At 40.1% G+C, this 72089-nt stretch overlaps 1 protein-coding gene across 1 annotated transcript; it reads left to right on the plus strand.

The window, feature by feature from the left end:
• The first annotated feature begins 9281 nt into the window (after positions 1-9281).
• On the plus strand, positions 9282-29261 carry TMEM47 (transmembrane protein 47). Its single transcript, XM_083883351.1, has 3 exons — positions 9282-9613; positions 22606-22746; positions 28459-29261. Exons 1-3 carry the CDS (start codon positions 9388-9390, stop codon positions 28635-28637), a joined length of 546 nt encoding a protein of 181 aa, XP_083739477.1. The 5' UTR covers positions 9282-9387; the 3' UTR covers positions 28638-29261.
• The last annotated feature ends 42828 nt before the right edge of the window (positions 29262-72089 follow it).

Below are 72089 nucleotides of genomic sequence, written 5' to 3' on the forward strand. Positions count from 1 at the left end.
GAAGCCAGGGACATGGAGTCACTCCAAGTCATTGTGGAGGTGCTAGTTTATCATGTCCACATGCACTTGTTCATACACAGCACCATCTGATGCTTTTGTGCAAAACAGAAATATTGGTGTTGAGTTAAAGTTGACACAAAATTCAGCAAGTTTCGAAAATAATTATGGCACAGACAGTTTGGATCTGATCCCAGCCTTCAAGGATGTCACACAATTTCCATAAAGCTGAAACTTATTAAAAAAAGCAAAAATCCCAAAAAAACAACCCCATAAATTTAAAACTTTGTGTGGTCGTACACAACAAAACAGTGTAGCTCGCTTAAAATAGCAAGGAATGGAGGTTTATGGGAAAATACTTTGAAATTAATTTCTGTTTTCTTTGGTAATAGTCAGGCCAAAATCTTCAGCATTTAAAAGTGTCTGCTCTCTGCTAGCTTTCTTCTGGCAGCCTGTGAGACTGGTTCCAGCCCTGTTCTCCTGGCAGATGGAGCACAAGGAGGGAAACATCTGCCTCCGTCTGCTGGGACACTGCAGACATGTCTAACCTAAAGTATGTGAGTACTCCTTGCAGAGTGGGAATGGGTGCTATAAAGCACTGAAAGAGGCTAGACAGTATTTTTTCTCTCTACCAAAACAAAGTGAATTGCTATAGATTGAGAGAGAGAGTGACCCAACAGTGATGTAAAATCATTGGCATTCCCACAGAGAATTCCCAGTCAGGCACACCATTTCAGTGGGGAGGCAGGGTAGTGGGATAGGTGTGATGTAGGCTGAAAAGAAGATCCAACTCTTCAATCAACTCCCATCTCACACCCTTACTTCACAGTGGTGGGAATCAATTGCTTTCAGTATCGTGTCACTGTTTCTCATTGGGATTTGGGTCCCAAATGCCATTTTTAGAGCACCAGACATGTGATGTAACAAGGCCATGGAGTCTTTTCTTCCCAGCCCCCAGACCTGCACTGCCAACCCGCAGCTGCCTTCAGGCAGAGGCAAGCCCTCAGCACTTGGCACCCTGGCTTCCTGATGCTCCTTGTGCATTCAGGCTGCATCCTTTTGTGAATCAATCCCTTCATTCTTTGCACCAATGGGGCCCTTCAGGCAGATGAATCCCACTCAAAACAGAGAGGCAATTTCCAGCCCACGTTTTGGAGACACGGGGAAGAGCAGTGTGAAAGGTCTATAATGGTTCATCTCCAAAAGAGCAGCGTGCCACAGACATCTGCTCTGTGTGTGCCTGTGCAAGCACTGATCACAGCCAAGGCTCCAGCAGCAGGGCAACACCAGCCACCGCTGCCAGCAGCTGGCTGCCATCCCACTGTGGTCCCATAAGGACAGAAAGCTCTGGGGATTATATAATGTTTCTGTCAGTGATAAATGAAAAAGGAAAACCTCGGTGTGACCCTGCACTCCTGAAACTGAAAATGAAGTTGATTTTTAAAAAAAAAGTATCGATATTTAAAAAGGAACACCAAAACACAAATGTTTCCCCTTGCAATGGGATAAGAGGGGAGAAAGGAGAATGAACTGCAGAAGAGTATGGGTTATTTATTACCAGTGCTTGTTCTAAATTAGTGTGCATTCCTAATGTATTCATCTACTCAACTCAGTAAGAGACTGGGGTATGCAAAGAATCTGGGACTGGGTTTAATTTTCATGCTAGTCAAAGTGATTTTTCTTCAATCTATCATATACTGTATTTGACATATAGCTTTTCCCTTAATCAGTAATTGACTGGTACATGCTTTGTGCTCCAGTGAAGGTAGATTTAATACACTGGACATCAGAATGAGCTGATTTTGTCTTTTGAATGACAAATTTAATTTTTATAAGATGTATTGTACTGTTGTTTCTACTAATTCCACATTCTTCACCAGCTCTTCGGTCCATCATTTCATAACTAATGTTTTACTTCAAGTGAACAAGGATCCTGAAAACATCAAAGGTGCCTTGACATCTCTCAATAGATCATGACAGCCTCTTTCATTCTCCATATTTCTTAATGTGGAGACATCCAGTAAAGGAAGAAACACAGGACTGTGGTAAACAGACTTAGGAAAAGTGAGTCACTGTTTTTTCAGTGATTTTAAGAGTGGAATTTCACTGTCCAGATTTAAGTGGACTAGGGGATTGAGCAATTTACCTGGCCAGCTAGTGGAGAGACACACATGTTAAAGGAAAATGTAAGTCATCTTCCAAGAGAAACTTTTAATTTATTTTCTTTGTCTAAAACTGATTTTTCGAGTCAAAACAATTTTTCTGGTTTCATTCTGAATCTTGGTTTTGTGTGCATTTTTTTCCTTATGAAAACAGAGCATTTTGGTGGGGAGAAAACCACTTAAAAATAGAATTAGAGCAAAGTCCTCATAAATAGCCATTTTTTTCTCAATCTTCTAAAAATTGATCACCGTATTTTGCTTTGCATTTGATTCTGTTATGAAATGAAGTTTTTGAGACTTCTCAATGCAAAACTTACTTGGCTGTATTTCTGATTTCAAGCTTCCCTTCACTTTTATTTTCACTACTTCTTGTATGACTGACAGAAACCAAATGAAACTCTTTTACTGGCAATCTTAATATGAATAACAAAGCAACTGGAGCTGTGAAGCACCACTTCTTGGCTAAAAACAAGTGGTGAGTGTACAGTGTGGAGGAGGGAGCAGGAGGAAAGGGAACTGCTAGGTCTCAATTTTCTTTTTCTTAAATGTTAAACATGCATGAAGTTAGCCTGACAGAAGAGGAGATTACAAGAAATGGGTGTAAAACACTTTCTATAGAATCTCAGGTTGTCTACAAAAATGACAGACAGGGTTTAAAAAAACCATCCCAGCCAGGTGAGTGTCCTTTCCCTCATTTAGGAGAAAGATCTGAGCAATTTGCTTGAAGGCAGCACAAAGCCTGTGACTGAAATTCTGACATATTGTAATAATACAATAGCCTTGCTAGATTAGTAATAGGATTGTCCTCAACAATTAGCCTTCCCCTTCCTCATCTGAATTCCTACTAAGGGCAATAGAGAAAGAGAGGAAATGCAAGGGGACAAAAGGACTGGAGTTTAGGGAGAGGGAGCTGCAGGATTGCTGCTGGAAAACAGGCCTGGTGCCTTTGTCAAATGCCAAATGGACCACAGAAAGGTAAAAAAGAAGCCTGAGGGAGCACAGAACTGGAATGGGTCACACGTGGAATAGCAGCAAAACTTCCAGGTTTGGTTGTCCTTCCCACCAAGCAGGAGAGCTAGAACTGCAGGATGGATGCTGAGGGAAAAAGATTTTCTAAGTGACCTTCATGTTAACCAAAGTAATCAAAGAGCACAGCAATTTATCCCTTTTTTTTGCTGAGTTTTGTCATTAATTTTAATTAGATTAGCTCTAACATTGGAGTTAGAAGCATTCTCTTAATATGGCAGAATAAAATGAACCAGCTTGCCCTCTTTAAATACTTTGTCATTTAAAGTGGAGTACTAGAAGAAAAAAACAAAAACACAAAACAAAACCGAATGTCACATTACAAATGCAACGAAAAAACAGCAACATCAATTCAGCCAATGAAAAATACATTTCTGTTGATGCTCGAGGGCATATGAAAAGTGTTAAAATATATGAGTGAGGAAATGCACTCAGTCAGATGTACAAATGACAACGATTTGGGGAAAGATTCAAAACATTGTGAAAGAAATTCCAACAGGCATCAACAAGCAGAACAAATATACTTTCCCAGATATGATGTCTGGGAGGTTGCACAGTAGCTCATTTGGCTATATGGGGTGACAATATATCAGGAGATAATGTTCCTACACTCCCAGCCTCTGCAGAAAAGGAAAGAAAAGAGAAAAGAAATGAAAAGGATATTAAAGTTTGTAGCAATGATGCTCCTCTTCTTAGTTTTGGATGAATCAGTCACATTGAATTTTCTGTTTGTCACTAGCTTAAATATATATTTCCCCTTGGTATGAGCGTACCACCTGGTGCAAAGAGTAGTTTCAACTCACCTTTTTTATTTTCTTTGATATGTCATATTCTGTTTCATCACAGTTTTCAAAACACATTTTGTTTTCTTGCATGGACATAACACTATTTTCCATTCCTACTAAGATAAACTTTTCACATGCTTTTTCAGTATCTGCCTCATTTTTTTCATAGTGACTGTGCACTTTGTGTCACAGCCAGTGCTAAACCACCCAAGGTTTTCTTCTGCCGCGTAGTGACAGGTTCACCGTGGATAAGGGAAATGCAGCAGCTCTTAGTGGTGCTGTACTGCCCAGTTTGGGTGCTATTTGGCTTTAGAGTCTAATTTAAAACCAAGCATGTGAGCAGCAGTGACCTCAGCCCATGCATAATTCAGACCCTACCCCACTTCAGAGAAAACTAACTGAACTGCTGCCTCAGTCCTCCTGATATTATCACAGGGTCTGGTGCTAAGATAGTATGTGGGATAGAGGTCCCACAGAAACCAACATCTTGCTTGCTTGGATCCTTGTTTAAAGGTTGCAAGGCTGGAACCATCTCAGGGGACCTCTGTCACACAACTTTTCCTATTGCATCTGCAAAAAAATCATATGAGAGGCAGCTGTGGGACTGGGCTTTGCTTGCTACTGCTCTGCTGTAAGAGCCTTGTTCATGGTAGAAGAGGAAAAAGGCTTGAATCCTTCACTTTTCCTTATGCAGTGCCCATCATATTCAGGCCAATTCCTTCAGCACTTTGACTTGGAAGGACTCTTGACAAGGAATGTGGTTGTTTCAGATGTGATTTAGGATGGTATGAAGAGCAACTCTCACAAATTTGCAGATGAGTCAGAGGAGCAGCCAGTGCACTGGAGGGCAGGATTGGGATTCTAAAGGAGCTGCTCAGGCTGCAGTAATGGTCAAGAATGCAAATGCAAACCTTGCACCTTAAGGACGATGATACCACACACCAGCACTGGGGGTATGAACAGCTGGGAAGAAGCTCTGAATAAAAATGACCGAGTGATCAAGATGGACAGTAGATGAACAGGCACCACCAATGTGCCCTTGCAGTGAAGAAGGCCAACAGCACCCTGGGGTGCCTTGGTAAAAATACAACCAGCAGGTCCAGTAGGGTAATTCAGGATTTGTAAGACCATTTCTGGAGTGCTCTATCCAGCATTTTGGCTGCCCAGAGCAGGAAAGGTACAGTCATGCTGAGTGAGTCCTGCAGATGGCAGTGAGGATGGTCAGAGCACTCTATATAAAGCCAAGATGTGAGAGGTGGGATTTTGAGCCTGGAGAAGTAAAAACTCGAGGACATCTTACTATTTCCTGACCTGAAGACACAAAAATGGTGGTGCCAGACACATGAACTAGTACAACAGTAGTAGTAGTAGTAGCAGCTCACTTTTATAGCATCTTTATGTGTCTTGGAAAAATAGTACTCATTGGAAATGCTTTAAATTAGAGTTGTTCCGTTTCAAGTTATATGCAGAATAATATATTGTACTTCAAAGGATATTGTTGCTCCGAAGTGTGGCACTTAGAAGTGTGGGAATGACAAGATTTAGACGGATTTAATTCAGCTGTTTCTACATGTGCTCTGACTAACGTAAATGGTGGCATACTAATTAATACATGAGCACAAGCTATTTTCCCAAAGATCCCTGCCTCTCCAAGGAAATGAAGCAGGCAGACAGTAGGTCTTAGAACCTTCACTATTTATTCATTGCATTTTATCTCTATACTGACTTTTTATCAAATACAATGGCATTAATTTTCTTGAAATACTTATATGATCTTTGTGACTTTAGCATATGGCTTCTAATAAACAGTAATGAACATCTCTGTTAGATTTAGAGACGGTGTATTTTTTCCTGTTTCCTGAGAGAGATTTCATGTACAGCCTTACCAAGATTCATTGGAACTGCCCACTGATGGTAAGAGTGGGCAGTGCTTTGCACCTGGTATTTGGAAATATTCAACAAGTTTTTTAATATCTTACATATTAGAAACATCCTTATAATTGATTTCATTTTCCACTTTGAGCTCTGAACATGAAACCAGGTAAGTCATCCAGACATTTCAAAGAATTATTTGTACAGATGAAAGGCACACTGCGTGAAATTGCACTGAACCACAAGTTATGTCATCAGCAAAGGTCAGGTCTTCCTGGGGACACAGAGGAGATCCTTATCACTTGAACTAATAGTTTCAGTGGCTGTTCCTTCTCCAGACTGACTGCCTAGGGAGGCAGGGCAGACTTTTGCAGCTGATTTCACATCCATTCACCACAGGAAAAGAGACAGTCACAATGCTTAAGTCAAACAGAAATTTCCGAGGCAATGGTGCTTGTTACTTTGTTATGAACTCTGCTACTTCAGCTTTCTCGCGGTCTTTTCCCATTTTGCCTCTATTCATTTAATCTTCCTTGTACATTTGTGCTGTCTCTGCCTTCTTTCCAGCCCTCCTTGCCCTCTCTGAAGCCCAGGCTTTCCTAACCCTTGAACCCTCAGTGCTGGATGGTGCCTCAGGACAAGCAGTCCCACCACGTGGGCTGTTTTTAATAAGCTCTGCGGGCAGAGTATCTTTGGTGTGGGCTGACATGTCCCTGCACCTTTTCACTGCCAGAGGGGGCTCCAGCAGCCTCTCTGAGGTACACTGGGAACAGTGGGTGGCCAGAAGGTGGAGGCTGGAGCCTGCTCAAGGATCCACTTGCTGATAACATCCTTCATTCCGACAGAGAAGCTGTAAATGGATGCAACATACTCTCCACAGATGAATTCTCTGGAGACTGTAAGATACCAAAGCATCTCTCTCGAATACAGCACACTGTACTGAGGTGTGCAGGTTGTGCTTGGGGGTTTTTTGGGGGGGAAGGTGTATGTTAACCTTCTGCTTCTCACTGAGTAAAATGATGAAGTCTTTGGGATTTTTTTTTTCTGTAGATGGTGAAAATGTCTATTTTTTAACATTACATATGACTGAACTGTGGCTGTAACTCTTAAACAAAAAAAATCAACCCGAGGCAGGTATCTTGTAGAGGCAATTCCAGTGCAAACAACAAAGGTTTAATAAAGCAAAAACTGAATTTTTGCTGCCAGAAAGTACTGGCAACATTAACTAGGGATGCTGGTGTTATTTCTGTATATAATATCACAAGTTTTCACATATTTTACCAAACTCTTTACTTTTTCCTCTCCCTTTTATTTGAAATACTAGATCAGAACCATGATTCTGCACTTCATGTAGTTTTGAAGTCTTTAGCTTGGCACATCTATGTTCTTTATCAATTATTGTTTAACTCCTTTCTCTTTATTCTTTTTTTTTCCAATTATTTTTGCTATGTTCTTCCAATGCTTAACACTTTGTATTTGGGAGGCAACAGAAACATGACTCAAACTAGTTATCATATTCATGTCTGGTACATACCTACTGAAGTAAGACCACAATTTAAAAAAAAATCAAAAAAACAACAAACTCTACAAAATTCCACCTCCAAATTTCTAATTTCCCTCCAAGTTCTAGGAGCAACAGCTCAAGGAAATGTGTTTCTTTTTCAGGATTAGTGACAGACTGGTGATAGTTGAACTCACAGTTACCTATGGCCAAGAACCCATTAGAAATACACCAAATCTCTGCTAACATCCTAGTTCTCAAATACACTGTGATACACGAGCTATGGTATCAGGGTACAGAGCTTTGGTGGTTGAGCTTCTAACAGAGGAGACATCGAATTGAAAAGGAGAAATGGTTGCAATATGCTGTAAGTGTTCTCTGAGTTAACACCTCTGGAAAACCAGGACTAGACCTCATGGGCTAACTCCTGTGAGCAGCTGTGAGAGCAAAGCTGCTTGTGCTCTGAGAATTTTGTCATGTAAATAATATTTTTTCTTTCTGTTTCAGCCTTCAACTGTGAACAGAATAAAATTAAACTCGGAAGGAAGTTGTGCAAACCACTAGGGTTTAATCCTGCACCTTTTTAAATTAATGTGAACATTCCTATAGTTAGAAGGTAAAAAAAAACCCCAAACCTCTAAACACTATTAATAGGGATATAATAATTAGCACTCATGGACAAGATTTTCCATGTTTCTTCACTAGATAATGGCTTTTCTGGCTTAATTTTTCTCTTCCCAGTCTATAGCTCTCCCTCAAGTATAAGTAACAACATCCACTTTAAAATCCGCAGGTTAAATCTTCCTGCTCTTCTTTTTTTAATAATCCTTTATGGACATTACACTCAACCTCCGTGCCTCTGTGTGTTTGCATCTTGAGGAAGAGCTGCTTCAGACAGTGAATTATACTAGCACCTTGTTTAATAACCAACCTAAACATTTGCCCTTGACATTCTCAGCACCTCAGTGCTAATTAAACAAAATAAACAGAGACTAAATGGAAACCGGGCAAAGCACTTATCCTTCCTCAAAGATTTAATTCGGGATCAGCAAGGCCGCTGACGGGGAGAGGGAAGCGCGAGCCGCAGGTAAGTCCCCACACGCGAATAATGAAACGCCGAATTATTTTTTTAAAACCCTCCACTAATAACTTGTGATTTAAAGGTCACCCTAGAAGAAGAACCAAGGTCAGGCACGGCTAATCCTACATCCAAGGTGGGATTTTCCTTTCGCGCGGCTCCTGGACGGGGGTGCGGGCCGGGGATCCCCTCACGGCCCGGCCACACCCGCGGGCAGAGCTGGGACAGGGCCGGGACGGGGTCGGGACAGAACCGGGGCAGGGCCGGGACGGGGTCGGGACAGAACCGGGGCAGGGCCGGGACGGGGCCGGGACAGAACCGGGGCAGGGCCGGGACGGGGCCGGGACAGAACCGGGGCAGGGCCGGGACGGGGCCGGGACAGAACCGGGGCAGGGCCGGGACGGGGTCGGGACAGGGCCGGGGCGGGGCCGGGGCAGGGCCGGGGCAGGGCCAGGGCAGAACCGGGACAGGGCCGGTGCCTCTCCCGCTCCCAGCGCGGCCGAGACCCCCGGAGGGATCGCTCGGGGGCAGCGGGGATCGACAAGAGGCGATACAAGCGGCTCCAGGCGCCGCCTGCGGCCGCTCAAAGTTCCCCAAAGTGGCCCGGGGCGGGGCGGAGCGGAGCGGGGCTGGCGGGCAGGGCCGGCCCCCGCCCCTTCCCCCGGAGCGAGGCCTCCCCGGCAGGGGCGGGCACGGGGAGGAGCGCACTGGGCTGGGCCGGGCCGGGCCGGGCCGGGCGGCGCCGGGGGAGCGGCTGCACCTGATAGAGCGGGGCGGGAGCGCGGCGGAGGAGGGCGGGAGGGAGCGGCGCTGCCGCCGCCTGCGAACGCCGCTGGCCGCCGTTAGACAGCGCTGGTCTCGCCGCTTCTCCCTCCGCCCGCCCCTTCTGCGCGGAGCCGGGCTCTCGCTCCTGTTCCCCTCGGGGCCGGCGGCAGCGCGTCCTCCTCCTCGTCTCCCCCGGGCCCCATGGCTTCGGCCGGCAGCGGCATGGAAGAAGTGCGCGTCTCGGTGCTGACCCCGCTGAAGCTGGTGGGGCTGGTGTGCATCTTTCTGGCGCTGTGCCTGGACCTGGGAGCCGTGCTGAGCCCCGCCTGGGTGACGGCGGACCACCAGTACTACCTGTCCCTCTGGGAGTCCTGCCGCAAGCCGGGCAACTTGGACAGCTGGCTCTGCGAGTCGACGCTGCACAGCGGTGAGATTCGGCTGCCCCAGCCTGCTCCGCTCCCCTCGGCCGCCGGCCCTCGCTGCTTTCCCCCCTCCTCGTCCGCCTCCCGCTCCCTTGGCCGCGCCCCGGGCACTGGCAATTCCGTGCCCTGGCTGACCCACCAGCATCCCTCGAGCTGCCTCTCTTTCACCCCTGTCTCCTTCGGGGCTGTATCCTGGCCCCTTCCCAGGGCTAGCCCCCCGGACCGGGGCAGTGCCCGGGGCCGTGCCCCGCTGCCCCCGCTGCTTCCCCGCCTCTCCCGTTTCTGCCTCTGGTCCCCGCCCGGCTCCGGCCGCCTCTAGAGAGAGTCACCTGCACCTTTGTCCTCCCGCCCTCCGCACCCCCTCCCTTCCTTCCCGAGCCCCTTCACCCGTCCCCACCCTCCTCCTCCCCGTCCTCCCCTCAGCCTCCCCGGCCCCGCATCTCGCCGGCGCTCGGGCTGGGGCGGAGGCGGCGGCGCTCCCGGGGAGGGGCAGCGCCCAGAGCCCGTGCTCGGATCGTGCCCGGGCTGCCGGAGGGGTGAGGGAGCTTCTGTGAGCGAAGGGGGCTCCGTGTATGCCGTGGTATTTATTGTCCCGAGTTTGAACTAGTTTTGATTTTTTTTTTTTTTTTTTTCCCCCGTGTGGTTGCTTTCCCTATACAGTTTGGGATCGAGTATCATCCTATAATTGCCCTCCGCCCCCATCTGAGAAGTCTCTGATTTTGGAAAGTTGAGGCTTCCTAAACTGGTTGCTACTTTGTCCAGAGTGGGGCCGCCTGGGCTCGGACTCTCTCCATCACCACCACGCCGGGTGTGCTTGTGTGTGTCTTTCTCTAGCACGTACCGATCTCCCCGTCGTCTTTCACGCTCCTTTGCCTTCATGCCCCACTCCCCGTTGAGATTTCTTCATGTTCATTCGTTCTTCACCTTTTTAGGTCTTTGATCACAGATTGTTATTTTTTAAAACGTCTTTTCACTATTGCTTGGAGCACTTCAAAAGCGGGTTATGAATTTTAAAAACAAGCTGCCTGTTGATTTTTTTTTTCAGTAAATTCTTTTGTAGTACGATAATTGTTTTGGTTTTCATGGGTGGTTTTATTTACTTTATGCGTGATAGCAACTTCTGGAGCCCCAATAGAAACACTGACGAATGCAGCCAGCCTCCCCCCACATCATTTTCACCCCCATTCCTGTCCACACACACACTTGCGTTGATAAATCATCTGTTTGGATTGCTGTGCTCTTTGGTTGGATAAATCGTGCAGCGACAAGATGTGTGTTTTGGGAAGGAAAGCAAAGGACTGGCTGCATTCTCGGTGTGTTTTGTTTCCCTCTATTCTCTGAAGTCCTTGTATAGGTTCTGGGAAATAACTGATCTCAGTTTGAGTTGGAATACAGGTTCCTTTGCTGCTGTGCTTTTTTTTTTTTTTTTTTTTTTTTTTTTCTCCTGTCGTGTGCAGTAATATTTGAGGGTTTAAATGTTGCTTGGGATTTTGTTTTCCATAACATAAAATTAATTGTAAAGAAATGCTGGTTTCAGTCAGTTACCAGAGCATCTGCACAAAGTTTGGAGTGCTTTCTTTGCCTTCTCTGGTATAAATGGAAATTTATGTAGGAATGTCAGCTTCTACGTGTCTCCTTAGCAACGTGAATCCTTTGCCCCTTCTCCCTGTCTCCTGAAATAGTATCCCCTTGATTACAGAAAGACTTTTCAGATGGCTTGAATGAGAACCTGCTTCAGCTCCCCCCCAGCTCCAGGCACTTTGCTGGTTCCCCCCGGCTCCATGTCCCTGTCACGCATGCGTGTGTACACACACACACACACACACACACAGGCACACAGACACACAAAAGTGGGGCGGGAGGAGAAGCAGGACAGCTTATGGAACAGCATAAAAGGACACTAATCTCTCTTGTTCCTCTATTGGTCACCTGTCTGTCTGTGGGGATGTGGAAGATGAATGGGTGAGGATGGATGGGAATGAGATGTAGTTTTCATTGGATGCTGTGTGTTGAAAACATGATCTGTCCTCTGCTGGTGCCTTCTGTCATGTGCACAAATTCCTGCCTATCCAGTTTTATTCAAGTTCTTTGAATGAGCTTCACCCGTTTTCCTCAAATGCTTTCCAGTCTAGTAGAGCCAAGTTTCACAAGCTACTGTGGAAGAAGTGAATGATTGTTTTACTTGAGGTAACTGGGATAAACCTTTCACTTTCCTCATGTTCAGCTACATTCTGACCAGACCTGAAATAAGAGAAATTGCACTGTTTTTCTTTTGCCTTCTGCTAGCCTGGTACAATTGCTATTAAAGCCAATAAGAGGGCTCCCACTGAGTTCACCAGGTTGGATTGGGCACATATTTGAGACCATTTTGTGTGCAGGCATTAATATTTTAAGTGCACTTTCCTCCTCCATTGTGAATCCAGCAAGCAGTATTTTGGAGATAGTGGAGAGCTCCCACAGGGAAAGCTCTTTTAGCTTGATACCCGTGCAGGCAGCTTTGCAGCTGGCTGTGAGAAGCAGCAGCACACACAGGAAAAAATGCATCTTCACCCATGGTTTTAAGAGATTTGCTTCATCATCCCTTGAAGGAGAGCACCTCAAGTGGCACCATCAAGGGCAAGCTCATACTAGAAGCTGTTAAAGCATATTCGAGGTTTAATTAAAAACTTTTGTTGTAATTAGATGTAGGACCCCTGACTGCTGTAAGAAGGGCAACTTGGTAGTGGAGAGCAGAAGGAAATGCACAGAGCATGGCTGTTATAGCAGGGTATAATCTCATTTTTCCTTGAGCAGTGCTAGTGCTTGGAGCATGTTTTCACATTCATTCACTGTTCCATTGGCTTTTTTGTAACTTGCAGTAGTATTGTTTGCTCACATACTACTTTTAAACTTGTGTAAGTACTTCACAATAATTATGATTCAAGTATATAAAATAGTGAGTCTAATTAATTTTTGGCATCTGAAAATTAAAAAATATCTCATCTTAATTTGCTTTTCTTCTCTTTTTTTTGGAGTCCTTAGGGTCTGTGTAAACCTCTCACTAGCAGTAGCTTTAGGAAATGAAAAACTAACAAAGTTGCCAGTGTGGAAAGCTTAGTTATAAAATCTTGAAATTCAGAAATTCATTTGTAAAACTCTGTAGTTTCACCAACTGTCTGGGCATATAACTATTTTTTGTGATCAAAGCTTACCTTGGCTAATGCACAAGTTGTCTTTAGACCAACTGTATTTTAAACTTGTGTGTCTTTAAACAAACTTATTTTTTTAGACCTTATTTGAAATGCATTACGTCTAGTTTGTGATGGTTCATTTGCAGATTTATCAAGAGTTGTATATGAATATTTATTCCTGTCACAGCACTAAAATTAATTCATCCTGTGTAAAGCTGCCTGGTGTATCTATACCTGTACAGGTACTTGTCTTCTTCCTGCAGATTAATAACAGTAAATTTGAATTTGTGCAGTAGACTGCAGCCATTATACCCCTTTAAATCTAAGGTACACAAATACAATGTGGAAGAAATAAAGGGCTCCATAGAATCTGACCTGCAGGTGAACATTGTCTATTCTGACTTAAATACATGTATATGTTATTCATAGAAAACAATGGCTCCTTTCCAGCCTTTCAGTTTATTGTGAAAACAGCATATATAAAAATACATTTGAATGGTTTTCATTGACTGTATTCATTCTGGTGAATGTGGGGGTATGTGACTTTGTTACTTTACAACCTGTGGATTTCTTTATGTAATGTTCAGTTTTCTTCAAGAATATTATGCTCTTTTAGAACATTCAAAAATGAATGCTTGAGAAACAAAACATTCTCTAGGAAATGCATGCAACAGAGTCTCTGAATGTATATTAAACTTTGTGATGAGCAAACAATGAAGGTAAGCTTAGCCTGTAGCATAGTGCAGTAAACAACTTGAGTCTAGTTTTATGCTTGTAATTTTGTTCTAATTTGTTCTTAAAATAAAAACAGCATCAGATGCTGTTCAATTCGGTAGCACTTCAAGGGGCTTAACCTTAATTACACATTAGCTGCAGATATCTGAATTGACATGCCAGAATAGTCTTGGATGGTATCTCCTTGTTCAGAATCTAAGGAGCTGTTCCAAGGGGAAATTGCTAGCTCAAAAGCAGCTTCCTCATTAGAAGATCTGGATCATTGCTCAGATTTGATGTTGACATGTATTTGTGAAAAGCTCAGCAAGGCTGGTAGTTTGCTGTAAAATAACAGAAGAATGAATGTAATTTTACTAACCTGAAAGAAGTGGCTCATACAATCTAAGGAGGAATTAATAAAACATTCCTTCAGGTTTTGAATACCGTAGTCTGTCATTTTGTGTATTAACTCTAATAATCATCCCCAGCATTTTATCTAAAGATGGATATAAGATCAAAAGCCATATTACTTCAAACTCAGTGTCTAAGAATCTGATCAGGCTGATCTAACTTTGAAGTTGAGTCTGACTTGAAGGCTGGCCCTACTTTCCTTGGGGAGCTGAACTATGTGACTTCCAGAAGTCCTTCCCAACCTAAATTATTCTTGTGATTCTGTGATGACTGATACTCTGTTTATGCCTGATGTCCGTCTGGCTTCTTCAGACTGTGCAGAATGCCTTGAATTGGCTTAATGACCCCTCACAGCAGCCCCTAATAGAATGTTTTAAGGTGTGCTCCCTCTCTTACAAATGGACCAGTTATTTTACCCTCAGACTTCCCAAGGCTGTGGGAGCAGCAGATCCTGTTCAGCAGTCTGCTGTGTGTAGTATGGTGGAGGGTACCAGTGCAGCCACCCTTCTCCAACCAGTAAGAGACAGGGTTAGAGTACACGTGTGTTGTTTATGTGAGTTCATCTGATCAGGGCAAGAGCACCATACACCTTATCAATGATAATACTCTTAAAAAAAAAAAAAAAAAAAAAAAAGACTTGTAGCTATAGTGGGTTGTTGCAACTGCTGTTGTTCTTTGGAATTTTTAAATCAGTAATGTATCCCATTGCTTTAAGTTTTGCTTATTAAATATGATGTCCCTGGAGTTAGGGATAATGCAAGAAGTTTTAATATTTGATGAGATTTCTGTATTTAGAATTGCATAGAGAGTGGCCTTGCCTCTGCTACTGATTTGTGGCCCACGATGACCACATAAGATTCAGGGTAACAGGAGGAGTGGTAAAGTCCATCCATCTGTATTGCTTTATGTATTTCACTTATTCTACTTAAAGCCGTCCTTCTGATGGGAAGTACAATTCAAATTCTTTTAAATGCTAATTGTTTTTCTCAAGGAACAATGGAATGAGTTTTGAAAGTTGCAGAAGATTGTCAGTTTTCTGGAAGAACATTAATAACTGTGGAAAATAGTTACATTCCAGTTCCAATGCAAAGCACAGTACTTCAGCTTGCTAGAAAGTAGTAGCTTTTGTAGAAGAGGTCAGAAATAGTGAGCTTATTGTGAAAAGTTTACATAACACATCTCCCACACTTCTTTCCTAATGGCAGAGTTTCTAAGTTTCAGGTTTTTGAGAAGTTCTCAAAGTTGTGGGCATGTGCAGTTGTTTGAAGGGTTTTTTTATTATTTTTATTGAATGAATGAATATCCAATAATTAAAATGACATAGTAGCAAGCTAATCTCAGAAGAATGCTGTGTATTCAATAGAGGAAATGCCTGAGTACATGCTGTACTATTCTGTGAATGAATTATAGATTACATGATTTTCTGTAATGCTGTGCTTGTCTTGAAGTCCTCTGTTGGCAAAAGCAGTGTGCAATGCATGTTGCTTATAAATGGTAAAATAAAGATCTGTATAATGGCAACACCTAATTCTTCATTTGAAGTTGTCCTGTGTTTAAAGGACTTTGTGATTTTTGAAATAAAGGCAGGCCACAGAGCAGACATACAACATACCTCACCCCAACTCACACCTCTGCAAAGTGTATACATTTCATATAAATAAGAAATACAAGCTTTATTCTTCAGGAGAAGTGTGTGTCTGTGGGCAGATGAGCAAGCACCTGCTGCATTTCAAGTTGCTCATGCACCTGCAACCCCCCAGGCATTCAGACCATTTTGTTGTCTTGCTGTCTCTTTTACACAGCAGTAGCGTTGCTAACTATGTTTTTACACATGTAACCAAATTGCCCCTGCACTCCCAATGGCATCTTTGGGTGGAAGGTAAAGGGCACTGCTTTTCATGGTGAGGTGAGCAGTCTGCAGAGTGGCTGCCTAGTTATTCTCCCAGACTTTCAGGCACATCCTTTCCAGGCTGAGGAGGGTAGTTGGGAAAGCACCTTCTGGCTGGTTTATCCTGCCAGTGGGCTGTTATCTTGCCTGGAATGGTCAACCTCTTTCTCTCTCGTCTCAGTTATCTTGCTCTTGGAAAAGAGAAAAGCCATAGGAGGAGCCCAAGTGAGAGGGTTGAAGCTCTGTAGGGGCTGCTAAGGCCTTTTTCCCTCAAAGGTGAGAGAGCCCTGGATCTGGGCTGCCATCCAGTAATGGTCAGCATTGTTGTGCATCAGGGGAAAGGTGCATAAACAGCAACAGTGTTGGAAGGGACCAGTTAGATAAGGGGCTCTCTGAAGCAAGACTCAGATTTAGATTCCCTTGTTCATATTTGTTCATGGACCTCATAAATCTTTTTGCAGCTTGGGTCTAGCAGATGGAGGAGAGCAGTTACAACTTACCCTAGCAGTCAAGGAATCCTACTGGGAAAAGAGAGCAGAGGTGTGAGGTTAGAGGAAGAGCTGGGAAGCAAAGAACTTAGAGCTTCTGAGCAGCTCTCTAGCCCCTGGTGTATGGCACCTAAGGAAGCCACCTGCCTTTCCTCCTTCACTGGTTGGCTACCCTCATTACCCATTGGCATTCTGCACCTCTGTAAGACACGGGGTCTGCACCAGAAAGCTGTTTTTTTGGACATCTCTCTGCTTGTTCTCTTTTTTTTTTTTTTTTTTTTTTTTTTTACTGATTCTGGCTGACTCTCCACTTAGCATCAGGAACACTCAATCATCCTGCAAGCCTCTTGTACAGTAAATGCAAAATGACTGATGCCTTATGTGGAGCCTCTGAATTATCCTTAGGAGGCACTTAGGGATTTTGGCACCCAGCATGAAATGCTTAAATTTCTCTTTGGGTGTTGTCTGTGTCCTGGTGAATTAGAGCTCTGGAAAAGTCTTCCTGTTCATCTCATGGGTGTTGTGCAGCACTTGGGTTATTGAGGGCTTTGTCCCACGTGCTGCTGTGTGTGGATGAAGATACAGATTTCTTAGGGAAAGTGTCAAGTCCACAAACAGCTTCTTCTTAACATATCTGTTACTTAACATAGCTATTTAATTTGTTTAAATTTATGGCTTTTAGAAGAAAGCCTTGGTGTAAAGTGAGTTCTCTCTTAAGGAAATTATGCTTTCAGCCAGAGCTGGCTGGTTCCTGGAGCTCTGGTAATGCTTTTTAAGTGTCTGAGTGACTTGAGTAGCCACATGCACATGCAATTTTCCCACTTCAGAAAAATCTTATTCTCCAGCCATAAAATAAAAAGAAAATATAAAGGCCAGGGTATGTCTGTGCAGCAGCCAGTACTAGCAAACATACTATACTAATCAACAAGCAGAAAATATTTATTGTCATTTTTGTACAAGGCTCCACTGTGAAAAGCTATGGCTAGAGCAATTTATAGAGGTTTGGTATGGATCTTGCCAGAAAGCACTTCTGCCTGCAGTGTTCAGAAGTGTCCACTGTGGGATCCCAAAGGACTTGCAGGCTGGCTGGGCAGGAGCAGTGTGGACCCAGTAAATTACAGCCCCTGGGCTTCCCAGCTGTAGCCAATATTCCCTTCACCCAGGGCGGAATTCTTCTGAGCAGCTCTTTAGAAACCATCATTCTGCCTAGGATTGAGGCTCCAAAGGTGACCTCTGAGGGGGTAATTTGATGTCAGAATTTAATGACCCCTTCTGTTCCTCAGCAATTTCACAGAATTCAGTGGACCTTTGCCTTCCACAGAACCACCTGCTCATGATCCTCCTGGAGAAAGGAGAAATCTCGTGGATCATGCAACCAAAGCACTTCCAGGAACTAGAGTTTGCCTTTATGTTTTTATATATACACTACACTTCTTAAACTTTTGTTGGCTATTTGATATCTAAGTTTGAATATGAAGCAATTAGGAATATCTCTAGTTATTGTGTTTATTTAAGTTGATTTTTATGATACTCAGTGGGTTACATTTAATTTCTTATGTGTGGGTGTCTCAAGTTTCTCTGCTTCACACATTCTTTCAAAATCATTATTCCTGATTTTAAATGGTATATTGCAAATTCTTAAGAGTATTTATTGTCTGAGGGCAGGTACTTGATAAGTGGAAGCATTGCAATGAATCAGAAAAACTTACTTGAGTGTTGTGTTTTTGTTTTTTACCAAGATTTTGTTTAGTGCTAGAAGGTCAGGCATTGCCCTCATCATGTAAGAACTGCATGCATTTGGTACTTCAGCCTTTATAAGGAAAAGACTTAGTGAAGAGCCATTGTATGGAAGAAAGGAATATTTGATTGTTTCTCTAAGAAATTAATTCAGTTCACATGCACTGTCTGAAAGTGCCCTATACACAAATGTTTCACATATTCCACAGTATGTTTCTATGCCCACTACTTCTTTTACATGGTAGAATACCATGTTGAAAAAAAAATTTAATTTTGGGGTAACTTACTGAAAACATGACATCTATACTAGCCTTTTGCATTTGTCTTTCATGTGTTAAAAAAAGGACCTAGTTATTAAAATACACATTTCAGGACTTTGATGTGTTTTCTTTTTCTTTTATGGCTTTCCCTGATTTTTTCCTAGTAGTGAAATATTTTGTCCAAGAAATAGAGGTAATAGCACTGCTCTTAATTAAAAATTACTGTACAGCTTAAAGCCTTGGGTCATTTCTTTTGGGGAAAGAAGAGAGGAGAATAAGAAATGTCAATGTACAGTTGACATGCCTCTGGGTCACTAAGAAACAAGCAGAATTTCCAAACAGCAAGGAGACCAAGCTGTCCCCTAGAAAGGCACTGACTGTTTTATGAGGAACTAACTAAAAAGAAATATTATCATTATGGTTTGGGGGCTTTTTGATTTTTTGAAGTTTTTTTTTTAACTGAAAATGGCAATTGTAATAAAGTTTTTCACCAAATATGTATTGAAAATATGTGTTAAGTGCCTAGGTTCATATTTATATATATTTCCAAATACTGAAGCCCACATTCCCAAACTAATGGGCAGATTTTTATAGTTAAAAATATGCAAACACTGTAATCGCTGTCAGAACTGCACTATATATTTCTTATGGTTGTAGACATACGGATGCTTCTTGGGGATTTTCAGGCCTAAAAATACGATGCATTAAGTGAGCATTTTCTTAAGAAATCTCTCAAGTTACTTAACAATTGTCAAAAATGTCTTAATTCTAATTTGGATGGGATAGGTGGCACTATTAGTGAAGTTCTTAAAGTATTGCTAAAATGCTGGAACACTGAAAAAATCTAAAGTTATCTAAACCAACAAAGAAAATCTTATTTGGGCATGACATTAGGTCACAGTACTTTTTAAAGTCTAAAAGTTTATTAACATTTCTGTGAGTTTTACTAGGTTTTTTTTACCATTTCCTAGTATTTTTCTTGGATGATGGATGTGTAGTTTAAAAACTGTAGTGGTGTACAGTGAAAAAGACCAATGTGTACTCTTTAAGTGTAACCAATTGTGCTTTGAATGCAGAAAAGTAATAATTATCAACTATAAGGCCCCGTTTTACTTGTGTTTTTACATATTTCTATCTCTGTGAGAACAAGCAGTCTCAGTGAACTTACAGTTCTTAGTAGTAACTTATTTGCAAGATTGGTGCATGCCTAGAAGAGGTACAAGCATATTTTGGATACTATAAAGTAGGTTTATGATGTTTATGTTCTGTGTACCAGTAGCACTGTGTAATAGAACAATCTCCTGATTCCATTTTGGTGCTTTGTGCTGTAAATCAGTTTTGGGTAGTCTGAGAAACACTACAGATCTTTATTGTAGAAGAACTTTGTTTACTGTATGTGTTTATATTGTAGCTATCTGATTTATGGGGTGCTCTGCCTTCAGAGGTAATGGTTCTATTTTCTTTGGATGTTTCTTTTTATTTTGTGTAAAGTCCAATGGCCTGGATTAAAAAAAAAAAAAAAAAAAAAAAAAATTAAGAATTGCTGTTAAGTTGAAGACCCATGTAGAAGATTTTGCTTTCTTGATCCACCATAAGCTTTTTTTTTGTCACCAGATCAAATGACTTTCAGAATTGAAAGTTAACATTTTTCCAAGATGACAAGAATTAAACACAAGAATTAAACATGTAGTTACTATGGTAGCCAGTGTAGGAAAGTTTAGTCCTGTATTCTTTGTGCATTAATGTCTGACCTTCACCATGTTCTTCAACCAAAGTCCCTGCAGCTCAAGGCAAAGGCTGGCAGCATTTTATGCTCCTGTGAAAGGGACTAAAACAAACAGGCAATTCCAGATGTGGCCCAGAGCACAACATTCAGTACCTGGTAGTGAGGAACAGTAAGAGCCTCAGTTTTGTCCTGCTGTCAGCATCACTGATAGGTTGTCTTAGTCAAGAAATTAATTTTGTTTATCCAAGTCAGTTCTTTTTTAGTTGGGAGTGTAGGTGTCTCCCAACACTCATTTGTCCTTTTACCTCCCACATCAGTACTATAGTAAGGTAGTTTGTTTATTTTTTAACCTTTCTAAAATCTGTATATGTATATTTGTCCTGGAAGTTAAATTGTATTCTAACCTCATGCTTATATCATCTTTGCCTAATTTATTATCAGTTGTTTGGTGGTTTTTCCAGTGTGGCTTTGGAAAGCAATAGGATGCTCAACCTTTTTCCATTTAGCTGCTATTCCAGTGTTGTACATTCTCTTTGCATTAGAGTTTGGCACCTGATCAATGCAAAGATAACATTTAATGTTTTATTATTTGTGATGACTTTCAAAAAATTTTAGTTTCTGAGTTTCCCTGTCTGGCCCTTTGATTTATTTCATTTATTTTATGTGTCTTCTAACTTCAGTGTGATGTGGATTTATGTGGATGGTCTTTGTGTAATTTTCTAGTGCAAGGATTCCCTAAATATTGTTCCAAAGTGGTCCATTCTGTTTATTTATTTCTGGTTTTTATATCTGTAGTGCACTCTGATATTGGAAAAATGCTTTCTAAATCATTGGCACACTGATCTCTTGGTGTTTCTGAAGGCTCATGGTAATATTAAAAACCACTCACTGAAACATCTCTGTCCAGTACTAAAATCACATTTCCATCCCAATAATGATGGTTTAGCAGTGGGGCACACAGCAAAATGATATTAGAGGTTGCATGCTGATGATAGAATGAAAGATTGTTTCCAGCCTTGGGGTTTACTCCAGTAGGAAAACAAGGAGTAAAATAGCTTGGAAGGTTGAGTACTTAGTAATTAAATTATTAGTAAAGGACATGCCTGGATTTCTGCAAAAAATGAAAATAAATGTGTACCTGCACAAACACACCTTCAAATCAGTTTATTTTCAAGCAATGCTTTTATAGCTCTTCTACCCACTTTCTTCTTTTAATCTCCTTCATCCTTTTTCATGTAATATGTGAAGGCTTTTTGGTGATAATAGCTGCCAGGATTCCATTCCCAAACTCCACAGCTGCGCTGTCTGTATCTTCAGCAGATTAGATTCCTCTTGAAACTGGATCCATTGTTTATTTAAAACAGTGCTTTTTGCTCATTCCCAAAAGAGGATGTTCACTGTTGTTGTTGTTGTTGTTTTAGTAACCTTAAGATATCTAATTTAATTTGGAAATAATAATCTTATTTTCTTTGAACTGTGTCATGCATTTGGACATTTTATTCTGAGTATCACCTGACTGCTAGTATTTTCAAAGTAGTGAGATGCAAAGGATGCATAGGTCCTTTTCCCATGAGCTGAAATTATATCATCTTCCTTGAACTAGTAAATAGTAGTGATAAGCAGTAAATAGTGATCTGATTATTTTTTCTTGATTCCTGCTACTGGAGAGAGGAAAGATCTTAGATATTCTTTTGGGAAAAGAGACAGCCCAAAGCCTGTGCCTTTCCAAAATCCCACAGAACCTCTTAAGTTAGATCTTGGATGTTGTATACATGCATCATGGCCATCAGCTTACAAATGGATTTTGATTTATGTGATATAAGACTGCCAATGTGTTCTTTATAACTGCATCCATCATATATGAGAATAACTAGAAAATACCCTGGGCCAAGTGCAGAGGTTGCTTTTGGGGGAAGAAAAGTGATGCTTGAAGATAACTGACATTTTAAAATGGGCTTGAGATTTGGTTCTGCAGCTAATGATTGCTACTGCCTTTAGAAAGTCTTGGCTTCCAGCTGCCTTTTAGTGTTAGAAAAAAAAAAAACAAAACAAAAACCAAACCAAAAAACATATTTTAAACCTTTGAGCATCTCTTCAGTTTTTTTACTCCCACTGTGTGGCCTTGGTACTTCCCAAAGGATAGGTAGGCTCCATGTATTTCCCTTGCTCTGTCATCCTGATCATCTCAAGCAGAGGTTTGACTTTCACTCTCTTTTGTGAGAAAGTTACAGCAGACTGAGGGTCAGCTAACACAACACCAGCTAATCCTGAGCCAGCCTCAATTGCTCATTCTAAATAGGATTAAAAAAAACGGGGGACCAAATTACTCAGTTTTGCTTGAGACAAAATCCCAACGAGGCCAACTAAGGCTTGAGTAAGCGTGGGAGGTTGTGGCACTTTGCTTCTGAGTTACATCTGTTTCTATGAAGGTGATTCACTAATTAGGGGAAAAGAAATCCAAGGCACAGCTGTTTATTTACCCGAGCCTCGATGCAGCCTCTGTGTTCCTCATATTCTGTTGTTTCTATCAGGCCTGTGGGCTTGTGTTACTGAAATTGATTTATTATTTTTTTTTCCCTCTTTGTTTTTTTTTCCCCCCCTAGACTGGCAGATAGCTACTCTGGCTCTGCTGCTGGGTGGTGCTGCCATTATCCTCATAGCTTTCCTGGTGGGGCTGATCTCCATCTGCGTGGGATCTCGGAGGCGGTTCTACAGACCAGTTGCAGTCATGCTCTTTGCTGCAGGTAAGCACTGGCATCATTAAAAAGATTCCCTGAGAGCAGCTGAACTTTCATGGAGGGAGATAAGCCTTGTTCTGCATATTAATTCAGAGGTGTTTCGTTACTTCTGGGTTAACTCCAGTGAGGTTTCTCAGGCTATAAGTTCTGCACAGCATTAATCATTTTTGCAGTTGCACTATTATTAGTTCATAAGCAATTATTTATTTGCATTATATTTATTGTTTTGTGAAGTATATGCAGCAGGGGAAACTGCAGAGGATAAATCTCAAAATACCATTTTTATTCTGTGACTTGGTACTGTTTGATGTCCCCATTTTTATTCTTCATGCAAAGCCATTTTTATTTTAATGTTCTCTCTTTTGCAATTTTAAAACAGGGAAGTTAATACCCAAAGGTGAACCCTGGAAGCTCTACATGTGAAAATAAATAGGATTATCTTGCAAGGTGTTTATATATGCCCCTGTGCCATAAGGAATTAATTTTGTTGTGTCATCTCGCTTGGTTATTAATTTAACAAGCTGTCACAGTGTAGTCCCTGTTTGGTTTTAAAAACGCAAAAATGGAACAGTTTATATAAACTATCACAAAATCTTAAGGGAGACCTAAGAACCTGAATTGTCTGTAAGACTAATCCAGTGAGGTACAATTACAATATCAAATCATCTCCTTTTATATATTCTGGTGCTTTGGGGCTCTGTCAGCATGGATGTTTCAGATTCTCCTGAGACTCAGCAGCCATGCTTTGCCTTCATCCTGTCACTCACATCTGCACTGGAGCCAGCAGCTTAAGCCCCTTCTGATAGCCCATAACGAAGAGGATGACAGAACCTTCGGGATGTATTTTAAAAAGCCACTTAGGAGGATATGAGAGGATGAGAGTGTGGAGTTGGAGGGAGTTTGGGATGAAGCACAACTCCAGGAAGGCTCCTGCTGCCCCCTGCTGATAACATTGCCTTGATGGAACCGAGCCCTTCAGGATGCATTTTTATGTGCTCGAGACACATTCCTAGATTACTTTTCATTTGCTTTTAGGAAATTAAAGCAACCTAGGATCAGATTTCCTGAGTGGAAATCATCTGTTTTTTTCTCTGTGTCGAATTGCTTGCTTGGTTAAATTAATAAAGGTACTGATGCCACTGTTTTAAAATGCAGTGTTAATTGTGTGGTTTAAAAGTAGGCTGGGCAGTTAACTTTTAAGGAAATGAGGTTATTTAGACTTTGTACTGGTTTCTTGTTTGGCTTTTGGCTTCATTTGTTGTAACGTTGTGTGGTGACTCAGTAATTATTCAGCCATACACGCCTGTCTTGCTCTGTTGCTTATTTTATAGTTAAGTTTGTACTAAAAAAAGAAATGGCTTTCCACAGGAAAAGATTTTCTCAAATCCTGCTGCTTGTCTTCATGTGCTCCCCTCTGCATAAAATTGCTTCCAGTCTTTACTACAAAAGGTTGATGGTGAGGGGGGTTAATGCTTACTTGAATCTAAGAGGAAATGAAATTGGTTCTTTAGCTTATGATGGTGTTCACATCTTCCCTTTGCCTCTCTGTGTGTGCACGTGCATTTTGAACAGCCATAACCTGGAGCATATGAGAAGAGAAATGATAAGGCCAAGACAACTTGCTCCATTCTGCTTCATTATCTAGCAAATCTGAGGAGAATTCTTTCAGGATTCAACACTGAAATTGTTAAAAGACGTTTCCTACAGATTTTATCTTTGATGTCAGCAATTTGTAGAGATGAATATGGATGGCGTATCTTGAAAGAATTATGGAAAGAATCCCCCACTGAAGAGGGGAAGGTTAAGATTATAGCAGTTTGTGCCTTATGCAGCTTTCTATGGATTCAAGCCTTCATCTGTGGATTTCACAAATCTTTTAGGATAAACACCACCCTGACCTGTGAATGTGCTGGCAAGACCAAATATTCTGTGTGACTCTGGCTAGGAGTCTATCAGCTGCCTCTGGAAAAAGGGCACAGAATGAATTTCCCAGAGGCATTTAATGATGTGTGGGTGTTGGGTAGAAAAGGTCTTTGCGTGGAAGAAAGGACAAAATGGAAAAGTTATTTCTAGGTGCTTTATAGAGTCCAAACAGTTGGCTCCAGGCTATTTTTTCCTTCAAGTTTTGATTTTTTTTCTTAATTTTTTTTCTCAGCTTCAGGTTTCAGTTAGCAATTCTGTAGGTGAAGGAGAAGATTGACTGACTAGGACTGGAAGAGATGAGAAAAAAAGGAACCAAAAACCCCAAAATTCAACCTAGATGCTGAGAATAGGCTAGCAAGTAATGAAAAGATGTGAATGTATTTTCATAGAGCTGACAGTTTGATGTTGAAAGGTGGAGGAATGCCTTAGGTAATGGAAAAATGTGGAGCAGACAGGGAGGCAGTTGCAGGAAATCTTGCATGGAACCACCTTGTCTCATGTGGCTCTTTGGTCTAGTGGTGGTCTCCAGCTCATGGACCAAACTGGCCCTGGAAACTCCACCCTCAAAACCCCAGCTCACAAAAATATCCTGATACATTTAGCATTTAACTAAGTGCTAACCAGGTCTAATTTAGGGGCAGAAAGAGAAAGTGTGCTTGCTGAAAGCCCATAACAGCAACAGAAGAAAAATTCGAGATGCTTGCTTTTTGGTGCTGTGTTTTAACAAATGTGACAGTGTTTGGAAGAATAACCTGTTGAGGTTAGCAAGCTTTTAACACGTTTCACAAGATGCTTTTACATGCAAGCTAGGGAAAACAGTGGCTAAGTGAAAATATTATAGTTAAGAGAGTAATATAAAATGGTGGCAGATAAAAATTGGAGAATACTTAAGGAGGTGTCTTAATTCTGACAGCACACAGTCCAGCTGGATTGCATCCTTAGTTCTGTGCTATTATCTATTTTCATAATGAGGTGGAAGATAGAATGAAAGTTTACTTTTCAAATTTTACAGTAGAAGTAGAAAAAATTGCAGATACATTGAAAGCCAGAATTTGATTTTGTGAAGTTGATGGAATGGTCTGAAAAAGTAGGACTGTCTTCAGTAGACTGTAGTGCAGGCTGCTACAGGGCAGCAAAAAGAGTAATAATATCAAAGAAATACTGTTGGGGAAAATACTCTGTGGGTTATGCATTCCAAGCTCCTTGTTGAGGCAGGATGGTCACTAACAGTGACAGCTGTGTCTGGTCCAGTTTTGAAGAAATTCAACCATGAAGATGTTGCAATCTTTCCAAGCATGTTGTCCTGGGCTCATACTACCCTCTTAAGATACCTTTTTCTTTTTTGATGTCCATCCTGAATCTCTGAGATCAGTGTCCACTCTCATTACTGCCAGCTTGCCTGGCACTATAAAGAGGAATTTTTGTTTTTCTGTCATTGTTTCTGTCAGGTAATCTTTGAAGCACCCAGCACTTATTAATGAAGTGCTTTCCTCATCAGAAATGAGCAGGAGATAGAGAACAGAAGTACAGAATTTAATAGCCAGCACCAGCATTTTCATAATTACAGATCAATTAGAAAGCCATATCATAAGTGGGGTGTTCTTTGACTCAAAACTTACAGTCCAACATTTAAACAAAGAAAAAAAATAACTGAAATTAAACTTTCCTACTCGTAAAGCCTTTATTATGATTTCTGCATGTTTAATATGATGAGTATGTATAATAGCTTATATTTAATGTGAATGGAATAAAACTAGTATTCCTGTTCCCATATTGCAAGCATGGTACTGCTTCATAAAAAATGTGCCTAGATTTGAAGTGAACAGTCAAGTTTGAGATGATTAGTCTTGTCTGAATAACATTTGAGTAGCAGATTTTTAAAGATTTGCTTTGCAGCCTTTTTTTCTGCAGGAAAAGACTTGTGCTTCTGAAGAAGGACAGTACACACTTCCCTTAAGCAGGATAGCATAGCATGGACTTCCTTTAAATTCATTAGAAATAGATCAGTAGTTGCAGGCATTGCTTTCAACATCTTTTGGGGTCATGCTGGTCATTTCTCATAACTTCAGTGACTGCTGTTTCTAGCTCACACAGCTCCCTTCCTGCTCTACAGGGAAAAACAATGACAGAAGGCAAAATTAGTGCAAACTGGTGACAGTGCTGTGTAGGGTGGCTGCTCCCACCAGCCACTTGCTGCCAGCACTTCCTTTGAGTTCTACAATGGCAAATCTGGACCAATAGTAGGAAAAGCTGGAACCCTCACTATGGAAATGTAAAAAAAAAAAAACAACCTCTTGTGTGTGTTGCTGCTTTAGCAACATGTTTCTCTTCCAAGAGAATCACTTTTTTTTTTGGTTGTGTTTTGACAAGTCCAATCTGTAGACTGAAATTAAGCATACTTCATATGTTATACTGGGGAAGGTGGAGACATCCTTGGTTTGCACTTGACACAGACACACATGGAGCAGCTTCTGCACTGACTCAGCAGGGATGCTGCACTCCCAGTGCAGGAAGCCACTAAAGAAAAATTCATGTATTTCCATACACTTTCAGAAATCCTTTCTGACCTTCAGTGGTCTTAAAGATGAGTCTGAAAGCTGAGCATTTGTTGAGGTGCTTTTGGATATAAAGATGTTCTCATTATACAGAATTGGAATGCATAATCTTTCCATAAGAGTTTCTCAAATGTTGCGCAGTATTTTGTGAGCTGACAGACAAAAAATTATATTCAAATGGAATAACATTAAGTAACACTTCAATAACCGTAGAATTAAAAAAAAAAGTCCTGTGGATTTTGATATCCACATCAGAAAATCCGCTGTGCAAACATTACTCAGATTGTCAGTCTCAAGTAAGGGTCCAAAGACTACTCTGTAAGGCTAAGGTGGGATGAGCTGAAATTTCCAGTGAGTGTTTATATTATAGAGTTTTATCACTGAGGTCCCAATGAACATGGGACATGATCTCCCCATACCAGTCCTGTCCTCAGGACAGATGAGCATTTGTCTCCAGGGTTAATGAAAGGGGCCAGTTGGACAAGGGCATGTGTGGGAGTGAAATGGCCATTGTGTGTCTGTGCCTCTGAGACAGTTCTATAGGAAGTAATGATTTTGAAGCTTTTTAATGTCTCAGATTTGATCTATTTTATTATCTTCTTTCATCACACAGTATTTCTGGCCCACCCCCTAAATTCATAATGGTTTGCTGGTTTGAAGTTTAGTGACTGATCAAATTTTATAGATTCCTTGGTATTCTGTGTGAGAATGTCATTAATTCTGATTACAAAACACAGTAATGCATATGAAATATGTGATTCCCTGGGTCTCTACTGAGAACAAGTATATATCACCTATGACAATGAATTATTTCTAGGCTAAGTAAATTATTTGATTCTCAGCTACATTTCTTAATATGTATTCTCGCTTCTCATTTTGACTTATTTATAACAGCAATAGAAGAAGTTTTGCTGTTATGGAAGGAGTAATGACTGCAAACTAAAATATAAAGGAGAGACAGAAAAGAATTTTGGAAATACTACTCTCGCTGTCTATTTTGTGGATATTTGAAGGATCATCATTATATCACAGCAATAATATTTGTTCATCAACCAGGGAGAATGGAAGAGCTGCTCTGTTCTCTGTGAATGAAATGAAGGTGATTTAAAAAGAGCAGCACTTATAAGCTAAAAATCACCAAAAGCATTTTATATGTGAATTTCAGTTATTTGATATTTTCTTTGTTTTAGGGAAGCAAAATAAGGCTTCTTCTGACATTTGTACTTTTTTTCTCTTTCAGTTGTTCTCCAGGTCTGCAGCTTAGTCCTTTACCCAATCAAGTTCATCGAAACGGTCAGCTTGAAAATATACCATGAATTCAACTGGGGCTATGGCCTGGCATGGGGTGCAACTATATTTTCATTTGGGGGTGCCATTCTTTATTGCCTAAACCCTAAGAACTATGAAGACTATTACTAGAATCATTTAATGAAAAGAAAAATTAAAAAAAGGATTACCCCATCTTTTCTAGCTCACAGTTTTTTTAGAACACTTGTGGAGCACCAAACAGTCTGCTCTGTTGATAAAATAGCCTTTGCCTTTTGGGTGTGAACACTGTAACCAGCTTTTACAACCATTTAGAAGAACTGCAAACACTAGGATTGCTGATCTTACATAGGCAGATGCTGCAAGCTGCTGATACATAAACTTCCTTTTTCCTGACAACAAGCAAAAGGATCTACGTGACAGCGATCATTGTGAGAAAACTAGTTGGAATGAGAATGCAATGCCAGCATCTGCTATTGCCTTCAGGGGAGCAGCTGGTATGGGCTCCATTTAGAAGTTTCCCTGTATCATAGAGGATTCAGATGTCTGATAAGCAGGCAGTGGCATCTTGTACAATAGGCTGAGTTGGCCCCTTGCTACTTGCTCAAAAGCGCTCTTAAGGAATTAGTTGCAAGGGACTGTGTTGAGGGCAGTGAATGTAACTGGTTAATGACTTGTCTAATATCTGCATTCAACAGTCTGCTGGGAGAATAATTAAAAAAAAAAAAAAAAAAGAAAAACCCAAACAAGCCACCAACCCACACAGGATTTCATGAATTAGTAATCGACATCACTGTGCCAGCTGTAGCAGATTGTTGAAGGAAGTCCAAACCCAGAGACATGTGCTTCTGACTGTGTAGTTGGAAGTTGTCTCAGCTCTGAGTGTTTTGCTGGAGGGGTGAAGATAAAGGGGAATAGAAAAAGACCTGTTCTGTCCCTGAGACATCTAAAATGTATGAATGAATTGCAGTTGTCCTGAGTACCCATTTAACCTGCAACCATTGTCATGAAAAGAATGCATATGGAACAAGTTCAGTTATATTTTTGAAAGGCATTTGTTAGTACAAATGAATATATATAATGCAAATATATATGCAGAGAGAGAGAAATGATTCATCTTAAAATTGTAATATGAGCTGTGATGCAGTGGTTAAAATACTGACTTTGTACACATTCTTGAAAGTCTTGGATTGGTATACCCCCAATTCTGATTGGTGTTACAAAATAAACACACAATGGTTTGTCTTCTGTATATGCCCTTGTACAGACTCTGTGTTATGGGAACTGCTTAGAAGTTCACATCAAGTTAAGGTAGAATTGAACAAAAATAACTTCTTGCTATTCCATGTGTAATATAATACTTGCTAAAAATTCTTTTCTAAGGGTGTTGCAAATTACAAAACTGCCATTTTTAAAAAAAATCTGGTTAGGTTGTGAATATCTCTGATCATCAAGAATAAAGCTGAGACCCCATCATGTCCATATTGAAACATTAGCACTTCAGGAGGTAATCCCTTGTTTTTAAAAGATGAGTTTCTAATGGACTTTTTGATGATTATGTACATCTGTTTACTCCTTGCTTAGTATGTTTCCCACTTAAAGCATCCAGAGACTGTACTCATGAAATGAAACCCAAGATAAAATAGGGAGAACCTTCACATGAATTTAATCCGCATCACTTTTATTTTTGTTTACAATTTGCTAATTTGGATATTTTCAATTACTTATAAGCATATTTTTATACAACTGTGATCTTTAGAAATGACTATTTTTTTTAATGGAGAAATTTAAAATATATTCTGTGTGAACCTCTGCACAAGCAGATATGCTGGGGTTGCGCATCCACCTCTACACAAATGGTTTTGCTGGTTCCATGGAAAAAGCTCCTGAATTACCAGGCGATAAGGTGGCATCTCTTGTGTTACTGCTGGGCCACCATCTGCAGGGTGCTGAGGGTCTGGAATGACCAGGGGACCATGGGGCTGTCTTTAGGAGGTCATTGTGCAAGTACTGCTGCCTTGTGGAGATGGTTTATAAAACTCTGGGATGCTCTGGAGTTCAGTCTTTACTACCGTGGCAGAATATTCTGAATGGGCAGTCTTTGCAGAGCCAGTGGTGATTAATTAGATTAGATGGAGCAAAATGACAGCCTGACATGAAGGGGACTGTGTGGCAATGCCTGCAGAACAAAAAGGATGGGAGGAAAACTTGTATCCAGTTATTTCACAGGCACCAAGAGAGCATTTGTAACTCTGCTTTATTTCCTGAGACTGACTTAAGGCAGATATTCAGTATAAAGTTAACTCAGTAAATTCCTGAACAGCTGTGTAGCTCTGCTTTTATTTAGCAGCATGGAGAACATTGTATTTTGGCATGGGAATTAGATTAGTGCAGAGAAGCCCACTGTGATAAGATGTCTGTATCTTTATAAGAAGATGGTGTTTTGGGGCTGGCATTGTGTGGCTCTTCATCTGTGCTGGCAAGAAATGCTAAACCCATATCTAATTTATCAAATTGTTTTTCTTTATGTAGAGTTTGAGCAAGAGCGACTGCCAGGCCTAAGGCAAATGCAAATGAATGGTGTGTGCTCTTCGAGTCACTGGCTGTTAATGTGAAAGGTGTTCAGGCAAAACAATTTACAAATGTGAATGCCTAAATACAAGGTTCTTGATTCACAGCTGAGTCAGAGATCTGATTTTCAGTCCCAACATCTGCTTTTCTTTTTGAAGGTGCTGCAGTCTGCTAGGACTCACCTGAGACTCCTCAGGACCTTTGTGTTTGGGCATCTCATATGTGGATTTAGGTACCTTCCTTTGGTTTAGGTTGCTACTGCAGTGTCTTTTTTTTTCCTCTTTACCATTGCAAATATTGGCAAGCATTCTGTTTTGCAGAACGAAACTAAAAGTAAATGCAGCTTTGTGCTGATTCTTGGGGTTTTTTTAGCCACAAAAAAGATGCAAGTCTGTGTCCTGAGTGTACGTACGACAAATTAATAATTTTGTATGTTGTGCCTGTGTCATGTCACCATTATTTCAGTTGTTTGACTTTATCTCACTGGCAGAATGATTCTCTCCCACAACAAAAAACCCATTTTTTTTCTCTTCCAAATATATATGAATAAATATATATATAGCAAACTTGCAAGCAGGGCTAGTTATTTGTATTTTTTAAGCTTAAAGTATACCGTCCGGTGCTGACAAATACCCAGCACCTCTTCTGGATTTCTTGCACAACTTCGTTTAGCTTTTGTAAATTAAAAAAACAACAAATATAGAGAGACCTATGTGTTTGAAATATAAATTATATATATGGATTAGCATGTAACTGTATATTATTAAACATGCAATGAACTGACTGGTAAGTGAAGTCTAATCTTATGGCTAGCAATGTAATTTATTCAGACTGTATTTTTGTACAGCGCAGTGCACACTAACCTATTGCCTCTGTGTCCTCTATAATGCCTAAAACTGTGCCTAGAAATTTCATTTATGTCTTTCAAAGAAAAGAAAAGAAGATGACTAAATGCTTCATGTTGTTGATAGTATTGGTTTTTCTGATGTTCTTTATTTATTTTTGAGAAGTGTATGGTATGTTTATTAAATGAATCCATCAAAATACGGTTCGTTTTAAATGGTCATCGTTAGCAGGGAAAGACTGATTTTTTAATCTAAATTTTAAGTTTGCAGTTTTAATACCATTTCTTCATTTCACGATTTTTGTAGCTTACATTAAGTTTTATGTGAAAAAGTAACTGAAATAAAAAAAAATTGTTACACTAAGAAAATGTGCCTGTTTTGCTGTGAGTAGAAGATGTAGATCAGGTGGCATGGTTTCCTGAGAAGAAACAGGCTCCATAGGCTAATGATTATTCCTGATATTCAGTTAATTCCATGCTAAAGGAGTCCTATGAAAATACACAGAGGGAGAGATGGAGGGGTGTCATTGGCAGATTCCTGTACCTCACCTGGCCGTAAAGCAGTAGCACAGGGTGAGTTCCTGGGTGTCACAGAGCCCACACTGCCTTTATAAAGGTGCAAGTATTGCAACATCAGAAAACCAAATGCTTTAAATGTAAATAACAAGGCCATGTGTTGAAATGGGAATCTGCTGAGCACCTTGTTCAAATGAGGGAATTTATTCATTATATACAGGTTTCTTTTTTGAATTTCCAATAACTAATACTTTTGTCTATTTTGATTCTGAAAGCTGTGTTACTCTTCATTGTGGAAAAAAATAAATACTTTGGATCTGAAACACAATGTTGCAAAAAAGGAAAACATGTTTAAAGCACTAAAGACATAATACCGTGGTTTTTCTCCTACTGGGTAATGTATCCACTGCATCCCCGGATATCCCCCAAGTTGATGGGCAGCATCCTGAGGCTGCCAGCAGAAACCAAGAGGAGAATGGGATGCAGAAGCCTTGCTTGGATTCAGCAGATGAGTGCTTAGTGGGTACAGGCACAAGGATGGGGTGCACAGAGTGGAAATTAACTCACAGAAAAGGAACTCAGAGCAGGGAGCAAGCACAATGGGGACGAACAAGGATGGGAGGTGTCTGAAGCCTTGTTTTCTTTTGAAATGCATTGAGAGAGGATGTTCATAGGGAACTACGAATCCACTGGGATCGAGGGATCAAGTCAGGGTTAATGGAAGGCATATTTCTTGAAATCTGTGTTAAAATTCTTGTAGTTTTGGCTTTAGGGGGTAAATTACCCGAGGATTTGACCTTGTTTTAATGCCCAAATTTTAAGTCGTTTGTGTTCCTACATGTTGGCACAAGGTCTTGCAGCCTCCTCCCTCTCTCCAATGAGAGGGGAGGTAACAATTCAGCACTTCTCTATCAAAGCTGCTGAATAATGATATAAGTTAAAACACCTGGAGTGAGAGTATTGGAACAGGCAGCTGAACTGTTTTGTGTACCTGATTGTGGTTACTTTGTGGTACCCTGTATGTTATGTCACACTAAAGGGCCTGTAAAATAGGGCAGCAGGGAGAGAAGTTGTCTTTTTACCTTCTGCACTCTGGAAGGGATCTAATCCTCTACTGAAGGGAAACTGCCCTTCCCTGCAGTCATCCAGGCATGGATAAGGTTTTGGAGTTCAGGGTACAATGAACAGAGGGAGAACAAGCGAGTGTGTTGGAACCCTGGAGGCTGAAAATTTCAGGCTTTCTATGCTAAAAGGTGCTGACCCTCAAGCAAGCACCACATTTGAGTTGAGGCCTTAGAACAGGCTTCCGAAATTGAGTGATAACACAGGAGTTGTGGGTGTGTAGTTTGAGTAGTATTGTGTGATCTCACAGGGTGAAAAACTTAGATTTAAGATTTTAGTACATAGTAATGTGTGTGAGTCAAGATGGAGGATTTAAGGCATTGTCTAAGTCCTTCTTCTTCACCTTCTTCCCTCTTCTTCGTGGGTTTGGGTGGTTTTCTGTAATTTGGTGAAAAGGGTCTGCACTGCGGGCCTTGGGTGGTCATTATTAGGTCAAAACTATAAATAAGTGTCACCTCATTATTGGGTAATTATCACTTAAAGAACCTTGGAAAGAGTTAGAAGCTCTCCATTTTACCTTCATTTTCTAACTTGCTAGTTGGAGCTCACTCCTTGTGAGACTGTACATAGATAAGAAACAATAAATATCCAAGTCAGAACTTGACATCTTCGTTTCCTGTGTCTTAATCCTCACCTCGGCAGAGAAAAAGAAACCACAATTTAATATGAGTGTTAAACAGGGAGCCCACTGTCTCGGGTCAAGGTGAGACACACCTGAGAGAAGTTAGTGACCTTCTGCCTATAGAGCTGAGCCTCAAGGGTGACAAAGACACACAAAGGATCTTAGTTTCAATCCCCTGAGGGGAACTGGATGGCAAAGCAGCTTTGGGGGCTTTTGTGAGCTCAAACCCTTCATGCATTCCCACTGAATGTGAGCTTCCTGTGGTGCTTTTGCCCTTGTAGGTGCCTTTGGTCACTGTGGCCCTGCTGAGCATCTCTCTGCACTGTGCTGTGATAAAACCCTGTCCCAGGGGAAGCTGTGGCCCACTGTGCTGTGACACTGGAGCTGGGCAGGATGTGGAGGGCTCTGGGCTGCTCCTCAGTCCAGCCACAGATGAAGATCCCACAGATCAAGATTAGATGCAGACAGCTGTGTCTCTTGGTGAATATGAAACCAGCTGTAACTGAGATAAATTGTAAGGGTACTGTGAGGCACAAAAGAATTTCTGCAGCGGCAGACAAGCCTTGGTCTATAACAATGATGAATGGGTTCATAAATGCCCTCCTCAATATGAGGAGTACTTTCTGACTCAGAGCTGCTGAGAGCTTAAAATACCTTTATCTTCAGGTTGGTGTCACAGGAAGCAGAATCAGAGGCATTTTCTTAAAGTTTTTTCATTGAGAGCAAGTCAAGTTTTTTTTTCCTCAGGACATTTAATAATATTGGAATTACTTAGAATACTTAAATGTATTCAGGTTGTGAAACTTCTCGCTTCTAAAATAATTTCTTGGCTGGTACATCTGTTTTAGGTTTTGGTTTCTTTTTTTCCCTTTCTACTACTTATCTATTTTTCACATCAGTCAGAAAAAGAAGGCTGAAACGTTTGAGCCACTTGGAAGTTAAGAGAATAGCAGGGCAAGGCTGAACATTATACTTATCTTGGAATAACAGGAGTGTGGAGGGATTCATTTCAGCTCTATCAGCAGATAGCCCTGTAATAAAAATGTCTGAAAAAAAGGTGAAATGAATAGCAGCTGAGGAAAAAAAGGCCTCTCTTCCCTAAACACACTTTGTTTCTATCTGTTCCCATTCCTTCCCTTGATGCTACAAGAAAAGAAGAATTTATTTCAGGATTTGTCCTGGTTATCTTTTGAAGTAAGTGTGCTTGCTGCAAAGCTGTGTTACAAAGTAGTGGTTAAACTAATATCAAGAATTTCTAATGGAAATGTTTAGAATACCTAATATCCAAAGCCTAATTGGAAACAACTTAAATTATTACATCAATAAAATTTGCTTGAGGGAAAGCCAAAAGGGATTCAGGTAATGAAATAGAAAGTTCTAGCTGGAGAAAATTATTTTCACTGTGGAACATCTGAAAAGGTTTGCAGATGTTGGATTAAAAGAAATGCTGCTGAATTTTTCTGAATCCTATATCACTTGGCCATTTTAACATAAAATATCACACAGCTCACAAAAGGAACAGGCAAAGATATTCTGAGAAGTGTAAGTGTGAACAGATTGTGCTCCATTTGTTTGAAAACAGCCCTTACCTGATGGAAGTGCAGTGCCATTATACTCCCTTCCAAACATCTTGTAATTCTAACACAGCTTATTTTTATGGCTGTTTTTAAAGCTGTAAGAGTGTGACAACATGGTGGTTTAGGCCTCAGGTTTTAAAATGCCATTTCTCTTGGGAACCAGAGACAGAAATCCAAACTTCCCTCAGCTCCAGCCTTCATCTTGACACAGTAGATTGGATGCTCTTTGCAGCTTCTGACTCTCGAGTCTCATGGGCTGAAGCTGAACCCCCAAGGGTTTGGCTGTTCTGTCTGTACAAAATCAGTCATTGCAGCAGATCTGGGAGGGCATGGTATGGAGCCATTCCAATTTTCTCACAAATTCTCCTTCTGTCCCTGCAGCAATTGGCAGAGCTGTGCATGTCTGTGGGACACGACTCTCCAGGTGAGAGGGTGTGAGATCCAGCACTGCTGCTCCTGGAGAGCTTTGGCCAGCAGCTCTCACAGGTTTTTCCCTGCTGGATAAATTTGCTGGAGCCAGTGAAGATTTGTGCATGTTAAATGTGAATTAGTAAAGGTGTAACCAGCTGCTCTGGTGGTGGCTGACCAAGTCCAAACCCCATTAAAAAATTATGAAATTGCCACTGGACAGTTCTCAGGGGCACATGTGTCTGTATGAAATAACCTACACTCACACACTTCAGTTGATGAAGCTTTATACACATGAAAAATATGAGGAAATTAAATATTTTAAAATGTTATCAGAGAAGGATATGTAACTCTCCTATCTTAGACTTATTCTACATACAGAGAAATTGAATGTCATTGAACAAATCTACATGCTTTCAAATGTATAAACTTAAAAAAAATCAGAATATCTATCAGTGGAGAGTACAGAAATGCCATTCTAGAATGTTGTTCACCCTAATAGTTTTTAGCAGATCTTAACAGAACATAAAATAGGTGATCATCTTAATAAGAAATTAGCAACAGGAAGAAAAAAATGAGAACTTCACAAACAACTATCAAGTGTAAAAATTTCACTGTTCATGGGCTGCACACCTTTTCCCACAAGTGGCAGTTAGAGAAGAATGTTTTCTCAGGTTCGGATTTTAATGAGGAATTTTACTTGCTCTTTGGGCAAAGATTAAAACTAATGCTGCTTTGCAAACCTCATTTTTTGAGAACTCTGAGTAGATACAGGTTATTTGCTTACAGTTAAGCTTTTCACACCTCCAGTTCAGTTTTGTGGGTCTCATGCAGCTGAAGCTCCTGAGAATAGTTACACTAGTTCTTTCAAAGATCCCATTTTTAGTGCTGCAGCAAAAGTTTACAAAAAAAAAAAAAGTCAGATCAGCAGCCTCTGCCTCCCAACAGTCACAAATCTAGGGAATTCAAAGTAGGGTTCTCTAGAAGCTGCTAATTGCCTGTCAATCATCTGGGACACCAGCAGTTCACACGTTTTTGCTATCGACCTAGCAGATTAATGGTATAACCCAAACAAAGGAACAAAGGCTAAACTGTTCAGTTGGGAAGGGTACTGTGTGGTCTTTTCAGGCCAAGATTAACAGGGAAACAGAGAAATGGTGTTCTTTGTAAAACTAAAGCTGCAGTGACCTTAACTCTGGCAAACAGACTGAATGAGTTCAGCACTATTTGCCAGCAAAACCTGAAACAGCAGTGCTTTAAAAAAAGAGAAAACAAAAGGAAACAACAAAACAAAACCCCCAAACCCTGCGTTGAAAAATCTTTCTAAGCAAAATTAAGTAAAATTAAAATTAAATTGGTTTCATTTTTAGGAGTCAGCAGCATAGCTAAAATGATTCACAGAGCAGTGCTAGAAACTGTTGACCATTATGCTGAATGTATTTATAGTATCTGTGAGAGTCTATTTTCAGGACAAAAACCAGCACTGTTTAAAAAAAGAGTGTTTAAATTTTCCTCTGGTATCTTTGGGATTTGTATTCTTGGATTGAGGTCAAACAGAATAAGGGTACTATTATTACTGAAATTAATATTTTTTTAGTTGCTGGTATATTCATCATAGCTGGGCATTCCATCTGAGACTAAGACTCTGTTGTGCTAGAATTGAACCAACACCAAAGGAGAACCCTTGAAAATTTCCAGTCCCTCTATACCGTGGAGTTTCCAGTCAAATTCATAATTAAGATGGCAGTGAAGTTTGTTCTCTAAGTAGGGCAGTGCTGGTTGAAAAGGGTGACTTGTGTGAGGAATGGCTGCTCTAAAAAGGGTTTTAGCCACCTTTACTGACATTTACTTGGTATTAATTAGTTACTATCTGGAGGCAAAAATTCCTTCCAAGCTAAAAGAGAGAATATTGAAAATGAGCCTCTGGTCTTTCCTGGCTACTTGAGGCAAATCTTGTTTTCAAGGCTGCAATGCCATATTTTCCTTTGGCCTCTTGCTCCTGCCTACCATACCATGTCCACAACCTCTGCTGCTCTAATACAATATTTTTCCAGGACTGTAGGGTATATTATAATAATTTTGGTGAAGTGTTTGGGAAGTGAGTGTTCTCAGCTCTGACCATTTCAGCAGCAAGGTAGGAGGGGTGTGCGGAAGGGAAGGGAAGGGAAGGGAAGGGAAGGGAAGGGAAGGGAAGGGAAGGGAAGGGAAGGGAAGGGAAGGGAAGGGAAGGGTGCCCTGTCCCTGCACCACTGCACCCCCTTGTCACCTTGTCACACCCTCAGCCTCTCTGTCACTTTAGACAACAGGTATTCCTTCACTGCTGCTGTTGCTAGTCCCAGATAATATCTGTTTCCCAGGGCAGATGAAACAGAAGCTCTGGAAAATGTTAAAAAAGCAAAAATCAGAGGGTCTGAAACAAGAATCAGATATTCTGATACAGTCTGACCTAACAGGCCACTAGATACTCTCCCCAATGGTTCACTTTGTATGGAAACCTGTCATTTTTCCTACTATTGCATCAGTGGTTTCAACAAACTGTAGTGGATGAAAATGTGGAAACTAGCTTATATTTCAAAATAGTTAGTTAATAATTTGTGCAACTTTTGGTCTGAAAAATGCAAGTCAGATAGCCATCCTGAATGGCTTTGAAATTTTAAGTTAATTTAAATTATCTGTATGACTCATAGTGCCACAATTTTTGTTCCCTGATTCAATGCACAAGATTAAGAAAAAAGAATTTCTCAATTTCAACCCTAAGGATGGATTCAATTTTTGTTTTCTGTGAATGTTCTGTAATACTGATTTGAAATTTTTCACAGGGTTCAGTAAACTCATTCACTTGCCTATTTTGATGAGTTACAAGGTATCCACTCTTCTTTAGTGAAGGATGCAATTAGTACTATTTCCTCTTGTAGCCATAAAAAAAATAGAGAACTTTCAGCCTGGAATCAGAGCCAGAAGACTTTCAACTGCAGTCAAAAAAACTAAAGTAAGGGCATATATTAAATGCAAGTAGAAGAACATCTCAGACCTTAGAAAATCAATTGAGAAGTAATGAACATTGATGAACATATAAAACTTGCAGAAAGTCTCATTTATTCATGGTGAGCTTCAATAAAGGACATCTCATTTGTCTGCTGCAGAGCTGGAACAGGATGGATTACACGACATAGTGAATATTTTGTTTTGTGTTTTATTGATCTGAATGGGAAATACAGATTGCACTAGAGAGTATAAACTGGATACAAAACCACTGAAGTCAATGAAAAGATTTCTTTTGGTTTTGGGGGTTTAGAGCAGAGAAAATCTGTGAAGGATAAGTTGCCCAGTCCATGTAAATTGGTTACACAATTCTGCAATGAAGTGAAGAATATTCTCTCTCTGGCCCAAATGAGCTGTAGCATTTTCCTACCCTTTTCCTCCATGACCCTCATCACACAGAACAAAACTACAGTCTTTAATTTCAGAGATGCATGCATGTATCCTCCTACCCTGACTTCCATGGGTGCCTGCAGAATGTGGATTTAAAAAAATAAATCTGGGGCAGAAATAGATGCTAGATGAAAATTTTGTCCACCATCTTAGAATGATTCTTCCCAGATATTGGTGTAACCCTAAAATTAACCTTAAATGCTAATCTTAATTATACCAAATGGGTTGTGCCTGGACTAAGAGCACTCAGGAGATAGTTGAAGAAAAAAACCCCATGGTATATGGAAGACCAGTCACTGGATGCTGGAAAAGAGGTGAGGCTCATCAGAAGGGCCCTTTTGTTCCTATGACTGACTATGGTTGGAACATCCCCAACAGGCAGGAATTTATTTTCTCAGCCATCTCCCCCTGAAGAGTCTAAAAGTTAGTCTAACATTGAGGAAAATAGAGACTTCCCAAGCCAAAGTGCAGACAATGAGGAATAGAGGCTGTCTGCAGAGACATTGATTTTAAATATATATGTTCTATTACTTTTTTGCAGGTTCTTCTTTGCAATACATACACAAAGACCATAAGATAGCTCTTTTCCTCTTTCACCTGGGTTGTTTTTTTTTTTTTTTTTCCATTTTTATGTCAAGGTATTGGATAATTCTTTGCACCCCAGAGCAGCAGGACAAATTTCTCTTGATACTTGAAGGGGGACAAAGAATGTGGAATTCAGCTCCTGTATGGTACAATGTGCCCTGAAATACCAGTAACATAAGACAGATATGATATTCTGTGTGCAAGTAACAAATTTATTAAAAAAAAAAAAAATTAAAAAAAAAAATCCCAAAGATGTTCTCTGTCCTCTGATTTTGACAACTGCAATTTGTCCTTAGATATTCATGATGAAATGTTTTAACTAAAGGTGTCCATATGCATATTTTTTAAAAGCCCTTTAAACAGGCATTAGAAATCTCTCACCATGCTATTTAGTCTTTGCTGAGAAGAATAAGTCCTGCTGAGCTTTGCTTCAGTTTTGATGTAGGTCATAAGTGCTGTGTAATTTGTTTTAGAAACTGATGAGCTCTCAGATATGTGCTGGTTTTGGAAGGAGTGTAAATTAAGGTGTCTGATGAACATGTGGCTACTTGTACTTCTTCTGCTGTGTAAGTCAGTAGTAGAAATGCTCTTCTGGCAACAATAGAAAGTGCTGAATGGGTTTGTAATGTTTGCTTAATGACAGGAGGAACGAGAAGGAAGGTTGGGACTACTGCAGGGAAGAGGATGCTTTTGGCAAGACAAGTGATTGCATTTCAGAGCTGGTTTTCAGCAGGACTGTGGGTGGCACAGGCAATGCTTTTCACAGGAGACTGGGCAATATCCTCTATTCAGACTCTGATGCTGCTCCCCTTGCCAGAGCTGCTAAGAAATGAGAGATATGATCAGATTTATACAATCTGTCAGAGAATCACATTTTATCTCTTTTGTTTCTCCATACAAAAAGCCTTTTGTCTCTGCTGGTTTGTACCTTTCTTCCAGTGCACTGCCATCAGTCATGAGTGGGAGGAGCTGAGCTCCGGGCATGTTGGAAGCTGGGCAGCCTCATCAGACAACAGGAGAGCCAACAAAAACTCCTCACCTCAAGACTTAATTTGGATTTCAAACATGAGCACTTGGAAACGATATAAAATCAATCACCTTAATTCTCAGTGTAAGCTACAATCTGACCCTAAATTTCCTTTCTCTTTGATGTATCTTCAACAATGACAGAGCACAGACCAAACCTTTAATTCCCTTTTTTCCCCCAATACTTCTTGAATATTTCAGCGTGCCATAGGCTGCATCTTTTGATCTCCACTTTTTACGTGTCCCACTACTATGACATACAATGAATGTCTTGCACTTCAAATCCTGAAAAAAGTCAAATCTTGATTCTGCTTAGCATGTTCCAGAAGTGCCAGATGGGAAGGCAGCTATTTTGGCTTATCTCCTTTTTAGTTATGGATCCAATAGTAACAGTCAAGAGAAGTGGGAAAGATTAGATTTAACCCCATATGTTGTGAATATCTGTAGTAAGCTCAGATACCAAGGTAATAGCAGCTTCTCAGAGGATTGGTTCTTGGTGTAGTCTGCACATTAATTTTCTGGGAAAGGCAAAGAAAATTGTTTTCTCCATAGGTTTTTCTGGGGTTATCCACTTTCTTTCAAAAAGCTGGAAGTCTGTGAGGATGTCTTGAACCACCCTTAGAAGACCACAAATGAACAATGGAGTAAAAACAAGGAAAGCAGAGAAAGAAAAAAAAACAAACAACCACCTACTATTATTATTACCTTTTATTAAAATTATTACTTCTATTAAAATTATTACCTCTTATTATCTTTTATAACAGTGATGAAGACTGCCAGAGTTTATTACAGATCTTTAGTAGAAGAACTCCTCCACACTCTTCACAGAAATTTTTCATATCCTAAATGTAGAAAATCTTTATATCTGCATCTTTTCTCAGCATAGAGCAACTGTAACTTTCAGACAACAGGAACACCACAGGGATTCTTAATTTCAACCCATACATTCACATCCTGGGAATGAGATTAAATGGACTAGGTAAAACATTAATTTCCATGAGTTTGTTACTTAATTACCATCCCAAACTGCTGCAAGATCATCAAGCATGACGAGGAATAAGAAGAAAAAAGTTGTCTTCTGTATTTTGCATTCAGCAGCAGCCACACTGTGTTTATCTACAGTAAAAATGCTTGTGCATCTGCTTTCTTCCCAAGGCTTCAATGCATACTAATTATTTTCTCATGTATATTAACTAGGATTTTATAACTTTGCTTTGTGCACTGTTTCAAATCTTTATCCCATAGCGTTTCTCCTATCTTGCTTGCTTAGAGCTGGGAATATTTTTTCATAAAAGTCTGGTGCAAATTCCTTTTTGTGCATGGGCATAGTCTTATAAGTTTACTACTCCAGCACAGTACAAAGACCATAGTCTTCAGGGGAGCCTTATGTTTCCTGGGTGAAGTGAAATACCAGAGTACAGTATAGAGGTGAATTGCTTTGGTTTAGGACGTTTCCTTTGCCTCCAACCACAGGCTGAACAGGTCCCTCTATGAGTAATGAATCCCTCAAGGGATTCTTTACAAGCTCCCACACTGATGATTAACCTTAATGTCACATATATTGAGTGCATAGTACAGATATTACAGGTATTTGAGTGATAATACAGTTCTAAGCTTCGTCCTCATTGTCCGGGTTCCACTTCCCACCATTCTTTGTCTCCGCCTTACTCTAACTGAATTCCTTTCTTGAAACAATTCAGGAGTCTTTCATGTTTCACCCTGATATTTATTGAGATGTTGGCCTGCCTTTTTTTCTATCAATAAATTTATGTGAGAAATGTAAATTTTTTCTTGTTGTTCACAGACAGAGAAACCAAGCATAACAAATCATGATTAAAGTCAGCAGTTTCCTCTTCTCTCCCTTCAATTAGCCAGCACTGGAAATGTCCTTTTTTTTTTATATCAGTGCTTACCCTAAATAATATGTAATTCACAATTGGTATTAATACTGCATCTGGCCATTACACCTTGCTTTGCTTCAGTAGTTCTTCCATGGTCCAAGGGTTGCCTTTATTAGCAGATCAGCCTGAGGACTGAGCCTGCTGGAGAACTGCAAATAGGATTCCCAATCCCCTCCTAAATGTTCTGACATATTATCCAATCTTTGCAAGCCCATAAAACTTTAAATGAGAACTACCTACAAATTTAACTTTACAATACAGTCACACTTTGCTGATTTTGAACTTTCTCCCCACACACATACAATTCAAATAGATCCAGTTTTTAATTTATTGTGGGAATCAGAGGGTGAGGATAATATATTCATGGTAATGCACTCACAGCATTTATCATTGCTAGCTAACAGCTGCAGGCTTACCTTAAAGAGCTTTTCACATCACCTGGTGTAGTGAAAGGGATGGGGCTACACATGCATTTGGCTGGGCCAGTCACCCCTTTGAAAGGCAGAGTCAAAACCCATGGATTCTATTTTAAAATTGCTGCACTCAGTCTATGGGCACCCTTGACTGGTTGGCTGATTCAACATACAAAGCCTAAAATGAGACGGGACTCTGGAAATTTTACAAAAGTATATGGTTGGGACTTGCCATCTGTCCAAAATCCTATGGTCTTGCTTCCACTTTGCTTTTGCATTACTTTCAGTCCTACCTTCATTTTCTAGTCCTACACCCTGGCCATGGTAGTCACATAATGTCACCTACAATAATCTGCCACTAAATTGCCTTCTTTTTGGGTAATTTGAGAGATCTGTGGGTTTTCAGAAGTTGTTTTACCTTTGCAAAATTATGTTCACCTCCTGGAGAAGAAAGAACACCTGAGAGTTTAGGATTACATTAAAAATTCAGGGAGCATACGTGGAATTCCAAGATTTCCCTGAAACTTTTTGAGTGGTTCTGTGAGCATCTCTGGGTCTTTTCGCATTTGTCTTCCTCATTCTTGTGATGGGGTGATGGTTTGGTACCTTTGTAATTAATTAGTTTAGGAGGCAGCAGTACCAGGATACACACCACATGATCACATAAGCACAGTAGAGTGGGCACAATGATCATTTCAGCATGCAGAGCTCATTTCTAAGGGTTGCACAAACCAGAATTTTAGAAAACAGTTCTGTAGATAGTTTAGGTAGAAACACCAAGGTGCTGATACACTGAGATATACCTCATTTACCTATTTTGTTTGCTGAATCCAGAGCTAGAAGCACAGAATCATGGTCATCGTGGGATTTGGTGGAGCTTCTGGAAGCCTACTGGTCCAGTCCTTACTCATACAAGAGTCAGCTGGACAAGGCTGCCCTGCTGAAATGTGAATAACTTCAAGGATAGAGCTCTGGCTCTCCGTTCCAGTGTCTGGCCACTGATTTTCCTTGTGTCTAATTTCCTGTATTCCAACATACCCATGGTGTCTTGCATCTTTCTGCTGTTCGTCTTTGAGAATAGTCTGTCTTCACATCCTGCAATTAATTATCTTTAGACTGCAGTAGGTCTCTTGACCTGTGTTCTACCTGGGCTTAGCAAACTCCCATCTCTCAGCATGTCCCCTCTGCCAAGGGCTCCATCCCCTGGACCACCCTGGCTGGCCTGTGCTGGACTTGCTCTGGGATGTCCATGTCTTGCACTGGGTAGCCCGAAACTGCACAGAGCTCCAGTTGTGCTCTCACAAGTGTTGAGCAGAGGTGAAGAACCACCCTCCTGGATCTCCTGGTTTCACTTCCATTAGCCCAGGGTGCCCTTGCTCTTCAAGGGCTCATTTCTGAGTCATGTTGAATTTGTCCACCAGGACTCAAAGGCTTTTTTTAGCAAAGCTACTCCCTGATCTGTCATTCCTATCCTGTATCTTGTGTATTGGGCTGTCCCATCTCAGGTGCAGGGATTTGCCTTTGATTTTGTTGAACTTAGTGAGACTCTCTACCTTGCTGAGGTCCTTCTGAATTGAAGCCCTGCTGCCCACTGTATTTTACTGTTCTTTCCAGTTTGGTGTCATCTGCAAACTTGCTGAGAGCACCTTCTACCCTACAATCCAGGTAATTAACAAAACTACTCTACCTTATTGGTTCCAGTTCTGCCTCCTGAAGGATTAGTTTGTCTAGTTACTGACCACTAGATGAACTTTGAAGTCTGGACATGAACCTTTGAGCTGAGCTGTCCAGCTAATTTTCAAGCCTTTTTACTGTTTGTTTTTCTAGTCTATATCTTTCTAATTTTGCTCCAGGGCTGCTGTAGAAAAGTACATCACAGACCTTAATAAATCCAAGATAAACAACATCCACAGTTCTCCCATCATCCATGCTACCAGTCATCCCAGTTGGGAGATGGCAATCAGGTTGGTAAAGTAAGATTCAGTCCCAACAACTCTGTCTGGTTGTTCCCAGGCATCTTCTTGATATGCCTGGAAGGAAACCAAAATTTAAGCTTTATGCCTTAGTTTTAGTGAAATCTGAGAAACTGGTACCAAAGTGACAAAATCTGGCTAAACACTGGCAGAGCAAATCTACTGAGCTGTTTCAGAGTAGAACCATATTTTGCTCTGTGGTGGAAGGAGTCATATAAATACAGATGTGACTGAAGGATTTGGCAACAACTCCAGTATGAAAAATTTTAGGCTACTTATACACACAGAGAGCCAAAGTCACACTTTCAACTGTTCTGAACAGATTGCATTAGCTGAGATCTGATACCTCGTATTCAAAGCTTATAATATTTGTACAGCTATTGAATTTTCTGAAGTGTAGGGATTGCAGGTAATTTATTTTGTAATTGTGGTCCATTCTTAATCTTAACTGCTTTCTTAGGCTGTTATATTTAAATTCATATTCAAGAACTTTGTGTTCCTTATATGAATGTTTCTTCTAATTAAACAGGATAAATGCTTGCTACTGTGAGTTAAATTCTGAACCAAACAGAAATTGGATTGTGTTATCTCTGGGTGAATGTCTTTTGAGATAGTTCCTGTTTGTGCTGCCTCATTAAAGTTGTCTAGTACATATTTAGCTGCTAAAAAAAAAAAAAAAAAAAAGAGACTTTATAAGTACTCCACTTAACCCATTTGGTAGGGTTTCCTCACCTTGTTTATAATTATCTGCATTTTAAAATGTCAGTGTTATAAGGTTAACAAATCCCCCTTTCTGCAGCAAGTGTATTTGAAGGAGACTGAGGGGAAGAAAAACCCTTCCTTTCCCTCTAAGTCACTAAGGTGGCACAGGCTGCTGCTGCACCTTATCAAAAGTACTGAGAACACCTTATTAATTCCTTCAGCTTTTGCACAGCACGACTTATGCTATAGATTGTATTCATGTGTAATCTATTTTTTAAGGCTAATTCACAAGAATTCAGTGGGATTTATTTCTGTATGTATGGTTGTTACCTAGGAAATAGCAGCAAATGGTCTCACTGTTCTTTCATGAGAACAGTGTGTGCAGTTAGGGACCAATTGTTTAGTTTTACTATTAGAAAATTACTTTTTTTTTTTTTTTAGATTGTTCTGTCTTTTTTTCTTCTTCTTCTTTTTTTTTTTTTTTCAATATATTTCTAGTATCTCTCTTAAGTAAAAATAACTGCTGCTACTTCTCTAACCACCTCCAGGTAGAAAACCTTAAAAAAAGGAAACACAGGCATGAGGCATCTATATTTTTCAAAGGTGTGTTAATGTAAAGTGGAGTAATTTTGTTCTTGGCTAGCTGTTTATACCAGACTCAAGTCAATGGTGGTAAAAAAAATCTTTATGTTCAGATGGCCATGAGCAGCCTCAATAAAACCAATCCATCTACTATCTAATTTCCAGTGAACAGGTGTTAAATCAATCAAATTTTGCCATGAGTACAAACCTTTACTTTCCCCTCTCTTTCTTTAGATGCAAGAAGAGGTATTTCATAAGGAGAGCAATCCAGAACTGTGAGCCATGAACCTTCCAATCAGAAGTGCAGGTGGTGCTTCTTGGAGTTTCTTGTTTCTTGGTGTTTCTGTTAAACCATGTTAGCTGGTGTGATGGTCTGCTCCTGTAGGAGGATGAATTTTCTTCATGTCCAAGGAAGTAACAACACAGTTCCTAGGTCTGCTCATGGAGGCCTGTTTATATGGAGACATTATTTCTGTAGGTACCCATTATCAAAAATTTGGGATTACAGTTTTTCATAAGTGGCTCCAGGTATAAAAGCTTGTAATTCCACCTGAAGAGATCTGAAGAAACACCATTCTTTAGGAAGTGACATATGGCTTTTCATGAAAACCTCTGACTGACCTCAAGCTGAGTATCAAATACAGCTCAAGAATATTAGGACCAGTCACTGTGAAAACTCTTTATTGTGATGTATGTAAAATGTTCTATGGAAGTGGTGATATATAGAAGGGCTGCTGTTGAGGTAATATCCAGGAATAACACTCTGTCTTGACAAACCATTAGCAAAGCTCTAGTGTGGACAGCTCCTCTAATGAGCTGAAAATGAAAACTCCTGGCCATTATTCCTTAAGAGTTTCTCAATACATCAACTAAAGTTTTACACAGATGCCTCCCTAACTACAAGCTTTCTTCATATTTATGGTGGCAGAAGTCTTGTGGCCATTCTGCAGGCAGAGACATCACAGGCACAGTTCCATATACTGCTACAAGGATGGGGGTTGCCTGGGCAATCAGATTAAAACCACAAACAAAACTGGGCAGCTGCTAATGAAGCAACCTGATGAAATACTCTATGTAAGTTTATTTAAATGCCTAATCTTCAGCTCTTTTTTTTTTTTTTTTCTTGTTTTGTTTTGTTTTGTTTTGTTTCAAGGTGAACAGAACAACATAGATGTAGAGGAACCTTTGCTAGCTACTATAAATACCCGTTGTGAACACCTTTATGGGTGACTTCTATTTATACTATTCTCTATTACACATCCTCCCTGTGCTTTTCTCCACTGTAGTCCTTACAATGCCTCCAGCATGCTCTGTGTCACCTCTGTTGAAGGAAATGTGTTGATTGTGATCTTCCAGTGAGTTCTCGGAGTAGTACAGACCCTGTTCCCTGACACAGAATATCTTGCTTCTGGCTTCCCTAAAAGCACCAATGGGTCCCTTCCAACTCAGAATGTTCTGTGGTTCTGATAAAGCTTTCCTTGTCTCAAACAAGATCCCCAGGCAGATTTTTAAGGGCACATTTTCTTTTTGACAGCTTTTATTTTTTTGCTTTTGCTATGTGGTTGCTGGAACAAAATTTCATTCTTAAGACTCTTATTTGGATCTATAGAAGCCAGATCCAATCTTATGCAGTCTTTCAAAATGCTGAACAAACACCTCTGCCTGAGGGAAGTGCACTTGCTTGCTTTTTCCTCCTTTTAATTCCCAAATGGGGGAGATGATGTTAAAGGACTACAACTGGTGACTGTGAACACAATAAACTCAGCTTTTCAGCTTCCTTTTTCCTTAACTCTTCTTTTATGATACAATTTTTTTTTCTCCCTCTCTCTTAAAAAATAATTATTTTCTTGCATGTCTTTGAATGTTTTGATATTACTGTTATCCTGTAAAATGTATACCCTTAATGGGACTTAAGAGAGGATGAGGATATATGTTATGGAATTATGGTGTAGTTTTTTTGTGTCTTGTCTGATTAAGTGAGTTATTTGGCCCTAATGAATGTTTGTTCATTAATTATGTTAGAATTATGACTTATGACTTAGTAATGCATCATAGTGAATTATCTTGATCTTTACTACTTAGGAATTTTTTGGTTTATGGGTGATTTATGATGACTTCTCATGGTTTGCTATGCAGTGTAGTTCACTTAATTGAGAGAGTTACAAATCTCTCAGTCTGCTACAGTGCAGTGTGGTGCCCTTAGAAGCCAAGTTGCATTTCAGCATATAAAAATCAATTGATACCTAATAGTGGCTTTGCCTGCAAATTGGAGGACTCTGTGGGTCCAGAGTGGTATTATAAAATACAATTCTGGTCGTGTGGACCCCCATTTATCTGAGTCATTCTTTTCATCTTGCTCCACTGTGGCCATTAAAGAAATCAATCCTAATTCAGGGTAGATCCTAAAGCATATTGTGCAAACTCTTTTTAAACTGCCTCTTAAAACAAAAGGTGATATGCAGCATACCAACACAATGGTGTCCTCCAAGCCAGTAGCACTTGTTATGATACCTAATGGGCATTTTTTTCCTTCCATTGATGTGTGTTGGTTCTTCTGCACTTAAAACATAACAATAATGAAAAAAAGATCCCCTCCTATAACACATTTTCTTTGGGAATCCCTTTTTCAACATTGATTGCCTTTGATTTTTATCCGGAAATTCTTGTAAAATTCCCTGTGTTAGATTACCAGTCCTGTCTTTCTTTTGCAAGGCTTAATGGGCAATTACCTAAAGAGCTTGCCTAATTATGGATACTCACCTCACCTCTCCAAGTATTGCTTTAAAATTAAACAGAGTGATTTCCCCTTTTTGTTTTAATTTTTTTTTTAGCCTTTGCAAAGGAACCCATGAAGTTTTTGATTCATTGGTTTAACCCTTGACTTTTCTGTAGTGCGTCATAATTTCTGTCTGGATGGTTCAACTCTTCTGATGCTTTTTGTTTGTTGTTGTCCTGCCTGAGAGTTTTGGGGCTTGATGCTGTTTCACTTTAAACAAATTCCATAAAATCCAACTAGGAATTTTATTGGGGTCCTAACTTGTTTGGGTTGGAGGGGTTTTTTGCAGCACACCAGGCATTTAAAAGCTGATTTTGAGCTCCTTGAAGGTTTCTGACAAGGTACAGGACCACCTTGTGCTGCAGCAAGAAAGCCTGGACTGCAAACAGATGTAATCCCTGCCTGCTTTCATGTCATACTCATGTATTTGTCTCTCATGTGAGAACTCAGCTCTGCTTTCTGTTCTGTCCACAGCTGAATCCTTCCATTTTGGGTAGCTTTAGGCACACAATTCACTACAATTCAGACACGATCAGCTGTTAACAGCCTTCACCCCCACACGCAGAGTCCCCTGAACCGTTGGAAAACCAGGTCCAAATAACAGTATAAATTCATGCCCTAGAAAAATCTGTCCACAGTCTTAAAAGACACACGATTAATAGGTGAAGATATGGATACAATGTTAGAATGTATCCCAAAATGATTTTGATCCCTGTCTTACATTACTGGATTGTTTTAGCTAATTGGTTAGTGAAAAATTTATATGGAAAAGTTTGTATACATCTACAAATTCAGATTTCATTAAACCAGAAAAGAGACAATTCTGAACATGAAAGGGTTTCCTTGAGTCAAAACCAAAACAAACAAGCTTTAAATATGGTGGGAACAACACTATTACTAATTCCTTGTGTAAATCGTTTCACTTTTCTCTGTATATTTTATTCTTCCTGTCTTTGTCCTGACTTTTTAGTTTATTGTGACAAAGATGTGGTTTATTGACTATGCTTACATAACCTATCACAAGGAAATGGCACTCTTGAAGGGTGATGGAGGATGTGGGCTCTTCCCAACTCTACATTTTCCTCTTTGCCATTTTGTTCCCATGAACGGCAGCTGAGTCTGTATATCTGCAGCTGGGCCAGGTGGGAGTATAAAATATCTGAGTTTTGCTATCACCTGGCTCTTTTCAACAACTTTGGGAACCCTTCAGCGAACATTCCTAAATATATTCCACTTTTTTTTTTTTTGTTTGTTTTTTTTGCACCCTCATGCAAATTCATCTGGATACCCTCTGAGCTAAGAGCAGAAACAGGCTGTTGTACTCAGCCACACCTTGCCTGACCACCTGATCCATGGAAAGAAACTACCACAGTGCAAAATGTGTGAGCTCAGGCAAGTTCCTTGGTTGCCATTCTGTAGCAGGAAAGTCTCTTGGACTTCTCGTTTACTTTCCTGTACCTGCATTATGCAATTAAAAAATGCAAAATCAATGTTTTGAGATTTTTTTTTTTCCTTGAAGCAAATGATGTAACAGAAGCAGCTTTGTCCATATACCTCTGGACATATATCTTTGTCCATATATCTCATATAAATTCCAGGTATGGAAGGCCAAGTGCTATATCTGAGTACCCAGGGAATGATTTGTCATATAAGAATCTATGTGTTATCCATGGTCAAAATCCTCCATAATTCTTAATGATATTAAATTCCTCCAATTAGAAAAGGAATGAGTTGTATTGGAGTATCTGTATCCTTCTTTGCTATTCTATGTTCAGCCTCAGCATTATGGTGGAAAGATAAAAATTCAAATTACCTTTTGTTCTGAAATTATCCATTATTTTTCTAAAATATAATAAATATTAAATGGGATATCCCTACTCTGTCTTACTCTTACACAGAAATACAAATATGACATGAGGAAACAAGGAAAGACAGTGCTATTAACCCTTTTGTATTCTTCACTGCAGTAGAATGTATTTAATTTTAAATGGGATAGTAAAAGCCATCTAAAAGTATCTTCAAGGGGCATTGTCAGTAGCTATTAATTTGCAGATGTTGTTTATGACTTTGGGAGTAAGCAGTAACTTTGTCTCTTACTTGCTTATCTGTTGTGAAAACAGCCCTCTGTTGTCAGCACTGTTTGCAGCACAAATCCAAAACACAACCCCATACTGGCTACTGTAAAGAAAATTAACTCCATCCCAGCTAAAACCAGAACATTATCTTAATCAGGATTTTTTTTCTCTATTAAAAAAAAAAAAAAAAAAAAAAAAAAAAAAGTAGCCAGTACCCATTTTAATTGCTGAATTGCTGCACTATTCCTTCTCAGGGAAGAGATGTGTTGAGTCACTGTTAAATAAATTTTAGGCCTAAAGCCATCCAAGCTAACTCTAATGTGCTGCAGATACTTCACTGTTATTCACCTGCCCTGCTTATGTCATTAGGGGTATGAAACAAGAGCAAGACTGGCACTCCAGTCTAGTGACGGCGAAGGAAATGAGAATTTCTCCCCATCTTTACATTAGATTTCTGTCACAGCACTGAATTATTCAAATTATAATGTGCAAAGTTCCATTATTTAGTAAAAAGAGATATTTCAATTTTACTCTTCCCCAGTCACTGCATTTTTCAAACAATTATTGTTGGCGGTAGTTGGTACAGAGCTTGGATTTATTATAAATCTTGAAAAATCACTAGTGAATTTTGGAAGTTTGGCTAAGGTGATTTAGGTGTTGAAATGGGTTTGACGGGAGACATATTACACACATTATTCCAAAAGTGACATGTTATTCCAAAGCTAGGAGTCTGTTTTGTGGTTTGGGATCTGACTTGGCACAAGATTTGTTCTCACCTGCTAAGCACACAGCCTTCTTGTAGCCAGGCCAACATAATAGCAGTGGTAATGTTGGCTGGGGTGACCAAATGTTGTGAAGAAAAGACAAAAGAAGCAGCAGGTGACACTGTGTGACAGGCCTGAGACTGCCAACTTCTGCAGGACCCCAACAAGCATCTCTGTGAGGTGCTGTCACCTGGGACCTGCTGTTGCTGTGTCCCAGGATGTCTCCCTAATTCACTGATTCTTGTCTGCCTGAGGTGGTCTGGAGGCAAAAATGTCAAACTTGATGCCCTTTATCTCCCCCCTGCTTTGGCACATCACCTGTTCCCCAGGGGATTGTGCTTATTTTGACTTTATGCAAATGGAGAAAACTGGATCTGTTTGGCTGCTGCAGCAGAGTGCTGCTTCTCACCCTAAATTATGCAGTGTCAGTGCCATGAAGTGCTGCCAATTCCCACCATAATTTCTTTGCCTTATCTATCATTTGCATGTCTTTGCATGTCTGCAAGGGTCACTGACTGGTGCCAGTTTTTGGATACCAGATGTCCTTGTGTTCAGCTTTCTGTTGAACAAAATACCTGCCAGTGACAGCCCAGACATCTTTGCTTCTGTAATTTAAATGCTCTAAATATGGCATGGAGACTACCTTAGTGCAGAAAATTTGATGTTTTCTTTATGAGACTACTAAAAAGCTGATTAACACATCCACTTTGTTAGGAAAACCAGCAGAAAAACCAGACTGCATTTTGATTTTTCCCCTCTCTATATCAGTCACACAATGGGTTTTTTGGCAACTAATGGTTGGTTGGTGGTAGAGATGTAGCTGAGGTCCATAATTCATATAGTTGTTGTTCTTTAATTTGCTAGCTGTTCACAGGGGCTTCCCTGATGACATTTTTTCTGTGGTGTTCTGTTTTTGAAAGTCTCAGGAAGTGATCAGAATCAGAATCAGGATCATTAGGTTGGAAGAGACCTCCAGGATCATCAAGCCCAACCCAACTCAGCCCTCAACTAAACTAAGCCACATCCAGTCTTTTCTTAAACACATTCAGGGATGGTGAATCCACCACCTCCCCAGGTAGACCATTCCAATCCTTTATTACCAATACTTTATTGATGATGGTATGAAGGATGAGGAGGAGGGCAAATACTTCCTCCCCTGTCCCCTTTCAATGGAATTTGTTTTAATATGCTTCAAATTTGCTACACCTCCATTTCTAGCACAGTGTTTTGGGGAATGAGCATGGTCCACTTTTTTGCAATAGGAAATCATCAGTCTTTGATTTGGAAAGTTGTTACAGTATCGAAAAACACTAGCTTTCAAAACTGTCAGGCTTTGATACAAATCAGCTACCATTTTGAAACAAGAAATATATTTGGAGCTCATGCTTGGGAAAGAAAATTAGCCTTGATGATTACTTATTAACTAATCTCCTCCAGAATTATGTTTTTCTCATAGTACTTAGCATGATTTTTTCGTGTTTATTGAAAATATCCCTTTGTAAGAAAAATAAACTATAATTTATCATTGTATTGACAAAGGTGTAAGTACTTAATTGCCAGCTTGTTGATTCCAGTGCTAGTTGTACTTTTGAAACAAATGTCATATTTTAAGAAATTAATTGAGCTTTTAATGAACAAAAGTTCTCCTGAGCTTCACTTAATTGTGAAGTAATGTTTCTCAAGGGGCCCATTCTCAGGCAATACCTACTAAAGTTGAATTTGTTATGCTTTGTATGAAGATTTTTAGTTCTGCAATATTTTCATAAAGAAATCTCAGAAAATAAAAAATGCTGTATGGGAATTGCTCCAATTAACTGTCTAAATTCCATTGACTGGCTCCAGGGTGCCCATTTTTCCATACAGCAAACAAGATCTTATTCTCTCCACTTGCCCTATAATTTGGGATAGGCAGAAAGCTTTAATTGCTCCATCAATTTTACTGTTTGCATTAGGTATTTCTTGCCTCTTCAGTTTTGTAATTTTTAAATTTCTTGTTCTTGTAATGATTTAGGAATCTCTGCCCCAATGACTTCTAAGTAAAACATTTTTGAAAACAATTCAGCTGAAAAGCAGTTTATTTGGTTCTATACAACCAGGCTCATTTGCACATCCATGTGTTGCTGAAAGTTTCCCTGACTTCTGTGGATATTTTTCTTTTCTTTTATTCTTTTTACATAACTGAAATTCCAGTGTACCATCATAGCAGTTCATCCACGAACAGTTTCTGCAGACATTTCTTGGCCAGTTGTAGCTCTGAAATCAGAGATTGTCTGATGTGCCAGAAGCAGGAGTTATGGTAACCAGTGCTGGATAAATGAAGACATAAGATTGTGCCTTAACTTATCAAATTCCCACAATTATTTCTCACCAAATAAAAACTTCAATTACTGAGAGCTCTGAAGAAAATATTTATAAATATTTTTGTGTAACTTCAAAAGAAATTACTACCTTAATGCCTCTATGCTGAATTTAAGAGAAAACTGATGAAGAATGGACCTTGTTAAAAAGATTTAACTATAGATCTGTTCCATTATTGGTAACAGGAACAATATTGTGAAGCTAAAGGAAGAATCCTGTAAATCTGTTTCACCAGAAGAAAGAAAAAACACTTCAGCATTTGAAATTGGAAGTTTCACATTCCATGGTGTTGGGATGTATCTGTTCTTGAATTCTGGGTTCATCTGAGAAACCAGCTCCTGAGAATTAGAGAGGCCTCTGAGTCAATGTGTGAAGCTCTATTGATGTCCAAGACAAAAAGAGTAGGTCCACTAGCAAATTTTATAATGTGAGCTAGAGTGTGCTCTTGGGTTTTCATTTAACCAGCAGTGGTGAACAGATCCTGTTCCCCTCCCTCACCTCTGGCAGTGTTATATGAGCTACCAAAACCCATCACCCAGACTGATGGAAAGGTACTTGACCATTGACTCTCTGGCCACAGATTAAAAAGAAATTCCTGTAAATACAAGAGTGAGCCTTTCTTTCTGCTCTGCTGCAGTACAGTCATCCAGCAGAAGTGAATCCTGGGCAGAAATCTCATCCCAGCAATATTCCTCCTTTTTAGGTATCTTGCCCTGCTGTGACCTCCCTCCTGGTCTCAGTGCAGGGATGCTGGAATTCTACTTGAGATGTCATGGGACAAACTTTTTTTCTCCCTGTGACAATGGAATACTGTGAGACTTATGTGTTCCCTCTAGGTAAAGGATTAACTCATACAACAGATTTGATTACACAATACAACATTAATTTAGAAGCAAGGCTCCACTCCACTGCTGAGGGCAAAAAACAGAAGTAGGTTGTGGTAGATCCTCCCCATTTATTCCAGTTGAGAATTCCACCAGAAGTGTCCTGGTTGTCTGGGTTGATTTGAGAAGATCGTGGTGTTTCTCTGTTAGACCTGACACTTGCCCATTTCTGATGGGAAGGACATCCTCTACTGTTGTGCTGATTATCTCATGCCAACAGTTTCTCAAACTCTTTTGCACTTCAAGTTAACCATATACCAATGTATTAAGGAATATATGTTTGTGCTAAGTGCACATCCACCATGATACCAGAGAGGCTGGAAATTATATTCCTTCCATAATGCTGTTGAGAACAGGTACTGAGGTTGTGAAATAACTGTGGTAATTCATAAGTGTCTGTGAAATGAAAAATCACAGAGCAGAGCGGGAATATCTCAAGTACTCAGCATTTGCTGTAGTGCTTTTTATTATCCTCAAAGGCAGGCTGAAGATCATTTCAGCACTATCATAATTTTCACACACAAAACATTAATAAAAATTGGCTCCTAGTTTTGTGTTTCACTAAAAGTAGCTACTACTTCCCCTTATTCCCTCCAGTAATTGTATTAATAAAGTTAATATTTGACTCTAGCAGTGACCACAAGGATTTAAAATTACTTCAAGACGACATTTATGAAATTCTTAGTTGCTTGAGAGATTCTGAAACAGCCACTGAAACTGCTGACCTGAAGGCTGTTTGTAGTTTGTGTTTTTGAATCACCTGGGCTGATTATCTCTGGTAGAGGGCAAGGCTAATGAAGATGCTCTGTCTCCAGTACTCAATGAATGATATTCAGAGGCAGCTAAACATCACACTCAGGTCATCTGTAAAGACAAGTGTGAGATCATAGAAAGATAGGTACTTCCAGCTCCCTCTCCCCTCCTGTATACTCTTACTGTGATCACTCAGGATTCATCTGACTTATTTTAGAGCTTTACAAAATACATCATCTTTCTAATGAAAGGATATAAATGGAAGTTTGGGGGGCCAATTGCTGTCATTTACTTCAGGCTCTTACTTGAGAACTCATGTCCTAAAAGCTCAGCAGTAAAGCTCTACATTTAATTTGATGCATCCCACCTGTGAACACCTAAGCACTGAGTGAGTCACCCATCACTGCACAACTTCTGAGGCAGCTCATTAATCCTGAGTGTAGCCCTGCTCACATCTATCCCCTGTGTTGCTGCTCCAAGCCCAGTAAAAATCAGTGAGGACATAAACAGCTTTCACTTTCACACAATAAGTTTTCTGGAAATCCATATAAAAAGCTTTATCTGAGTAAATAGCATTTAGTGATGCTTTTTGTTACCTGTTTGTGGATGTGCAGGCAGTCACTTTACAAGACTTATCATGTCACTGTCACTGGACAGAAGCTTTTGGAAAATGACAGCACAGAAAAGGTCTTTTATGTGTGCAAATATAGTGAAATGAGTTATCCTCTCTCTAGACAGCAGGAAGAAAAGAATTTCTCCTGTAACTGGGCTAAATGATTTTGTGAGGTGCTCTGCACTATGTAGGGAACAGCTGTGTGAGTCACTGGTGCCTCTGCAGATGTGAATGGGTAGATGGAGCAGGGGAGTTGAACTTTCCTTTGTAGAATCCCAGCTAATTTTTCTTCAAATCACATAAAAAACCAAACATTTACTTAGCTCTCCAGGGCTGTCTGAGACAGGAGTCTGCAACACAGATTCTTCTTTCTGTTCCTTGAGTGCCTACTTGTGTTCAGAAAAAACCATTCAGAGTCATTCCCTTTGAAAAAGTGACTGTATTTAATGTGCATGCCTGAATCATAGAATCAGAGTATCCTGAGTTGGAAGGGACCCACAAGGATTGTCAAGTCCAAATCCTGGCCCTGCACAGGACAACCTCAGGAGTCCCCCACATGCCTGAGAACATTGTATAAGCATTTCCTGAGCTCTGTGAGGCTGGTGCTGTGACCACTGCCCTGGGGAGCCTGTTCAGTGCCCAACCACCCTCTGGGGGAAGAACTTTTTCCTGATATTTGACCTAAACCTTTCCTGACACAACTTCAGGCCATTCCCTCAGGTCCTGTCACTGTCACCACAGAGCAGAGATCAGTGCCTGCCCCTGCTCTTCCCCTCACAGGGAAGCTGTAACTGCAGTGAGGTCTGTCCTCAGTCTCCTCTTCTCCAGGCTGGACAGACCAAGTGCCCTCAGCCTCTCCTCACACGGCTTCACCTCAACGCCCTTCACCACCCTTGTTGCTCTCCTCTAGATGCTCTCTATGAGCTAAATATCTTTCTTTTATTGTGGAGACCAAAACTTCATACAATGCTAGAGGTGAGGTGGCCCCATCCTATTCTGTCTCCTTAAGGCTGCCATGAACCCCACAAAGAGCACTGCAGGACATCTTTACCATGGAGCCCTTTCAGCTGTAAGGAAAGCAGCAAACAGGTTCATGCCATTGAGCTCTGTGTATGAAGTTGTTCAAACTATTTCACTTCCTCACATCCAGATTATTTTGGATTATGGAATTGGCACATCAATACAAATGCATAATATCTCTATTTTAAATAATTTTTCTTTTCAGGTATACTGTGAAAGGTAGATGCCCCTCCTCCCCACTCACCCACCCCCCCCCCCCCCAAACCAAACTACCATTTAATGAAGTAATCTACGAATAATTGCATTGCACTTACACATCCTTAGGTGGGATGTAAAAGAACAACTACATAGCTCAACTTTGAGCACATGTGCAGTGCTAATGGTTATAATCAGCAATTGTGATAGTAGTTGTGGGTAAAAATTAAGTGCCATCAGAAAGCTCTGGTTTTGCAACCTGAGCTTGTTCATCTTTTATGTTTGCTGCAACTTCCCTGCTGACTTTTGGTGAGAACAAAATCTTACTGACCGAGTCAAGACTACTGGCTGAGATCAGTGGTCATTAAGCTGGGGCTTTTTGTCTTGGCACTGATTTACTTACCCTTCTCTAATAATAGACTTAATTTTATTTTAATATGGAAAAATTCAGTTGTCTCTGCTGGAAGAAGAAATGCAGGGAACACAAAAAATAGCAAGGAATTGTGGTTTTATATTATTTTGCTTTTATTTTCCCATGTCACCATTGAAAAATCATTCACAGCCACAAGATGAGTTACATTTTGGCAAAGGATAAGGCAAATGGTAACTTTCCTTTACAATTTTCCTTGTAATCTTCTGGCAAAGTTTCCTTTAATAAAAAAATATATTTAAAAAAACAAATAAGAAGCAAACATTAGAGGCTACATTAATATCAACTATGCTGCACAGTGTGGCCATTTCCCTTCTATTTTTGAAACACACTAGAATTATGCTCAAGAATATTAAACCAACATATTCAGGATTTCCTTAATGAGAAAAATGCTGTCGGAACCATCCTGGTTGCATAAAAACTGAATTTATGGGTCACACCTGAGGTGAAGATTTTTGTTGCTTCTTTGTTGTTGTGTGGTTTTGGGGGTTATTTTGTTTGGAGTTTTGTTTGTTTGTGGGTTTTGTTGTTTTTTGTGGGTTTCTTGTGTAGTTTTTGTTTGGTATTTTTCCTTTCCTTTGGTTTGAATTGATGTGAGTGTGTTTCAGGCTGGATGCATTGAACAGAACTGAAACCTGTGCGGTTTGTTTTTTTCCTGAAACTATTTTTATACATAAGCTCTTTCTATTTATCTCTAGAGTTTTCTTCTTGGCTTTTCCTCTATCATCTAATAAAACCAGCTTACAAGGAGAAAGGAAACTGTTTTTTCCTTCCACAGATCGGATATATGAATTAATAGACAGTGCTGATAATATTTCCATTGAACAGGTCGAAATGAGATGCAGCAGTATTTTTAAGTTGCAAGCACCCATCTGTGAGCCACAAATTTAATCTTTTTTTTCCAGTTTTTAAGGTGTTTTTAATTGAAACTGAAACAGTTTGGCAATACTCTGATTGCAGTTATTCTCTCAAGGTCCTGCTGTAATCTTTAAGCTTCATTTTCTTTCAGGTCTTATGGAGCCTTGGGAAATACAGAGTTATTTGCTTGCTGAGGGAAACAGGGAGGATGTTTAATATTTTGCTTTGTTTATACAGTGCCATTTGAAACATTTCAGGGCTCTGATTAAACTAGAGGAAATGACTTTATAACTAGAGTTTCTGTAGGCAATATGTTCTGGGACATGTACTCAAGAGTTTCTCTGCCTCCAACAATTTTGTAAATAACTTTAATATGCTTGTGAATGTCATGGCTGTGTATCAGCAATGTCTAGAACATTGTTTGGGGGAAGGAAACGGAAGAGTGAGAACATTGTGTTCAAGCTCCTGACAAAAATTAGGAATTTATCCTTTTAATGGATAGCTTTTGTTCCTTCAAAGTAAATAAACAATAAAATAGAAGTCTTCTCTTGTAAAACTCCTTTTTAGGTAGAAAACTGTGCTGATGCATGAATCTTGGATCACTCACCAAATCTTGTTTAAATAAAAATCGTATCTGAAGTTCCTGAGTTAATTCCCCTTACACTGAAATATTAGCATAGCTTAGATTAAGACATATTAAAACCCTTGCACTTCATTAAGAAGTTATTAATAGAATTGCCATGGCCAGTCATCTTGAAGAAATGTATTATTTTTATCAGTAGAATGTGAGCATTTTAAAAATAACTCTCAATCTGAACCAGGCCCTTGGAATAAGTACGGTTAAAAATTTAATGCAAAGATTGGCAAATCAATTAAGATTGGTGGGATGATTTTTCCTAATGATTGTCTCATCATCAAAGAATTAATGACATTGATGCTGCTCAGGGGGACACAGCATGGGAGCTCATTGGCTCTCCCTCTTCCCAGGTGTCAACACCACTAGTACTGGCAGAGATGCGCTGGCAGAGGTGATGCCAGTGATGCCTTAAGCATCTCTCATCATTTATTATTGTTAGATGTTTACTACTGTTAGACACTTATTTGTTATTGAATACTTATTATTAGTAGATATTTAGACTAGAGACTCGACAAGGAAAAGGTCTTGTCAACCCTCTAAAGGGGGGAAATTATGCTTTAAGTTTTAGCTTTCATATTTTCAGATTCTGTGCTGCCTAGGGGTGCAGTTCTGAGCCTCATATTAAGTGCTAGTGAGCTCCTTTCACAGAGTCGGCAGACAAAACAAATCTTTTTCCTGCTGAGGACTAAGGACAACTTTCAGGCCCAAAAGAACAAACAACAGTGGACTGAAGAGGGAAAACAAGAAGGATGAGACCTCATAACCTGAAGCTGTAATTGGACAATTAAACCCCAATATGTAAATGGACCAAAACATAAAAATGTAAGATCTGGTGACCGCTGAGGTATTTTGTGACCATTCTTAGTCCACCCTGGGTGTAGCCCTGGTCAGGTTCTTGTCCTGCCCAAGGTGGATCCTGGAGGCCTTTCAATAAATACCTGCTTTATTCTCTAGCTCTGTCCAGTCTCTGTTTCAGGTCAGCCTACCCAAGGCATTCCCAGGAGCTCACAGATGGAGCTGGGCTGGCTCTTGGGATCCTCCAGGTGCTGCCTCCTGCTGGATGTCAAACCTGCCTTGGCCCTGCAACACTCCCGGGAGCTGCAGCAGCTGCAGAACTGGCTGTGCTGACCTCAGCTGGTGCCTTCCTGGCAGTCAGACAGGGGACAGGGAAGGGAATGGCAAGAGAGAATGGGAACAGCTAATTGTAGAGAGGATGATGGGTTATTACCAAATCCTGCTGGCACACCATGGACTGCCTGTGCCAGCCTTTACTTGGAAGGTCTGAGGGAGTTGCTGCAGTTTTCTTCACCAGGATTTTGCTCGTTTTAAATGTCACTAAACTCTACTAAATGCTGCAATTTTCAGTTAGTCACCCTAGACAAACTGATTGAGGATCTGGAAACCAAGGACAGTTGTTTGAGTTCAAGTGATCTGGGAGGGAAAGGGGAAACATATGAGTGCAAATAATACCAAGAGATTGTCAAGCAGCAAAAACACTGAATTATGATGCAGAGATAATCAGCAGTGCTTGAAGTCCAAGCAGTACCTGCCTATCTGATTTTCTCAGAGGCCTCTGAAACAGCTGGAACACTAAAGTCAGAAGAAAAATTGGTTCAGAATTGTTTGGTCCTTCTTTTTCAGTTTTCTAAGCTTTCTGCATGAATTGAGACCTATAAAACAACCTGAGCTGAAATTCTGGACTCTGCATGGAATATTGGATCAAAATATAAAACACAAATGAGGACTGGAATGCACAGGCCAAGGGTGTATTGCATTGTGTTCAAAACAAAGCACAGAATTCAGGGATGCTTGGGTGGATGATGTGCAAACGACCAAAATTAAATAGGTTTACTTGGCACATCCCAAACGCTTGGCATGATGAGCTGGTTACTGGCTACGACCAGAAAAAGCAAAGGGAGACTATAATGAAACTAACATTTCAGTTTTAAGGTATAGTTGTTGTCACAGAAACCTCTGTAATGGACACATTTAATCTTAAAACTCAGCGCTGCATCTGAACTGACTTGAACAGTAAACAGGATGTCAGTGCTTGCAAACCATTTGAATAACTGTGGAAAGTTTATCCTTCCCAGTTGAGATGGAAGGGGTGCATGTAGATAAACTGATGGTGAAGGATATTGACAATCTTGATGCACTATAATTTTTTTAAGCTATTTATTTGGTTTCATACACCTAAAAGAGATAAGAATAGCATAAATTATATTATAAGGAAACTAAAAAGCTGAAACAGAAATCTTTGAAAGCAGGTTTTGCAAGCCCAAGGTTTGTGCACTAAACAGTGATTTAACATGCTTCTGTTTACCAGGCTTTTTGAGCATGGAGTCACAAGATAACTGATCTGTCTCTGGTTTGAGCCCTGAGCCATGTCTGTTTTACTTAAGATTGGTTTTTGCCTTGTTTTAATCCTCTGTCTGCTTGTACCAGAATGGAAAAATGAGATGACACCCTGTCAGTTTCCAGGACAAGTAAGAATAATACTGTTTCTGAGGATGGTGTGTCTCATCCTAGGTTCACTATTCTTTCTAAATTCTGACTTAAAGCATAAATCTGATAAGTTTTATATGCTATTAAACAAGAAATGAGAAATGAAATTCATTTTACAGTCTGAAACTTTTTTTTTTTTTTTTTTTTTTTTTTTTTTTTTTTTTTTTTTTTTTTTTTTTGGATCCTGCTATGCTTTGGAAGGAGCAGAGAAGTTTTAAAATATTGTGACAAAGTTATTTTATTTGCATTATGTATGTCGGATTTCTCCTTTATTGTTTATGCTTCAGATAAAATGAAGGCAAAATGACTTAACCCTTAAATTTCCTGGAAAACATCTCCTGTCAAAGAGAGCTCAACACTACAGAAGTTTATTAAGATCCTCCCTTTGGAGATCACAGAGTGTGAAAGGAATTAAAACAATACAAGCATTGATTTACACTGCTTTTAAATCTTCTAAATTAATCCTTTTTCCATTCTTTGGACTGATGCTGTAAATATACCACATGCCAGTGGGGTTCATCAAGGCAGGGCAGTAACAGTTCATTTTTCTGCTTGATCTCCATGTAAAACAAGGGCTACTCTGAAAAGCTCTGCTACCCTGACAGCTTGATCCCAGCTCAACTCCATGCCCTGGTGCTGGAATTTAGAGCAACCTGTCCATTCTCAGTGCTCAGGCTCCTAATTCTGAGAGACCTGCCCAGGCTGCAAAGTGGGCCAGCAATAACAGTATCAGGTTTACAAAGGCAAGTGGCAGCTCCTGCACTGGATGACACAACCAAAGACCCCAGCACAGGGACGTGTGCCTGGGGAGCCTTGCTGAGAGGACCCTGGGGGCCCTGGTGCACAAAGAGGTGACCCTGAGCCAGCAGAGCAGGGCTGCAGCAATGAGGAAAATCAGATCCTGGCCTGCACCCACTGGGGCACAGCTGGATGAGAAAGAGATGGGATATTCCCACTCAGTATTTGTCAGGCTGCCCCTGGAGTGCTGTGCCCCGTTCTGGTCCCTACAATTCAGAAAGAGGTGGACAGACTGGAAAGGGTCCAAAGATGGCCTGAAGGACCTGCTCTGTGAGAAATGAGTGAAGGCACAATGGTCTTTCCACTCTGGAGAGATGAAGGTTCTCAGGGCACCTTATCACAATTTCCCAGTATTTTAAGGTCATCTACAAGGAGGACTGAGGCTCTCCCTTCACCACAAGTCACATGGAGAAGACAAGGGGGAGTGGGTGCAAGTTGAACTGGGAGAGGTTTCGTCTGGATATAGGAGAAATTTTTACATTGGCAACAATCATTCAGAATAAACCCATGGGACATGGTGGAGCTTTTCAAGGGACAAATGAACAAGACACTAGATAATCTCAGTTAGGCTGACTTTTCAACAAAAGGTTGGGCCAGATATCTTTTGAGGTCACTTTCAAACCATGTTATTCTGTGATTCTTTAACTCAATCCTTTAAAAACCAAGCAGACTCACATTTTCAGGGTGTCCTGACTGCTGTAGGTAATCATACTTGATTGCAGTGAGCTACTTCCTTTTGCCTCAGTGTGCTAGGAAATACCTGCAAAGTGAAGTTATGTTAACTAAAGAATCAATGAGGTAAGAAATAAACTAAGCTGTGCTTGAGATGTAAGAAAGGTAAAGGAAGCATCTGAAATTGAGCTAAGCAATGAATTAATCACTCCTATGGACCATTAGAGGTACTGTTCCTATGTATTTCCTATTTTTTTAAAAAGTATAGTAGAATTCACCCTTTTCATGGATTAAATTGTCTGTGGAAGCGGAGTGAGCCTGGAGCTGCCTGTGGCTCAGGGAGGGCTAGGAGGCACAGGAGAGCTGTGGCTGGCACCTGAGGTGGCTCAAGAAGGAAATCCATTTGGTGCACTGGCTGGGCTGGAGAAAGAGCAGGGCAGCAGTGCCTGTGTCAGCCCAGGGAGCCTTTCACTGGTGAGCCCCAGTGCTTGGGTTTTCCAAGAGCCTCTGTGCCTGCAGCCCTGGTGCTGGGCTGTGCTGGGAGCTGCTGGCCGGTGGGAGGAAGGAGGGCAGCTCCAGGGGACAGCCACTGTCACAGGAGTGGCCAGGGGACACAACATGAGCTGGGGGGTAGGGTGTGAGGTGTACCTAAAGCAGTCACTGCAGCCCATCCTCACCTCTCCCAGCTCAGTGGAGGTGGCTTGGCTGGAAGCAGAGGGGAGGTGGGAGGTGTGGTGGGATGTTCCCTTCCTGCTTGTGGAAGAGAAGAGAAGAGGGTCTGTGTGGGGACAGGCACTGAGCAAAGCCCTGCCTTGGAAACACAAGAAAATGTGTTCCTTGCCAAAGATAAATATACTGGTGTTTTCCCTTTGATTACACAACGTTCAATTATCCTGGAATGAACCTTTTTTTTCCTTTTCCCACAAGTTCCTTCTCTTGATATTCTTACATAACTCTCCCTTGTGGTGTCCCTACCCTTGTGGATAGCCTTTCCAAAAAAAAAAAAAATAATAATTAGGTCAGAAGTTAGGATAAATGTTTTCTATTTTATATAAATATTTAGGTTATAGCTCCATCTTCTCTCCAACTCTTTGTCTAAACACTGCTCAACTCATGCGTGACTTTTTTTTTTCTGGTAAAATTTCTCATAGACCCTTTTGTGTTGAATTCTATCTTCTATGTGTTGGAAGCAATGCCATTGCTTAGGGCTGCTTCAAAACAGACATTTACTAATTTTAGGACATGATAGATAAATTTAAGTTCAAGTTTTTACTCCAACATACTTGCAAAGAAGCTGTGGAAGGTGGGGCTGATTTGCTACCACACTGAGAAAAGATGCAGTAATAAAAACTGACTGCCAGGTACTGAGAATGTTCATATGTTGTGCTTTGGGAGGTTGGCCTCAAGATGCATCTTACTTATTGCAAACTTGCTGAATAACAAGTGGACAGGGATAGCTGTATACCTGTGGAATTTTTCAGTTATAATCAGGATAACTAATCCATTAAGTTTTCTTAAAATGAATATAAAACTGAGGGCCTAAAGTATATGTAAAAATATAACCATAAAAATGCCTTTATTCTTTGACAGTCTGAACATCAGATGTTTCCATAAAGCATTCCATTCAATCCAATATTGTCCTGTGCTTTTTTTTAAACAAAAACCCCTGTAAAATTAAAATATCTACCAGTAATATCTTCTATTGTGGCTATATATTCAACTTAAAACAGACAATAGTTTACCTAAGCACTATTGTTTATCAAAACAATGTCTTAGAGTGAAGTCTGGGAATTGCAGATTTATTATTTGTCTTGTTTTTGAATGTTCTTTGCCAAGTGAATTTACTTAATGCCCACTATCCCTGGTGCACAGTGAAATCCCCTAGTAAGATGAAATTATTTTTGCATTACTTACTTCATATTCATTGAGCACTTTAAAAATGATCAAGAGACTGCTTTTAAATTTGCAAGCTATTTAAATAGCAAGTATGTAGGGCAATATCCTTCCCACTGAATCAGTTCCATTACTTTGCTTAGGTAGCATAAAAGAGTCAGCCTCTGGCAGCATCTGTCCAGCTGGGAGTATTCCTGATGAAAGGGAAATTTCAGCTGGAATGTAGTTTGTTTACCCACCTTCTTTACCAATCAGTCACACCAAAGCAGACATGAAGTGAGGAGAGACAGAAGAGTGCACAGTGCTCGTTTGCATTTGGGGTAGGGTGATGTGAGGGGAGATTTGCCAGCAGAAACAGGGAAAAGGGATGATCATCGGGCCTTAAAAATGTCACTACAAAATTGTCATGGGTTTGGAGTTATACCCTCAAAGGGTACCTCAAAGGTACTCTTTGAGGGTGTAAGTCCTGAAGATATTCCCCTGGAGGGTGGATGGGTTGTGGAAGAGATAAAGAACACTGTTCCACCTGGTTTTAACAGCTGGCCCATTATTAGAAGGCACCCACCCTCTCCCCCCTGGAGTTACAAGAGATGAAGAAAAACAGCTGCTTTCAACAGCTGAAATAGAATACACATATTTTTTTGGGTTACATAACCCAAGACAGCAGCCCAGCCTGGGATTCAATGGGGCAAGTCAGAGGTAGGGCTGGTGCGAGCTTTTCTACTACCTGCTAGGAAAAAAAAAAAAAATATATATATATATATATATATATAGTACATCCCCCTTTTTTCATAGAAGCCCCTTATGGACAAATGCTGGTAGCTAATCCAGCAGGGCAGCCAGCCTTTCCCAGCTTTGCAGGATGCTCTGTTGAGAAGACAACTGCAGCTCCACCACTGATGCTGCTCCCTCTCATTCACAGGTGCCAGCTGCTACCCCTTTCTTCTGTGTGATCTAGGTGCTGCCTAGGATGAGACACCATTTGGAACTGCATGTGATCCATCACATCCACAGCCATCCATTCAAATTAGCAGGTGGTGTTACCATTTGGAGGGCAGGAAGTTGTGGCCACCTCATACAGAGTAGATTGCTTCTCACTTTTTACAATGCCATAAGCTTCCAGCAAGAGCATTTGTTACATGGAATTACAGTGTTAAAATATCTTATCTATTTTTGTCCCAGAAACTGAAATATGAAGTCTTAATCTGAAAGATACCCAAAGCTCTTTGCATCTGTAGGAGCCAAGAATTTCTGCAGCGAACAGAAAAAAGTTTTCTGTTCTGAACTCTGAAAGTTTATAAAATGTTCTTTCACAGCCCACACCAGAAAAGGAAGACATGATGGTCATCTCCTTGCCCCAAAATCCTAGCACTGGGGTTTGACCTTGGCAGGAGCTGTTTCTGAGGATATCTGAACCCACATTTCCCCCATATCAGCCCAGTGTGCTCATTTCTGACTGCACAGCCTTATCTTCTTTGGGCTGTCAAGCCACAGTAGGAGAGAAAGTTGATATCTGATTAGTGGAATTATGTGAGTCTCCAAAACCATTACTATCCTTCTAACTCAAAGCATCTTTTGAGTGCTCTTTTATTTTAAATTCCAGCCTCAGTTGCTCTCAAGAGACTTGGACAGTTGCCTCAACTGCAGTTCTTTCAGCAATTACTGCTGGCAGTATTTGCTCTTAAATGGTGATTAATTGTTTTCTTCCTGTGATTTTTCACATTTTAAGTATAGTGAAGTGTTTTTGTCTGTATGATCACAGATGTTGCACACCTTCTCAAGCTCACTGCCTTCTACCACAATGCGTTTACTATATATCATAAGTCCTAGGAATTGCTTTTCTTGAAAGTAAAATCTAAGGAGAAAAAAAATTATTATTGCTGGAAAACTAATCATACCTGGAGAACATGGCTGGGTTAATGGTTGGACTTGATGGTCCTAGAGGTCTTTTCTAACCTTAATTATTCTATGATACCTTACAGTGACTGTTAGCATCTGAACTAAGAACTCATAAATAAATATTCATAGTTGTTCTAGCATTGTTTTCTTCTCAAACTTGTTGGCAATGGGTTGGTTTTATTACTTTGCCCAAGTAAATTTTGCCTGATGTCTGTACCTCCATCTGTGAAACTTCACTGATGTTATCTGAGGAAAATAGGAGCAGATGGGAAACATTTTAGCTCCATACTCACTGAGCACAAGATTAAAAGAAAGGCTATGGTGCATTTTTAGTAAAGGAGGTGATTACACATGGACCACTCCTTTGCTGTCTTTGAAGCCGTGTAATTTACAGAGCAATCTGGACCTCCTTGGTCAGCTGGCTTAAAAAATAAATTTTAATTCTGTTGCCACATATTCTCCTTCTAGGCAATTCAGGGAGTCCTTGATAATGAAAATCAGCTCTCTGTTCTATTACATATTAACACTGTAAGTTGTTGCACCTGAAATTGATGAACCCTTTGTTTAATATGTTAAAGGAGTCATATGCAGCTGTTCTTCCCTCAAGTGATTCATTACCACATGTGAGAAATGCATCAAACATTACACAGTAGCTTAATGAGTTTCCTGTTTGCCATTCAACCTTCTAACAATTAAAAAAATTATTAAGCATCAAAATTAGGTCAGAGTACCAATAAAGCCAAAAGTTATCACCAGAGAGCTTTCAGTATTTCAGTAAGGAGTGTGATGGAGATGTGCCATTGGAGTTACCCAGATGTATTGGTTTGTAAAGACAGGTGTCTGCTAAGAAAAGCTAGAGCTTCCCTTTGAATGGAGAATGTAAATCCCCTCCCTCCAAATTATTATAATTTTGCAATTAAGGGGGCTTTAGGCAAAGATATGGGAATAGAAATAGCAGTTCTTTACTAGGAATATTAAAAATACAAATATAGTAGTACAGAAGAAAAAACAAGCAAACAAGAAAAAAATCCTAGAAACACTGACAGTCAGAATACAACCTGATACCCTGTTGGTCAGGGTGTTGGAAGTAGTCCAATTAAATCCTCCTGAAGTGACAGATGTGGTTCAGTTGGTGCAGAGATGATCCTGTGTGTAGATCCTGTGTGTGATGATCCTTCAGGGTGTAGTTTACCTCTGAAGGTCCAGTGGTGATGAGATGGGTCTGGTCTTCCTGTGGGAATCCAGTGCAAACAGGCTGTCCTGGTGTTCTGACTGTCAGGTTTTACCCAGGTAGGAATGCTTGGATCCTCCCACTGGGTGGAGCATCTCCCAATGGGATGATGTAATTTTATCAGCCATGGTGTGAGCCTTGATGGCCCATTAACAGCAGATATCCCCTGAAGGGAGGATGGATCCTGGAAGAGATAAAGAAACACTGCCCCACCTGGTTTTAACAGCTGGCCTGTTAACAGGAGACACCTGCCCTGTCCTCCCAGAGTTATGAGGAATAGGTTATAGAAGAGATAAAGAAAAACACCTCCCCAGCCATTTTCAACAGATGAAAAATAAAACACACATTTTTGGTTACATATTGAAAACCAAGACAATTATTTACTATAAATAGATCTGTTCACAGACAAACATTCTAAAAAAAAGGCCTACCAAAATGTTCTAGACACTACAGTGGAGGATGATAAATATTTCACATACAGCATAAGATGTTTAAGCCCTCGGCAGAGCATGTCTCAGTCATTAAAGTGGAAAAGATTCTGCTCTGTTTGTAGCTTTTCCACAGGTATCCTATGGGGACTTGGACAAGGTGTTTTATTTCCCTGGAGGAAAAGTCACAAGTATATCCAGTAGACTTGCCAGTTGCTGTATTCAGAAGGATGAGGGACGGCTAATCAAACACCTTGTGCTGCAAAAGTAGTGGTGCTGTTATATGATGGTGTAAGATCTAAGCTTTTACTGCTTAGATCTTACTGCTTTACTGCTTTTTTAAGTCACCCTCCCCTCACATTGTCCCTTCCTGTTCACCTCATGGCTGTCTTCCTACTGCCATGATGGGGACAGATGAAAGCTGTGGCCCTGAGGACAAACTAAATGAGTACTTCTAAACCAGATCTATGAAATGGGCTAGTGCCCTCAGGGTCTGGGGTGACACAAAGCAGGTGATGGGAATGTGTACACAAAAAGAATATGGGAAAGGAGAGGTTGTGATTCACAAGATGGGCAGAGGCTAAATGGGCAGCAGGTGACTGTAAAACCACTCATTCATGTCGCTTGTTCAGTTTTTTTTTTTTTTTTTTTCAACTATTATTTTTATATCAACACAGTGATACCAAAAATGGGAAAATTCCACTGCTATGTATTATTTAGTTGGGGAACTGTAATGTCCTGTGTCAGTAAAGGCTGCACTTGCAATAGGAGTGCTCGCAGATATTGCTTTACCACTAACCTCCTTTTTGGCTGCAGTGCACTTTATTGGACTCCTAGGAGCTGAGAGTTAGGGAAAATGCTTTGTGCCTCAATTCTCCTCTCATAAAACAGAACTGACCCTTCTTCATCTCATGGGAACACTGAGAAAATTAACACTTCAAGCAACTGAAGGTTAGAGAGGCTGTGGTAATGACAGCTACAAAACATTTTGGTTCCACTTTGCACTGAGATCAGTCCAACTGCAGGCTGAGCTGGACAGTGGTGATTTGTTTGGTCTGGTTTCCAGATAATGAGATGGGACTGCCAGGAGATGTTCCTTGAGCTTTATTGCAACATCAGCCTCAGTGCAGCGTGAGACAAGAAAGATGGCAACAGCTCACATCTTGGCAACAGCAGCCAAAATTCTCTGTGTTACAAGGCCTTTTAAAAGTTTTCTTACCATTAGCAAATTATTAAGAGGTTACAGGCATCTGCAAAAACCAATCATTAAAACTACACGTATACCTTATATCTAACAATAGGTGCTTGTTTCACATTTCTTGCTAGTCAGAAACTTTTTATACTCTTCTATAAACAAAGCACAGGGCCTAATTATTAAACTTTTCTATTATCTTTCTTAACATATTTTCCTACTTGTTAAAGGCTAACTCTACACAGCACAAAAACACAGTCTTATTGTTTCATGTCCTCATTCTTGTATCTTTTTAACTCTAGGCCTACATCCCCACTGCTATGAGAGTTTTCTGCTCTTTCCATTTCCCACAGTAATTCCTCTGGTCAGTGTGTTGCCCACACACCCATTACACAACATTTTGGTGCCATTTTGGGGTTCCCACTAGTGCAGGGTAACTCTGCTCATGCAGAGTACCAATAGGTACTGCACAACCCCTGCTGAAGTGACTTCTGCTATTTCAATGTCTCCAGTTCCCTCACAGCTTTACAGATGTCTCTGACTGGACTGTAATTGCTCTTCCTTTGTGTTTATATCCCTCCTTCCAAATCTTAGCAATATTAGCATGTCTCTCTAACCAATTATGTGGAAATTTTCTTACTCAGAATCATAGAATCAGAAAATTAACTAGGTTGGAAAAGATGCTTGAGACCATCGAGTCCAACATATGACCTAAAACACCTGAATTATGGAAAAGTTTGTCCAAATAGCTTTAAAATGAGCTGAATAAGACCATGTAACCTTGCTTGTTTGGCTTAAAAGAGAGCCGAGTACTTAATGCTACCTGTAAAATCTATCTATAATGAAATTTTCCAAACCCAAGTACCATGTCTTCTATGAAAGGGATTTCCAAATTTCACATCCAATATCCTGGTTAATTTTGCCTGATGCAAAATATAGAACTTAACAAAAATACTTATCTGTAGTATACCTTCATAGCTTATACATATTTAATTACACACAGTTTCTTAAAATGTAAAATATTAATGGTTATTTAAACTGAAACTCCACCCTGTCTTTAGTATCATTAACGTATATTGTATGTTAACATATTATTTGGGAAATTTCATTTCAAAATCGTGTCTTCAGCCGCTTTAATAAATTTTCTGTTGGGACATGTGAGAATATCAGGGAATAAACAGACTTCTCTTTGTAGCCTGGACTGAGAGGTAAGTGAAATTACCCTTAATATTTTCTGCATATCATTTCTGCTGCTGAAAGAAGAGGCATCCTGCCTTATGTGGAAACTACTTGCTAATCTAGTCCTCTAAATACTGCCTGCCCATCTTTAAAAGCAGAAGGTAGACCATC

This window comes from Zosterops lateralis (assembly GCF_965231275.1).
Source record: "Zosterops lateralis genome assembly, chromosome: 2".
Lineage (NCBI taxonomy): Eukaryota > Metazoa > Chordata > Aves > Passeriformes > Zosteropidae > Zosterops > Zosterops lateralis.

What these genes read in the sequence shown, in the direction of transcription:
- TMEM47 (XM_083883351.1), top strand. Translation starts at nt 9,388, where the DNA reads ATGGCTTCGGCCGGCAGCGGCATGGAAGAAGTGCGCGTCTCGGTGCTG. An exon ending in CGAGTCGACGCTGCACAGCG is followed by an intron (nt 9,614 to 22,605) that starts GTGAGATTCGGC and finishes TTCCCCCCCTAG; the next exon opens with ACTGGCAGATAGCTACTCTG. An exon ending in AGTCATGCTCTTTGCTGCAG is followed by an intron (nt 22,747 to 28,458) that starts GTAAGCACTGGC and finishes TTTCTCTTTCAG; the next exon opens with TTGTTCTCCAGGTCTGCAGC.